The 72,089-nt window shown below is 41.5% G+C and overlaps 1 protein-coding gene across 1 annotated transcript; it reads left to right on the top strand.

Moving 5' to 3' along the window:
* Nucleotides 1-37,447: 37,447 nt before the first annotated feature.
* On the top strand, nt 37,448-49,705 carry AGA (aspartylglucosaminidase). The gene is made up of 9 exons (XM_019953556.2): nt 37,448-37,648; nt 41,037-41,190; nt 42,091-42,203; nt 43,130-43,242; nt 44,766-44,880; nt 45,514-45,589; nt 46,400-46,507; nt 47,221-47,354; nt 48,695-49,705. The coding sequence occupies exons 1-9, from the start codon at nt 37,525-37,527 to the stop codon at nt 48,793-48,795; spliced, it is 1,038 nt and encodes a 345-aa protein (XP_019809115.2). The 5' UTR covers nt 37,448-37,524; the 3' UTR covers nt 48,796-49,705.
* The last annotated feature ends 22,384 nt before the right edge of the window (nt 49,706-72,089 follow it).

The raw sequence follows: 72,089 nt of genomic DNA, 5'->3' as shown, positions 1-72,089 counted from the left end.
CCATTATATGAATAAATCTAATGTTTTTATTCTAAAATCCCTATTTTTTTTAATTGGAGTATAGCTGGTATACAATGTTGTGTTCGTTTCTGCTCTACAGCAAAGTGAGTCACCTATATATGTACCTATACCCTCTCTTTTTAGATTTCCTTCCCATTTAGGTCACCACAGAACACTGAGTAGAGCTCCCTATACTATACAGCAGGCCCTCATTGTATGCGTGCTCAGTCACGTTCAACTCTTTGCGACTCCATGGGCTGTAGCCCACCAGACTCCTCTGTCCATGGAATTTTCCAGGCAAGAATATTGGAGTGGGTTGCTATTTCCTACTCCAAGGTTCTCATTAGTTATCCATTTTATACACAGTAGTGCAAGACAGGAGACCTGGGTTTGATTCCTGGGCTGGGAAGATATCCGGGAGGAGGGCATGGCAATTCAACCCAGGGTTCTTGTCTGGCACAGCACAGTGTGTATATGCCAATTAATCCATGACTAGAAAATGAGAATAATAATCAATGACCAAATTGGGCGAGTGATAACAAGCCTTAGAGACGGATGATTTGCTCCTTCTGTAAAGGGACATTTCCTTCTAACCACCCAGATGAAGGCCTGGACTCCTCACGTTCCTGTTCTTTGGTCAAGACACTGAGCTGCGGCAGCACCATGATGATACGCTGGCTAACAGCACGTCTCCCCAGCCCAGGAAATTCCACCACCAGGTCTATGGAGGTGTGCAGGTCACCACACTTGAAGTACTGATGCTTAATGGAGTTTGGGTGTATTTCATTTGAGAATTGCTGTGAATTTTATTTTAGTCCTTTACATTCACTCCACATTGAATCTGAAAAGATTTTAAACAACAAAATACACCATGTGAACTTTATTTCAGGCTATCTGCAATACAGTTTTATTTTAACTTGGAGACTTACTCCCTTTACTCCACTTTATAATTTTTTCTTTGATAAAGTGTTATCATTTTCTAAAAACATCTCATATTTGCTGCTATTGTGGACTTAGGCCTGTCATTCTTTCTACTTAAATTGCTCATCCTCAATCTTCACCCATCACAAGTCTTCCAAGAACCCATTCATCTGCTAACTCCCCAATGATTACCCCACACAGACTGAAATTTCTTTCCACTCTGGATTCTTAGAGCAGCTGGGGCCACACTTGCAGCATGTTTTATTTCCTGTATATATTTAGAGAGTTATTCTCAAGCTATTTATAGTAGGTGAGGTGGGAGGAAGAAGACGGGAGAAGGCCTATTTTCTCATCACCAGTAGGCCCTCAACACACACCTACTAGATGAAATAGTTTCCTGGCAATTAAGAGCAAGTCTCAGTGTTCATATATTTTTCTTACCAAATTCCATTTATTAACAACTGAAAATGTTTTCAGGAAAAATTCTAATAGTGACATTTCTTTTATGAATTTATTGTAAGCACAAAAGTGGTATGCTGCCTTTAAAATCACTATTAAACTTAACTAAAGTTCTATTAAAACTCTATGAGGACCAGAAACTACTGGCCAAATATGAAAACAAAAGGAAAAAATTCCATGACAAAGAAGAGGAGGAATCAGACAGAGTAGGACACCAAATGAAATCTACAACATGACAGGAAATGAGGCCTGAGTCTGCTGCTCTCAGCAAGCAGTGGATTTTACAATAGTGTCGGAGTAACAGATGTTGGCAAAATGAAAGGCAAACCAGTGGAAAAAACATCACACTAAAATGAATGGACTGACTCTCAGTGCTACTCATAAGTGGTTTGTAACCTACAAACCATCAGGACACACCTATACCCTCCACCAAATACAAAATGTGGCAGGTTTAAGCAAAAAACTTCAGTCATACAAAAACGCACGAGACAGGAGCCAGGTCAGACAGCACAGAGTGAGCTGGATGGCTGATGCTGCCCAGAGGAATCCTGCAGAAGAGAATGGATTTGAAGTCTTCAAGATGACAGCTAAGTCAAATGTCAGTCTACCCACAGTTTTCTTTCTGAGACATACCTATTTCTGCTGATACTCAGCTGTGCTGTGCAGACACGAATAATGAGTAGTTTTTTCAGATGGATTATTTGCTCTATTAGAATATCCCTATTTAGGACTAATCCAAGATGATTTTCACTTATAAATTTTGCCATTTTGTGATTTGAAACACTTCAAGTGTGTGGTTGCGTAGAATAATTATAAAGGGTTTTGTGCTGTGCTTAGTTGCTCAGTCATGTCTAACTCTTTGTGACCCCATGGACTGTATCCTGCCAGGCTCCTCTGTCCATGGGGATTCTTCAGGTAAGAATACTGGAGTGGGTTGCCATGCCCTCCTCCAGGGGATCTTCCTGACCCAGGAATCGAACGGGGGTCTCCTGCATTGCAGGAGGATTCTTTACCAGCCGAGCTACCAGGGAAGCTCATAAAGGGCTTTACCTTAGTGCAAATTAAAACCAGACTTTTCATAGACTAGTATTTTGATTTCATCTCCATTTATAGTTGGGTTTTCTTTCTTTTAATTTTCCTCTCCCCAAACCCACACCCAGCAGTACCAAGGCTGGAAATTCTCCTCTATGTCAATAAAGAAATTTTATTTGGACATTTGTGAATCAGTACCTTCAAGTTTAGCCTACTTAGCTGAGAAAGCTAGTTCTTGGTTCCCTTCCCCATTGCTCAAACCTGTGAGGCCTCCCAGCTGCACTCTAGGGTAGCTGCCTTATTCTTCTCGAGTTGGGATAAACTTCTACATAATAAGACCAAAAAGATCTAACAAAGAAACAGAGCTGTCCAAGTAGATGTTATCAAAGCCCAATTAGGAGGAACAGAGTATACCCGGTGATCTAATTCTCAAGAGATCAACTGGCAGAAAAACATGTTTTCTGCTAAATATAACCACTTGTAAAATCTTGTATATTAGCTTTTAAGATGTATTTCCGTTTAAAATAGCTTTCTGTAGAATTTAGTAGCTAAAAAATGTATAAATGAAGTCAATATCTCACTTTAGGCTCTGTATATCACCCATTATTTTGCTCCATTTTATGATTATAAAAATTGGGGTTAGGTATCAATGGCAGTAAAGTCTTGCATTTTACAGATCCTTCCAGGAGAAAGTAGACGATGACTATAAATACTTATTTACGGAACACAGTTCCTAAAGGGAGTTTTGCCCAAGTTCCTAGTACACACTAAATAAATTTTACACTAAACCTCTGGGGTCAAAAGTGAGGAAAGAAACAGTATTTATTGAGTTGTTACAGGAGCTGGGCCTGGAACTTGGGTGCGCCATGTATGTTTCAGCACTTGATTCCCTCTGCCCGGAAGGACGAGTTCATGGTCATCGTACAGACACTCAGCCATCGATTTTCCCAGGTCATCCAGCTACTCAGTGACACCACTGAGCCCGACGGCTCCAAAGTCTACATGCTATCCTCCACAAAACACTCTTCTACTCATTAGAGTGGAGGATGAAAAAATATAAGCTTTGGGAACAAAAGGGCAAGAACAGGTTTGCTCCGCAACATGTATTTTGGCTCCAGACCTGAATCAAATACTCCTCCTCCGTCCTCTCCCCTTTCTGTGAGTCACTAAGCAGAACTTCCCTGTCCCTCCTAACACTGTTACTGTACCAAACAGTGACTGTACAAACTCCCTTCTTAGCGTCACCGCTTTTTACACTGGCTTCTCTAGTTTAATGGTCAGAATGTCAACTGATCAAGAGTCCAGGGGAGTCCCCTGGCCAGAGCTCGGTGGGAGTGAGAGCCCAGAATCCTTGGTAATGTCTCTACATTTTCTAACTACTGTCTCTAATCCTCTTTCTCCCTTCAAAAGGAAAAAGAAAAATGGAACTTTGAAGAGTTTGATCAAAATACTAAGAATAATTTGATAAATCTCATAGATACTTATGTTTCTGCGCTCTAAATTTGTCCCAGAGTTCCTCTTATCTACACATGCAAACTGTCAGATAGCTCTGTGGAGCCAGAGAATGCAAGAAGCCTGGGGTCCACACCCCAGGGAGAGTCCAGGGTGCTAGAAGGGTCAGGAGCCAAGGCCCAGAGAGCCTGGGCAGACGGGGCTGAGACAGCGCTGTGCTTTCTCTGTAACCAGGGCCAGGTGGGAAGTGGGCATATTGGACGTGGATCAGAAGTGAGCTGAATGGGGAAGCCCATGCAGGGTGACGACAGCTCATCTCGGCAGACAAGGGTGTGAGCAGAGACCCAGGGCCGGATCTGTGTCCCCAGCGCCCCTCCAAAGCCCTGTTATTCTCCGAGTTCCCAGAATATACACTCCACCCTTGGGTACAAGGCGGGAGGAGTTTCCGGTTTGATTGAATGTGTCTGCTAGGGAAAAGGACTGGCTCAAAGTATGTATCACTTCTGTTGAACAGGAAAATATAAACCCCCTGTTACATGTGTTGAGTTATAAATGCTGTATAGGAGTTAACTCAGTCTTCAGAAAAAGTTATTATTTTTACTGCCGATTTATTGTAAACACTTTACAGAAAGGAAAGACGAGTCAAATAATTTGCCTCAGTTCAGTTCAGTTCAGTTGCTCAGTCGTGTTTGACTCTTTGCGACCCCATGAATTGCAGCATGCCAGGCCTCCCTGTCCATAATCAACTCCCTAAAGTCACATATTAAATAAGTGGCAACGTTAAGACTTGACTCAGGCAGAGTCACTATTTACTGTCATCTCTTGCAAGTGTTAATTCATAGTGCTATTTACCAAACATTGACAATAAATTCCTAGTTCATAACACTAAAAAAAAAAAAAAAAGTCATGGAAACGTTAGAAAAATTGGCTAATGAGGTCCATTTCCCCCTAAATAAATTAATCTAATTAGAAGCATGTTATATGTCATGCAGCATTCACTCGAAAGCAGCCAATAAAAATGCATATTATTGATATATTTAGTAGTATTTTACAATAACTACAATCTATCAGTTTTACTCTTTTAATGAATACAAAAAGGAAGTGTAGTAATATGCCAATCTTTATTACAGCCTCTCAACCCATTCATGTAAGACAGTATTTAAAGACATGGTATTATTTTCTTCCAGGACAAGAAAATAATGTTCTTTAACTAAAGCTCTAGTTTTCAGATTAAGATAGTTTAGCTCTTTCTTGCTACTGTCCAACTCTCTTTTAGAAAGCAACAGGAGAAGTAAGATACAGAGATTTCAATCTTACATATCTTTTAACTCTCCCTTCCCAGTTTCTCTTCCCTAACTTTTCCATAGTTAATGATGCACAAGAATCCTATTCCTTCAGTTCAGTTCAGGCGCTCAGTCGTGTCTGACTCTTTGCAACCCCTTGAGCTGTGGATTTGGTCATTATTTAAGTCATAGGCTCCATACTGAGTGGGGTGGATACCCCATCCCACTAACTATACCCCAGCCCTCTCATACAGGGCCTTGAATTTCTGATGAACACAAGGACTAAAGTTCTCCTAGGAGGCAAGAAAAGAGAGCAAGAAGGAGGAAGCCAGCTAATAAAAAACCAGCTACAAGCTAATGAAAACTATTATATAAAAGGAATACTGGAGGTTAGCAAAACACATTTTAAAAACTATTCAATCATCACAAAGTAAAACAGAGAAAATATATTAAGCTCTTAAATATGGAGGCTTTTTCCTAAATGGTGTGATAGTCATAATTAAATGAAGCAAATTAATAAATTGAATATAAACATTTTATGTGTTATTTGAATGATTGTAGTGGAGAAAAATGATTATTATGATGGGTAAAATGAGAACTCTGTTGGTATTATGAAAAAGAGGCCTCGCATTTTTAAAGAGTTATATGTTCTTTTTCCTATTTTAACACTTAGAAAATGTTCACCACGTGTGAGGTTCTTTGCAGGGTTTTGTAATAATACTAATCCTTAAGGAGCTCACAATCTTGCTTAATAAGCATTTTCCCCCCAGAATAATACCAATAAGAATTTAGTTTTAGAATTAACTAACAAAATATCAAAAAGGTAACTTGGTTGCTCTAAATTCTTTTGTTCATAACTCCATAAAGGATTTAAGCTTACTTTCTTTGTGTTTCCCCCAATAATCCTCTGAAATCACCTTCTTTTGAAAGCATGCTATTCTACTTCAGTTTCTACTTCATAACTTTTCCCCAAAATAAACAAATATTATCTGAATTTAAAATGTGTTGATTGACATAAGCAGTGCCATTAACATTGGTTAACAGAGTTAGGGAAATTAAGTTGGGTGCATTTCTCAACTTTATACCATTCTGTTGTTTGATGTGATATCATGTGTATATGTCACTTTTGTGATTTTTTTTTAAAGGTATCTAATAGCAATGGCACCCCACTCCAGTACTCTTGCCTGGAAAATTGCATGGACGGAGGAGCCTGGTGAGCTGCAGTCCATGGGGTGGCTAAGAGTCAGACACGACTGAGCTACTTCACTTTCACTTTTCACTTTCATGTATTGGAGAAAGAAATGGCAACCCACTCCAGTGTTCTTGCCCGGAGAATCCCAGGGACGGGGGAGCCTGGTGGGCTGCCGTCTATGGGGTCGCACAGAGTTGGACACGACTGAAGTGACTTAGTAGCAGCAGTAGCAGCAAGGGAGGAAAAACAAAGAGAATCTGTTGAGGCAGGCACCACCAACCTTAACACCGTTCAGATGTTCTCAGAATCACACCAAATATGGATTCTGGTGACCTCCACAGTCAGCTGCCTTGCCACTGACTTGGACGGTGGAAGAACAGAATGCGTTTTGAAAAGAGTGAGCTCCCTGCAGCTTGCAACATAAATTTTGTTACTCGGCACCTTCAACATGATGGACAGTCTATGGTTTGTCTGAGCTAGTACTTACTGACTGCTCACTACATGCAGAAACTGTTCTAAGAACTTTATATGCATGACCTCATTTCATGCTGAGTTTCTATGCATGATACATGGTCAAGGTGTTCTTCTGTCTTTGTCTTTGTTATTTTCCTTTCTCAATCATTTTCCTGTTCTCTGTTGTTTATATGTCACTGAATTCACATTTTGTGTCTCAGAACCATTCTTACCAAAGAAGGATGTGCCAACATAAGCTCAGTACATCTCTGTTTTTCCTCACCACTTTCATTTTTTTTAAGAAAATTATTGTTCCCACTTTCTTTGTCATCATACCTATGTTCTTATGGTGGAGGTGGTGGTTTAGTCGCCCACTCATGTTTGACTCTTTGTGACCCCATGGATTGCAGCCCACCAGGTTCCTCTGTCCACGGAGTTTTCCAGAGAAAAATACTGGAGTAGGTTGCCATTTCCTTCTCCAGGGGATTTTCCTGACCCAGGGGTCAAATCTGCATCTTCTGCATTGACAGGGAAGTCCTTTATCACTGAGTCACCAGGGAAGCCTGATCTATGCCCTTATTAGCACTTAATTTACTATATTAAATACCCTTCCCCTTAAAATAGACAGATTGGGTTCTCTTCACCAACCCAAAAGAAAATCTCTCCGCCTCTCTCTCTGCTTTTCATTCGTTTTTCATCTTGGTTTTGGAGTTTCTCCAAGTTCCTCTCAGCTCTCTCAGGCTCCCAGTATATTCTATCTCAGCCTTAGGAAAACAATGTAAAATACAGAGTGCACGGCTCTGTGGTCAGATAACAAGTACACGCTTCAGGCTTCTCCTGACAAGCCACACATCCCTGAAGGCTCTCATTCAGGTTCTGACTTGGGACAGAGACTGGAAGCGTCTGCCTTGGAGACGCAGCCAACATGAGACTGTGAGTGACCAGGACCCCAGACCCAGGTCAGGGGCTGCAGATGCAAGGAAGTTTCTGTCCCCTGTCTGGAGAAGCATCCCACTGCATCAGGGAGGGGACTGTTTCGTCAAAAGGTGAAAGGGGGACACGTGAATAAAGACAAAGCGTGTTGACACCTTCAGTATAAGAGCAGGGTTTCCCACCCGTAGCATCTCCTAAGAGGAGAGGTGGATCCCACGCCTTCAACAGAGAGGAATGGAGCCAAGACTCCCAATCCGGGAGTATCCAACACTGCGGAGTCCAGCCAGACAGTCTGTATGTCAGGAAGGAAGTGGAACATAAAAACCAAGCAACACAGTCAAGCAAATATGAACAACGGTCTCCTTGACTATTTCCAGAAGGAAAGTCTAAGACTGTACGTAGAACAACAGCATAAGTCTTCTGAATAAAGAATTCCACAAGCCACCGTTGCCTAGTTGTAGCAACTCTCGATCCCAGAATCCTGATTAATCCTTTTCTTCACTCAAAATGAAGGAATTAGAAAATCAGTACCAGGCATAATATATACTAAGTCTTCCCAGGTGGCTCAGTGGTAAAAGACTCTGCCTGCAAATGCAACCCACTCCAGACACTTTGGACAGTATTGTTGTCTGAAAAACCCCATGGACAGAGGAGGCTGGCGGGCTGCAGTCCATGGGGTCACAAAGGGTCAGACACAATTAAGCATGCATGCATAATATATACCAGGCTTAAGAGATTTTAGTAAATAAGACAGAGTGGCTCTCTTCCTGGAGCCTCTCCTGTCATGAGGAACATCAGTCATAAACAGGAAAGGAAGAAAACAGCCATTTCCCATAAATGCTGAAAACACACAGGGTAAAGAAATAGGGGTGGTTAAGTAGGCTTGTCAAGGAAAACAGTTTTGTAAAGTTAGTATGTGAACAGAAATGGAAATCTGTGGAAGAACAGGTTAGCTGAAGATGAGGGAAGAGCAATCCATGCTTGGGGATAGAAATGAGCTGAGAATGTTTAAAAAAAAAAAAAAACTGCAACAAGGCACTTGGGGTTGAAGTGCAGAGAGACAGGGAAAGTGGACTGGGAGGAGGGACCGCAGAGAAGTAGAGTGATCCTAGCATGCCCAGAGGCCATCAGATTCCGCGGACGCAGCTCAGTTAGTATTCTTTTTATTTTTTTTATTTTTAAACTTTACAATATTGTATTAGTTTTGCCAAATACCGAAATGAATCTGCCACAGGTATACCTGTGTTCCCCATCCTGAACCCTCCTCCCTCCTCCCTCCCCATACCCTCCCTCTGGGTCGTCCCAGTGCACCAGCCCCAAGCATCCAGTATCGTGCATCGAACCTGGACTGGCAACTCGTTTCATACATGATATTATACATGTTTCAATGCCATTCTCCCAAATCTCCCCACCCTCTCCCTCTCCCACAGAGTCCATAAGACTGATCTATACATCAGTGTCTCTTTTGCTATCTCGTACACAGGGTTATTGTTACCATCTTTCTAAATTCCATATATAGGCGTTAGTATACTGTATTGGTGTTTTTCCTTCTGGCTTACTTCACTCTGTATAATAGGTTCCAGTTTCATCCATCTCATTAGAACTGATTCAAATGTATTCTTTTTAATGGCTGAGTAATACTCCATTGTGTATATGTACCACTGCTTTCTTATCCATTCATCTGCTGATGGGCATCTAGGTTGCTTCCATGTTCTGGCTATTATAAACAGTGCTGCGATGAACATTGGGGTACACATGTCTCTTTTCCTTCTGGTTTCCTCAGTGTGTATGCCCAGCAGTGGGATTGCTGGATCATAAGGCAGTTCTATTTCCAGTTTTTTAAGGAATCTCCACACTGTTCTCCATAGTGGCTGTACTAGTTTGCATTCCCACCAACAGTGTAAGAGGGTTCCCTTTTCTCCACACCCTCTCCAGCATTTATTGCTTGTAGACTTTTGGATCGCAGCCATTCTGACTGGCGTGAAATGGTACCTCATAGTGGTTTTGATTTGCATTTCTCTGATAATGAGTGATGTTGAGCATCTTTTCATGTGTTTGTTAGCCATCTGTATATCTTCTTTGAAGAAATGTCTATTTAGTTCTTTGGCCCATTTTTTGATTGGGTCATTTATTTTTCTGGAGTTGAGCTGTAGGAGTTGCTTGTATATTTTTGAGATTAGTTGTTTGTCAGTTGCTTCATTTGCTATTATTTTCTCCCATTCTGAAGGCTGCCTTTTCATCTTGCTAATAGTTTCCTTTGTTGTGCAGAAGCTTTTAAGTTTAATTAGGTCCCTTTGCTTATTTTTGCTTTTATTTCCAATATTCTGGGAGGTGGGTCATAGAGGATCCTGCTGTGATGTATGTCAGAGAGTGTTTTGCCTATGTTGTCCTCTAGGAGTTTTATAGTTTCTGGTCTTACGTTGAGATCTTTAATCCATTTTGAGTTTATTTTTGTGTATGGTGTTAGAAAGTGTTCTAGTTTCATTCTTTTACAAGTGGTTGACCAGTTTTCCCAGCACCACTTGTTAAAGAGATTGTCTTTAATCCATTGTATGTTCTTGCCTCCTTTGTCAAAGATAAGGTGTCCATATGTGCGTGGATTTATCTCTGGGCTTTCTATTTTGTTCCATTGATCTATATTTCTGTCTTTGTGCCATTACCATACTGTCTTGATAACTGTGGCTTTGTAATAGAGCCTGAAGTCAGGTAGGTTGATTCCTCCAGTTCCATTCTTCTTTCTCAGGATCGCTTTGGCTATTCAAGGTTTTTTGTATTTCCATACAAATTGTGAAATTATTTGTTCTTTTTTTTTTTTTTTTTCTTCCTGAGGAAACTTGCTCTTTAGCTCCCCCACCACCACCCTTTTACCCCTCCCCCCCTTCATAGGAGGAAATAGGCTGATTAAATAATTAGGCAAACAACACAACAGAACAAAAGTTTAATTCTTAAATGTGGAAATCACGATATTAAGAAGGGGGGTTGAGGGCTTGGTGGATTATTTTTGTGTTAAGGTCTATTTGTTCTAGTTCTGTGAAGAATACCGTTGGTAGCTTGACAGGGATTGCACTGAATCTATAAATTGCTTTGGGTAGTATACTCATTTTCACTATATTGATTCTTCCAATCCATGAACATGGTAAATTTCTCCATCTATTAGTGTCCCCTTTGATTTCTTTCACCAATGTTTTATAGTTTTCTATATATAGGTCTTTAGTTAGTATTCTTAACCTTTCCAGGTGCTTCTCAATGTGCGGTCAAGTTTAAGATTCTAGAGCTTTCTTGGCCAAAAAGGATTTTGGTCCAAGTGTTATGGGAAGCCAGAGGAAGTTCTTGTTTAGTTTTGTTTCTGTTCTTTTAACAGTGGAATGTCATTACCTGGCTTATATTTGTAAACAAACAAACAAAAACAAAAACCCAAACAAACAAAAATGCTATTTGCAGCAGGGACAGTAGACTGTAGGAATAGGTCAAAAGCAGCAAAGCCCGTGTGGACACAGAGGTGCCCGAGGGTGGGCTGCTGTGGCCGAGCTGAGAGAGGGGCACTGGGAAGCAGAGAAGTGTTTGCACTTGGACAGTTTTATTAAGGCTCAGTAGGATTTGCTGATGATGGATTGGAGATGGACTTGAGGAAAGAAAATCAAGGGTGAATTCGAGGTTTCTAGTCTGAGCAGCTGCAGAAAGGTGGTGTCACAGAGTGGGGGTTCAGGGTCTTCTAAATGTTGAGCTAGATTAATTCTGAGTCTGAGACCAAACAGCAACAACAAAAAATGTTTCTACCTCATTATGCTCCCAGTGCAATTCCTGAGCTTATGGAGATGTAACTGACACTGTGTTTGCTTTCTCTGCCTGCAGATAAAGATCCTGAGACCCAGAACAGAGCTGGGGTCTCTCTCAGTGATCAGGGCCGTTGTATGACAAAGAAGATTTGCACACTGCTCAGGCTGGAATTTGCTGGAAGTTATGTCAGAGAGATTCTGAACTGTTTGTATTACATTTTTTGGAGCAGCATATTATGGCTGAGCTGGAAGCTTTGTGATTTTTTTTTTCATAATCTCTGTCAATAGCATAATACTGATAGTCGTCTTGAGTAAGTCTCACTGGAGACCAACTCATGGGCCATGTCTACAACTTGGTTTTGCTTTCTTGGTAAGATGGAGGCTTTATTGTGGAGATAAAGTAACATATCAGATGAACAAGGAAATAGAATTCCTACACAAAGAGACTTGAAGTGGATGATTTTCTAATGCTAGTTAATCTCCCTTCAGGCAGATATCTACACTGAGAAAGCTACTTCTTTGGCATACCTTGTTTAAGAGCAATAAAGTCACACTACAGAAATAAGTGCTGAAGTCTACCCAAGAACATATATAAGTATATAGGTTCCAAACTGGGCACAATGCATTCAATTAATGCTACAGTGGGTAAATAAATTGTAGAACAGTAGTCGGACACGATTGAAGCAACTTAGCAGCAGTAGCAGCAGCATGTTATACACCAGTGACAAAGAAAGAACCATGGTTCTATGCAAAGATGTAAATGAATGTGTTGGGGAAAAAAACAAGCTGGACATGAAAGATATAAACGGCATGGCTTCATTTGTATAAAGTTCAAGAACAGGCAAACTATTCTACAGTGATAAAGGTCACATTAGGGCTTATTTCTGGAATGGGATGGAAAACAGCTAAGTACAGCTGTTGGAAAAGTTCTGAATCTTGCTCTATGGGTGGTGGTGCTGTGGAAATATTTCTATATGCAAAAATCCATCAAGTTATTTAACTAATATTTGTGCATTTACACATACACACGCAAGATATACTTAAATATCTTCACCAGAAATAGCTGTAGATACAGAGTGCACTTTATATACCTCAATAAGAGTAAATAAACTGAAAATAATTATAATGGTCATGAGGAACCAAGTTCTTATTAGAAGAAAAGCTACTTATAAAGCCAGGGCCAGAAAGTTCTGGCTCCATGTACATTTTCCTGATAATATCTCATCATAGACATATATGAACCAAATCCAAATGCCTACACAATAGTCTTTAGCCCCAGGAGTTATACTCAAGCTATTTAATTTTGATACATCAGCACTCGTTAATCAGAATGGATACCTGGACTATTCAGAACGGACAGTAGCTATTATGAGAGAACTGGCTGCCCCGAGCGTCTACTCTGCCTTTCACGAAGATGATAAAAGGATCCACTAGAAAAGATGGAGTTCATCCGCAGAAATGCAAACTATCTACAATCAGTAATATGTAGTTTTACATAACAAACCACAAAGCTTGTACAGTGGGTTCATTTACATGTAGGCTGACTCCACAACACAAAATCTTAGCCACTCGGTTGTGCTTCTGATGCATCAAGACACCAGGAATAAGAATCTGGGTCACCCTTAGCCTCGGCTGGCACTTGCTCAAAATGGATTTTTTAAGCATGAATCTAAATCAACAAATATGCACAAAAGCTTTGTGTTTCTAATAGGCTCTGGGTGTGAGCGTAGGGTTCTTCAGCTCTGTATTTCCAGCCTGAGTCCTGCATGCCTTCAATTTCTCAAGTGAAAAAGTGTTAGTCGCTCAGTCATGTCTGACTCTTTTGTGACTCCATGGACTGTAGCCTGCCAGGCTCACCTGTTCATGGGATTTTCAAGGCAAGGATACTGGAGTGGGTTGCCATTTCCTTCTCCAGAAGATCGTCCAGATTCAGGGACTGAACCTGGTCTGCAACACTGCAGGCAGATTCTTCACCATCTGAGCCACCAGGGAAGGCACTGCACTTTTCTGGGTAGAATGATGGGATATTTAGGCTGTTAAAATCACTCTGATAGGAAGCATCACCTACAACTCTTCCACTGGACAGACTCGGTATGTCATGACACTTCCTATTTGTCATCATTACACATTCTCTTCCACCCTGGGAATAGATACCATTTAATTACTTCATGCTCAATATCATACATGTCACACCTATATTCACGGAATGAGTTTTTAAGGTCATCTTTTCTGTTCCCAAGACTTCTGAAATTATTACATTTACTTCCTGTCAGATAAATGAGAATGTTTATAGCCAACAGACCAAAAAGGGTAATTTCTATTTTAATATCTAATAACCCTCATTGTCAAGAAATGTCTTCTGTTTAAATAACCTAATCCTTTAGGCCTCATCTTAACTGGATTTTCTTTCAATTTATCCTCAACAGTTACTGACCTTGAAATGTCACCAAAGCTGTTTAAAGGGGTGAAAGACTTTGGAAGATGGGATGAAATTTATTCCAATGACCTAGAATAAATTAGTGAAGATATGAGAACTTTTTAAAAAATTTGTTAAGACTGAACAAGTTGTATACATGTAAGATTATAACCTGACAGAACATAGATCATAGCGTTACTAATCCATATCTTTATATTTTTAAAAAATAAGCAGAATGGGGAACAAAAATCCTTTATGCTCCTTAGAGCCTTAGTTAACCAACAGTGGTGGTCTCACAACTAACAGTGGCCTAGAAAATGTGGCTAGTTCTGAGAACAGTATTATGATAACTGCTATTGTTTAGTCACTAAGTAATGCCCAACTCTCTGCAACCCCATGGACTGTAGTCCCCAGGCTCCTCTGTCCATGGGATTTTCCAGGCAAGAATGCTGAGTGGGTAGTCATTTTCATTTCCAGGGGATCTTCCCAACCCCAACATCAAATCTGTGTCTCCTGCTTTGCAGGCAGACTTTTCTACCAGTGAGCCACCTGGGAAGCCCAATTATGATACTTATAAGCTTAGTAAAACATATATTGTCACTTCTAAGTTTAATGAATGCTCCCTGAAACTTATTATTGGTAGTAAGGTCAAATAATTATTTAAGATAACTTAGTATTGCTCCAAAGAAAATTTTCTGTTGTTCTCTTTACAAAAAACTAACTCTAATGAAATGACTGCATGTATTTTGTATTAAAAATTCTTAACTTAAAATCTTTACTTCATAGGAGATTATGTCTTTTCTTGGATTATAATCTTGGTGATTACAACCTTTCCTGGGAAGAATAAGTGTTTTTACTTAACCCAAATGACAAACTTGGCTAGAGGTTTCTAACTCATGAATAACTTAGCCCATAATTAATTAACCCATGTCTGGTTAGCATTTATTGAGTTCACCTCAGATATTAAGTAACTAAAAAATGTTTATAAAACACCACCATTGAGCGCTTATCAGTTCAGTTCAGTCACTATGTCTTTGCGACCCCATGAATCGCAGCACGACAGGCCTCCCTGTCCATCACCAACACCCGGAGTCTACCCAGACTCACGTCCATCGAGTCTGTAATGCCATCCAGCCATCCCATCCTCTGTCGTCCCCTTCTCCTCCTGCCCCCAATCCCTCCCAACATCAGAGTCTTTTCCAATGAGTCAACTCTTCTCATGAGGTGGCCAAAGTATTAGAGTTTCAGCCTCAGCATCAGTCCTTCCAATGACCACCCAGGACTGATGTCCTCTAGAATGGACTGGTTGGATCTCCTTGCAGTCCAAGGGACTTTTAAGAGTCTTCTCCAACACCCCAGTTCAAAAGCATCAATTCTTCGGTGCTCAGCTTTCTTCACAGTCCAACTCTCACATCCATACATGACCACTGGAAAAACCATAGCCTTGACTAGACGGACCTCTGTTGGCAAAGTAATGTCTCTGCTTTTCAATATGCTATCTAGGTTGGTCATAACTTTCCTTCCAAGGAGTAAGCATCTTTTAATTTCATGGCTGCAATCACCATCTGCAGTGATTTTGGAGCCCAAAAATATAAAGTCTGACACTGTTTCCACTGTTTCCCCATCTATTTCCCATGAAGTGATGGGACCGGATGTTATGATCTGAATATTGAGCTTTAAGCCAACTTTTTCACTCTTCGCTTTCACTTTCATCAAGAGGCTTTTTAGTTCCTCTTCACTTTCTGCCATAAGGGTGGTGTCATCTGCATATCTGAGGTTATTGATATTTCTTCTGGCAATCTTGATTCTAGCTTGTGCTTCTTCCAGTCCAGCGTTTCTCATGATGTACTCTGCATATAAGTTAAATAAGCAGAGTGACAATATACAATCTTGACGTACTCCTTTTCCTATTTGGAACTAGTCTGTTGTTCCACGTCCAGTTCTAACTGCTGCTTCCTGACCTACATACAGGTTTCTCAAGAGGCAGGTCAGGTTGTCTGGTATTCACATTTCTTTCAGAATTTTCCAGTTTATTGTGATCCACACAGTCAAAGACTTTGGCATAGTCAATAAAGCAGAAATAGATGTTTTTCTGGAACTCTCTTGCTTTTTCCATGATCCAGCGGATGTTGGCAATTTGATCTCTGGTTCCTCTGCCTTTTCTAAATTCAGCTTGAACATCTGAAAGTTCACAGTTGACGTACTGCTGAAGCCTGGCTTGGAGAATTTTGAGCATTACTTTACTAGCATGTGAGATGAGTGCAATTGTGCAGTAGTTTGAGCATTCTTTGGCATTGCCTTTCTTTGGGATTGGAATGAAAATTGACCTTTTCCAGTCCTGTGGCCACTACTGAGTTTTCCAAATTTGCTGGCATATTGACTGCAGCACTTTCACAGTGTCATCTTTCAGGATTTGAAATAGCTCAACTGGAATCCCATCACCTCCACTAGCTTTGTTCGTAGTGATGCTTTCTAAGGCCCACTTGGCTTCATATTCCAGGATGTCTGGCTCTAGGTGAATAATCGCACCATTGTGATTATCTGGGTCGTGAAGATCTTTTTTGTACAGTTTTTCTGTGTATTCTTGCCACCTCTTCTTAATATCTTCTGCTTCTGTTAGGTCCATACCATTTCTGTCCTTTATCGAGCCCATCTTTGCATGAAATGTTCCTTTGGTATCTCTGATTTTCTAGAAAATATCTCTAGTCTTTCCCATTCTATTGTTTTCCTCTATTTCTTTGCATTGATTGCTGAGGAAGGCTTTCTTATCTCTCCTTGCTATTCTTTGGAATTCTTATAGTTTGTTAATAATACTGTTATTCTTACATTTTCCCAATAACTATGCAGTAAACTTTAGTTTCTATTTATACATATCACAGCCATGTTCATACTGTTCATGGGGCTCTCAAGGCAAGAATACTGGAGTGGGTTGCCATTTCCTCCTCCAGTGGACCATATTTTGTCAGAATTCTTCACTATCACCCAACCGTTTTGAGTGGCTGTGAACAGTATGTCTCATAGCTTCACTGAGTTACAAAAGCCCCTTTGCCCCAATAAGGCTGTGTCTTGATACTGGGAAAGATTCAAAGTAAATGGAGAAGACGGTGGCAGAGGATGAGATGGTTGGACGGCATCACCAACTCAATGCACATAAGTTTGAGCAAACTCTGGGAGACAGTGAAGGACAGGGGAGCCTGGCACACTACAGTCTATGCGATCAGAAAGAGGCAGACACAACTTAGCAACTGAAAAACAATAATCACAACCCTTATAATCAAGTTTGGGAGGTGGTAAAGAAATATGGCACTGCTGCTACTGCTAAGTCACTTCAGTCGTGTCCAACTCTGTGCAGCCCCATAGACGGCAGCCCACCAGGCTCCCCTGTCCCTGGGATTCTCCAGGCAAGAACACTGGAGTGGGTTGCCATTTCCTTCTCCAGTGCATGAAAGTGAAAAGTGAAAGTGAAGTTGCTCAGTTGTGTCTGACTCTTCGCGACCCCATGGACTGCAGCCTACCAGGCTCCTCCATCCATGGGATTTTCCAGGCAAGAGTACTGGAGTGGGGTGCCACTGCCTACCCTTGGTCAACCTCCCAGTTTCCCCCTCATCAGTCACTCCCATCAGGAAGGTTCTTATCCTTATTCATCAGAGGGCCATCAGAATGAAAAACCACAAACTGATCATATGGATGACAGCCTTTTCTAACTCAATGAAACTCTGAGCCAAGCCATGGCCCTTGGATAGGGCCACCCAAGACAGATGGGTCATGGTAGAGAGTTCTGACAAAATGTGGTCCACTGGGAAAGGGAATGGCAAATCACTTCAGCATTCTTGCCTTGAGAACCCCATGAACAGTGTAAAAAGGCAAAAAGATAGGACACTGAAAGATGAACTCCCCAGGTCAGTAGGTGCACAATATGCTACTGGAGATCAGTGGAGAAATAACTCCAGAAAGAATGAAGAGACAGAGTCAAAGCAAAAACAACACCCAGTTGTGGATGTGACCGGTAATGGAAATAAAGTCCGATGCTGTAAAGAACAATATTGCACAGGAACCTGAAATGTTAGGTCCATGAATCAAGGCAAATTGGAAGTGGTCAAACAGGAGACGGCAAGAGTGAACATTGACATTTTAGGAATCAGTGAACTAAAATGCACTGGAATGGGTGAATTTAACTCAGATGACCACTATATCTACTACTGTGGGCAAGAATCCCTTAGAAGAAATGGAATAGCCATCATAGTCAAAAAAAGAGTCCAAAATGTGGTACTTGGATGCAATCTCAAAAATGACAGAATTGTTTATAACAGCCAGGACATGGAAGCAACCTAGATGTCCATCAGCAGATGAATGGATAAGAAAGCTGTGGTACATATACACAATGGAGTATTACTCGGCCATTAAAAAGAATACATTTGAATCAGTTCTAATGAGGTGGATGAAGCTGGAGCCTATTATACAGAGTGAAGTAAGCCAGAAGGAAAAACATAAATACAGTATACTAACGCATATATATGGAATTTAGAAAGATGGTAACAATAACCCGGTGTACGAGACAGCAAAAGAGACACTGATGTATAGAACAGTCTTATGGACTCTGTGGGAGAGGGAGAGGGTGGGAAGAATTGGGAGAATGGCAATGAAACATGTAAAATATCATGTAGGAAACGAGTTGCCAGTCCAGGTTCGATGCATGATGCTGGATGCTTGGGGCTGGTACACTGGGATGGCCCAGAGGGATGGTATGGGGAGGGAGGAGGGAGGAGGGTTCAGGATGGGGAACACATGTATACCTGTGGCGGATTCATTTTGATATTTGGCAAAACTAATACAATTATGTAAAGTTTAAAAATAAAATAAAATTAGAGGAAAAAAAAAAAAAATGACAGAATTGTCTCTGTTCGTTTCCAAGGCAAACCATTCAATATTACAACAATCCAAGTCTATGCCCTGACCAATAATGCTGAAGAGGCCAAAGTTGAACAGCTCTATGAAGACCTATAAAACCTTCTAGAACTAATACCCAAAAAATATATCCTTTTCATTATAGGGGACTGGAATGCAAAAGTAGGAAGTCAAGAAATACCTGGAGTAACAAGAAAATTTGGCCTTGAAGTACAAAACGAAGCAGGTCAAATGCTAACAGACTTTTGCCAAGAGAACACACTGGTCATAGCAAACACCCTCTTCCAACAACACAAGAGAAGACTCTACACATGGATATCACCAGATAATTAATACTGAAATCAGACTGATTATATTCTCTGCAGCCAAAGATGGAGAAGCTCTATACGGTCAGTAAAAACAAGACGGGGAGCTGACTGTGGCTCAGATCATGAACTCCTTACTGCTAAATTCAGACTTAATTTGAAGAAAGTAGAGAAAATCACTAGACCATTCAGGTATGACCAAAGTCAAATCCCTTATGATTATACAGTGGAAGTGACAAGTAGATTCAAGGGATTAGATCTGATAGAGAGCCTGAAGAACTACGGACTGAGGTTCATGACATTGTACAGGAGGCAGTGATCAAGACCATCCCCAAGAAGAACTGCAAAAAGGCAAAACGGTTGTCTGAGGAGGCCTTACAAATAGCTGAGAGAAGAGGAGAAGCAAAAGGCAAAGGAGAAAAGGAAAAATATACCCATTTGAATGCAGAGTTCTAAAGAATAGCAAGGAGAGATAAGAAAGGCTTCCTAAGTGATCAATGCAAAGAAATAGAGGAAAACAATAGAATGGGAAAGGCTAGAGATTTCTTCGAGAAAATTAGAGATACCAAGGGAACAATTCATGCATAGATGGGCACAATTAAGGACAGAAATGATATGGACCTAACAGAAGCAGAAGATATTAAGAAGAGGTGGCAAGTATACACAGAAGAACTATACAAAAAAACTTTTCATGACCCAGATAACCACGATGGTGTGATCACTCACCTAGAGCCAGACATCATGGAATGTGAAGTCAAGTGGGCCTTAGAAAGCATCACTAGAAACAAAGCTAGTGGAGGTGATGGAATTCCAGTTGAGCTATTTCAAATCCTAAAAGATGATGCTGTGAAAATGCTGCACTCAATATGTCAGCAAATTTGGAAAACTCAGCAGTGGCCACAGGACTGAAAAAGGTCAGTTTTCATTCCAATCCCAAAGAAAGGCAATGCCAAAGAGTGCTCAAACTACCGCACAATTGCACTCATCTCACATGCTAGGAAAGCAATGCTCAAATTTCTCCAAGCCAGCCTTTAATAGTATGTGTATCGTGAAGTTGTAGATGGTCAAAATGAATTTAGGAAAGGCAGAGGAACCAGAGATAAAATTGCCAACATCTGTTGGATCATCAAAAAAACACAAGAGTTCCAGAAAAACATCTACTTCTGCTTTATTGACTATGCCAAACCTTTGACTGTGTGGATCACAACAAACTGTGGAAAATTCTGAAAGAGATGGGAATAACAGACCACCTGACCTGCCTCTTAAGAAACCTGTATACAGGTCAGGAAGCAACAGTTAGAACTGGACATGGAACAACAGACTGGTTCCAAATAGGAAAAGGAGTACGTCAAGGCTGTACATTGTCACCTTGCTTATTTAACTTATATGCAAAGTACATCATGGAAAAACGGCAGGCTGGAGGAAGCACAAGCTGGAATCAAGATTGCTGGAAAAATATCAATAACCTCAGATATGCAGATGACACCACCCTTATGGCAGAAAGTGAAGAAGAACTAAAGAGCCTCTTGATGAAAGTGAAAGAGGACAGTGAAAAAGTTGGCTTAAAACACAACATTCAGAAAACTAAGTTCATGGATCTGGTCCCATCACTTCATGTCAAATAGATGAGGAAACAATAGAAACAGTAGGAGACTTTATTTTGGGGGGGCTCTAAAATCACTGCAGATGGTGACTGTAGCCATGCAATTAAAAGATGCTTACTCCTTGGAAGAAAAGCTATGACAAACCTAGACAGCATATTAAAAAGCAGAGTCATTACTTTGCCAACAAAAGTCTGTCTAGTCAAAGCTATGGTTTTTTTCAGCAGTCATGCATTGATGTGAGAGTTGGACTATAAAGAAAGCTGAGTGCCAAAGAACTGATGCTTTTGAACTGTGCTGTTGGAGAAGACTCTTTAGAGTCCCTTGGACTGCAAGGAGGTCCAACCAGTCCATCCTAAAGGAAATCAGTTCTGAATATTCATTGGAAGGACTGATGCTGAAGCTGAAACTCCAATATTTAGGCCACCTGATGCGAAGAACTGACTCCTTGGAAAAGCCCTGTTGCTGGGAATGATTGAAGGCAGGAGGAGATGGGGACGACAGAAGATGAGATGGTTTGATGGCATCACCATCTTGATGGACATGAGTTTGAGTCAGCTCTGGGAGTTGGTGATGGACAGGGAAGCCTGGCGTGCTGCAGTTCATGGGATCACAAAGAGTCAGACATGACTGAGGACTGAACTGAACTGAACTTGGTCAAGTTCAACAGATTGATTCATAGAGATATAAGGAATTTTAGTAATCCAGTAACATATGTGCCTGAGTCATCATGAGCAGAACCAGGTTAGTCCCTATGACTTCAGTTTTTTTTCAAATCATCTTGCAAAGGTTTATTCAAGTCTAATCCAGGCCTGTCTTTCTGTGAGCAAAATCCATTTTCTTCTATCCTGTCTTCAGGGTATATAAAGATGTGGAGACTGTCCTTCTTTGTTCAGGAATTGTTTTTAATGTATTTGAGTTTCATTTAGGTAACCTTCCTCCAATCATAGCTACTTCTGTACTCTGAACTCCATTGCCCATGTTCGTAGCTAAGTGATTCTGTTATCTTTTTCTTCCAAATTGCTCTCCTCAAATTATTTGCAAAATGTGACAGGCTTTGATTTGAAAGCAACTAGAGAATTAATTATTTTAGCATATTTAACGTATTCTAAACAAACATTTCTTTGGTTGGTTGTTCGAGAGTAAAAGAGTGCACACATGTATGTGTTATGTGCTGGTTGTTTACATGATCACAATTAGGTATTATTATATAAAATGCCCTAACACAAGGTAATACTTTGGAGGCAGTATCATTTACCATAAAAGGCTGTGGTTTCTGTAGTCACATATTATGAATTTGGATTCTGGCTTTACCTTTTACAAGCTTCAAGGATTTGGCCAAGTTACTTAACGTCTCTGGTTAAACTCAGAACTTACCTATACAGTGTTTGGATAATAATAGTGTTGAGAAGATTCAATAAATTAGCACATGAAGTATTTATAACAGTGCTGGGCTAATAGGAAGTGTACAACAAATGGTAGCTGCTGATCATCATGGTCATTTTTGTGTACATAATGTGACATATCGATATATTTGGGCACCATTGTTGTCACAGCTCCTAGTCATTTCCTAATTGGAAACCACTCCCAGTGGCACTAGTGGTAAAGAATCCACCTGCAAATGCAGGAGATGTAAGAGACTTGGGTTCAATCCCTGAGTTGGGAAGATCCCCTGGAGGAGGCCATGACAACCCACTCCAGTATTCTTGCCTGGAGAATTCCTTGGACAGAGGAAACGGGTAGGCTACACAGTCTATAGGGTAGCAAAGAGTCGGACACAACTGAGCGACTTAGCATGCACACACAGGACAAACTGAAAACACCACTAATCCCTTCTTTGGTAGAAGGTCTGACTTTACAACCTGTCCCTTCATAGAAATATCAGATTTACTTGGGTAATTTTACCAATTCCTATGTTTCACAATATAACACAGGGATTATATAAATATCCATTATTATTGCAAGTATTTTTAAAATTCACTGATTAGGAGATGCCTGCCCATCTCTCATTTTCAAAAGAAATAATTCACATAAGGTAAAGAGCCAAAGTTACTGAAAGTGAGTTTCCCTTATACTCTTCCCACCCATCTGTCATCTTCTTGTTGTGAAGAAAGGATGCTTTCTACCACGGATGGGCAGTCTGGTGACTTCAATAAAATCAACTTTCTAAGTCAAATAATGGAACCTCTAACACCAAATAGAAGTATTTTTCAGTTTTTTGCTTGTCTACACTTTGAGGTACAAAAGCATGTAATAAAACTTTTAAGGTATTCAAAACGAAAAGAACAAAAAGTGAATTAGTCTAAAATTTAACAAGAGTCCAAAGTTTAAATCTGAAAATAAGAGGCGCAGTGCATGTTTCAAATCTTCATAAATTTAAAAACTTTGTTAACGTCTTTTGTTTTTCCTTGCTGTCTCTTAGTTTTGTCTCATGATTTCTATGACCTCAAGGCCTGCCCCTTCGTGCTCTGTGGAGTTACTCCAACTGTGACTATAGGCTCCAGTCAGTCCTGGGATTCGGGTGTAGGATATGGGCACCTATAAAGTGTAAGGGATGGACTTCTCTATTTTGTACTCAAAGTATTAGTGGGGTTCTAAAATATATATTTTGGAGAAATTACAGTGCATCTATAACCCTGGTATCAACTCTAAAAATCTTTTCTGTTTAAATTCTCTTTTAAACATACGCAAAGAGACTATAAATTGTCACAATACACTCACTGGTTTATTTTAGACCTCTCAGAAGCTGAGAAACAAGCCCCGAACTTAAACCCATAGTAATAAAAGTGAAAGTGTTCTTTAAGAATTTCTGCATTTAGAATCGAAAGGAAAACAAACCACCCAACTTGAATGTACTCTGTGGTGGTGAATTCTCTGTGTCACCTTGACTGGCCTCAGGGATGTCCAGATGCTGCTGGTAAAACATTACTTCTGGGCCTTCTGTGTGGGTGTGTCTGGAAGAGACCGGCATTTGATTCAGCAGACCCTCACCTATGCGGGTGGTACTGTCCCATCCCTTGAAGGCCCAGGTGGAACACAAAGGCGGGGGAAGGGCAAATTCTCTTCTTCATCTGGGATGCCCAACTTCTCCCACCTCTGACCTCAGAGCTCCTGGCTTTCACACCTTCAGATTTAGACTGAATTACACCACTGGCTTGTCTCATTCTCCAGCTTTCAGACAAGAGACTGTGGGACTCCTCAGCCCCCACAGCCTCATGAGACAATTCCTCTAATAAATCTCCTCTTATTTCTACCTATTTATACAGATGCTATTGACTCTGCTTCTCTGAGGAACCGTGATACACACGCATTGGAAGCTGCATTACTGTGCTTATCTGTGTTTTGGTTACTCATATAATCCCCATACAAGAGTTTCTCTAAACACTCCGAAAAGATAATAAAGAAAAGTGTCTTTACTGAATACTTTCTCTGCACGTATATTCACTTTTTGTGTGTTTAAATTAGCAATTGAAGCTCTCAAAAGAAGGTTCCATCTAGGGATAAATGGTTAGCTTTTTCAATCAGAAATCACAGAACAAAGTAAATTAATTTTAAGGAAAAAGAAAACTATTTTATTTCAATCTCAGTCAGTGTATTTGACAGCTAACATACACTAATATATAGCATAACTCTATTCTCAGTAATTAATATATCCTAGGGCTGTTTGCTTAAGATAAAATTGTCTATACAGCATCACTAAGTGAAACATTGTAATAAGTTATAAGAATAGTCGGCTCCTTTGAAGACGTTAAAACATAATAAAGATTAAATCCATAGTTCCATATCCTTATGAAACAGGAAGGAAGGGTGCAGGGCACAACCTTTGAAAGAATAACACAGCCTGAGGACCAAACAGATCCAAGTTGACTGCCACTAGAACTTGAGCCTCAGCCTTCTCTCCTAACACATCAGCACACTAAATGACACACCCATGGTCGCCAGGACAGTTCCAAGGCCAAAAAGTGGGCTGTGGCCCAATTCTGGGAAATCCCCACCCCTTCCCCAAAATAGCTGGACTATTCCTCCACATGTTAGCCTAGGAAATGATCTATCCCTATAAAAACTGATGACCTCATACTCTGGGGTCGCTCTTGCCTCCTCAGATGGTCCACACTCTGTCTGTAAAGTGTGTTTCTAAATAAAAATCCTCTTCTTACCTATCACTTTGTCTCTCACTGAATTTTTTCTGCAGTGAGACATCAAGTGCTTGAGCCTCACTAAGTCCTGAGACCAGGTGTGTGATCTCAGTGAAAAGATGGTGGGTTCAAGTCCGAATCTGAGGTCCATGGTTTCAGTTATGCAACAGAAATGACGGAAACTGCTGAAATGTTAAGTCTAATTTTTCAAGGTCTTTTTCTTCCCGAGGACACCACGATTAGTCACACGTATAAAAACTTAAGGCAGCATTTTCAGATCCTTCCCTTGAAAACATTTGGTATGAAGGGAGAGGCGAGTCTGCCGTCTCACATACCTGTGGACAGAATGATTCTGGAAAGCAGGCTAATTATCGCCTTTGCTGTTTGAGCCTTTATGGAGCACCTGACTGTTCCTCTCAGAGAGATGAAGGAAGCCAGGCAGCTACACTGCAGGTTGCCCATGTACACAAATAATCTGCAGAAGGACCAAAAAGCTTCATTCTCTTTAACTGCTTTGTTTCACACAAAGACAGCAAAATGACTGAACGATTCTCTGTTTGGTTTTATTTTGGCAAATGCTCTCATTGAAAGTATAGAACCAATCAATGACACCTCTGGTGGAAATTTATTTCTGAGGAATGTCCCCAAGGAGTGATTTCTGAGGAATAATATGCAGCCTTCAATTGACTTTATCACAGCTGGATATGGAGTGAAATGCCCGGCTGGAATTTAAGCACCCAGAACCAAGCGCCAGATGGCTCATCGGTACCTCAGCCCAGCAGCTGGGCCCTGATGTGCACAGCTGGTCTTCACGTTGGAATGACAGTGTTTAAATGACAGCGTTATGTAATGCAGAAAAATGTGTTTGGGTGGCTCAGGTCTTGGAAACGAGATGGCACAGTTGCTCTTAGAAGTAAACGCACAGCCTCGGTGGCCGATTCCCACGTTTGTCCTATTTTTGCTGATGGTCTTGGCTGCAGATAAGAGTTACTGCCACCTGGAACCTGCCCAGCGCCATTCACATCGTGCTTTATCTGCCGTCATGACTCTCCTGGGCACACACCACGATAGATTTTCTTTCCCATAAAAATAAGTGCAACATAGTTTCCATTTTGAAGCTGGAGACTTTTAAGATTTTGCGATAATTAATAGATACTGCATTCTGCCAAGAAGATGGCATTCAGAGGTACTCAGGAGAAAGCAGCTATTATAGAAATTCTTCGACAGTTTGGGGATGTTATTATTCATTTCCCAATAGAGTCACAAATACCACCCGATCAAAAAACATAACAAAATTTATACCAAAATTCAGCACTTAAAAAAAAAAAAACTATGAAAGGCAACTCTCAAAGAAAATATATTTGGATACATTTCAGGCTCGAATGAAAAATTTGACATACTTCAAATGAGAGATGGATGAACGAATGTACAGGGTTTTGACTAATAAAATATATAGAGGAGAGTTTTCTATTTTCACGCTTTTTACAGAGGTTCTCCATGCTGCTGCTCAGACTTTGATGAATGTGCACATTACCCCCAAGGACTCAAAGAAAACTCACCCTTAATATATGTCCAAAGTCATCATGGACATAAGGGGGAAAACATTATGTTTAGTAGTGAGGAGACCTAAATATAGCATCTCACTGCTACTCTTGGTAACAATGAGTTTGGTTGTGTCAATGACCTGCTAAAAACTCCCATCCCTCCACCTGCACAATGGGAGCCACGGATGAGCTAACGTGCGTGGGACTACGTCTGTAAATCGCTGTGAAAAATAGAAGGCGATGTGACCAACGCTGCTGTATGTCCCCAGGGAACTTCACCCCCAGGACGCCTTTCCTGAGCCAGGGTTCTGAGTAAACCGCAAGACAGAATCCAGGAGAGACAAACCGAAGTCTGATGAGCACTTTCAGAAAAAAACCAAGGTCGAGGCAGAGGACAGCCCTTCACCACCAAGCAGATGGTCTTCAACCCGCGAGACCCAGAACCGGCCAGCTCCCCCTGGGTCAGGAACACAGAGCGCACGCAGGGCAGGGTGGCAAGCCCGTCCCTGCGGGGAGCTTCGGCTCCAGACGTCACGGTGAGTCCGCTCAGTGTCATCCTGACTTATCACACAGAACCCAGACTGGAAAGGCCAAGGGCTCACTACAAGCCTCAACAGGAGGAGTTAAAACAGGAGAGAGCCTCTCCTGCCTTTCCGAGCGGACTCCCCTCTTTGAGATAAGGCGCTACAGTCAGCAGGGAGTCCTGTGATGAATCGCCGGCGGAAGCGCCTCCCTTAAGCCTGGTGAGCGCTCCTGTGAGCCCCGCTGAGGCCGCTGCAAGAAACACAGACTCTGCCCTCCTAATACGCAGAAACCTGTCAGAGCAGGACACTACTGAAATCGTCGCCAAGGTCACTCCATTCCCAAAGCCGAAAATTTACTCTTTGTCCCACGTCTCGTCCTGGGTTGTGTCTGCTCACTTCCCGAGTTGTCTCCGGCACCTGGGCCTCTTAGACCCCGCGTCCTAGCCATCAGCGAGTCTACAGGCCTTTCCTTTAAAACCCAGCTAGAATCTCGCCATCTCTCATCACCGGCACCAGAAGCATCCGCGGCAGGCAGCCTCCTCCCGCCGCCTCACCTTCCTCCCAGGCTCCCACTGGATGGGTACCTATGTCAGAGGTTTAGATCAGTTCCATCAGGGTAGGCATTTCTCTGATTTGGTCACCGCTGTATCTATACCACATAAAAACATCCCTGACACGTAATGAGCAACCAACAAACTACTTTTGAAAAGAAAGGGAAGAAGGAGATGAGAGGACCAGGAGAGAAGACGGAGGGAAGGAACGAAGGAAAGAAGGGAGGGCAGGAAGAAGGTGGAGAAGGAAGGGACAGAGAGAGAGGAGGTAAGGGATGAAGAAAAGCAAAACGGCTCCTGCGGTTTCTAAGGCAAAGTCAGCCCACAGGGCAAGATTCCTCCTCCTCAATCTGAGGACAGACTCTGAAGCCTAGGATGCAGCAGTCCTCCTATGTGAAGAGGGCTGTTGCCATTTATCACAGCCGCCTCGCTCTCCAGCTCTCTATTCACCCAGTCTATTGACTCTTCATTAAACACACATACACACACACACAACATTCAGTCTGGATGTTGCCATTATCAGCAAAACCAACCCATTTCCCATCAACGGAGTACAGGATGATTATCACTTTTTACATTATAAGTCAGGCCACTTAAAATGATACTGAAGAAAAGCAAAGACAGTGATTATTTAGGATTTGGCAACATCAGGCAACTTGATGTCAAATGGGGATCTGCCTTCCTGCTCCACCATCTGTTCTGTTCAATTACTACCCACCTTTATGAATACTTGAAATAATGAATCTTCTAAAATCCCTCACCAGTTTCTAGTCACCATTTCAAACTCACTATAATCTTGGCAGGTGATTTTTATGACTCCCAGAGAAGATCAAGATTATCAGGTACAAAGTCCCCAGTTTTCCTTTAATCTCTTATTCTAAAGAATAATCATCTTTCTATTGCAGAGGGAGAATGGCCCTGTTCCTTTCCACCTGAGCACCATACTCATCATTCTGATTTTGAATCAGGTTCTTTTGATCCCTGAGATCTAAATAACAGTGGCTCAGACTCCAAGTTTATACTCTGCTGAAGTCCAAAAATCTTTCAAAAAGACGTTAGAAACTTAAAAAAGTCTTGAGTTCTCAGGGTCCCCTCAGTATCTGACCTCTTCCTGTACGTGTTCTTCCTATTATGTATTACACTGACACAGAAGTAACATCCAGACTCTTCCTTAAAATGAAGGAAAGAAAAAGAAAATGTTGTGAGTATGGAATGAAGGTTTTTACTGGAAAGGCCAAGTGACACCATTCTGGCCAATGAGAATGAAGTGGTTTTCTGCTGGGTGCATCTGAGAATGCTTTTGCCTTCCTGATACAAAGACAAAGACAGTGTGGCTAATACCAGATCCTTCTTCCACCCCATTGTTTGAATGCAGATGCAATATCTGGAGCAACAGTAGCTCTCTTGTGACTATAAGACAAGTAAAGTGAAAGTGAAGTTGCTCAGTCGTGTCCGACTCTGCGACCCCATGGAGTGTAGCTCGCCAGGCTCCTCTGCCCATGGTTTTTACCAGGCAAGAGTACTGGAGTGGGGTGCCATTACCTTTTCCAGAGGATCTTTCCCACCCAGGAATCGAATCCAGGTCTCCAGCATTATAAGCGGATGCTTTACCATCTTCCAGCTACTGAGCCAAGGCCAGCACCTTTCTGCTTCTTGTTTTGTGCAACAAAGTAAATTCCTTTTGCTTTAAACCTTCACTGAGTTTTCTGTTATTTGATACTGAGCACTTAAAGCCAATACAAAATTTCAAAATCACAGTCATCATAATCCTAAACCTGTGAAATTCAAACAGTTTAAAGATGTGTGACCTAAATGTTTACTCTTAAGGCTGCCTGGTAATTAGGGCACTTAAACTACTGAATACCATCAGGGCCTTGGGATGTAATTAAAATTATCCAGTTTACAGCTCCCTAAGATGGTGTGGAAAGAGATGAGAAAATGATAAAGATGGTAGGTGGGTAGAAAAGCCCCTTCCTCAGAATGAGAGCTCATTTCCTCTAGCCACCTGACTCTCTGAATCTGCCCTGAATTTGGAGAGCTGCCTAAACTCTAAATCTGTCCTGACTCTTCAGAAACCCATTAATAATAGATGCTGCCCACCCACCTGAGCCATGTAAGGGCCCTGAATTCCTGGTATTGACCTTCACCCATGAGCTAGCATGATACTATTTTAATTGCTACAGTCTATCATATAAATTCAGTGTACTACCTGACAGGCTAATTCTGAAAAATGACTTATATACAAATACCTATTAGGTTGAGCTTCCCTGATATCTCAGTTGGTAAAGAATCCACCTGCAATGCAGGAGACCCCAGTTTGATTCCTGGGTGAGGAAGATCTACTGGGAAAGGGATAGGCTACCCACTCCAGTATTCTTGGGCTTCCCTGGTGGCTCAGCTGGTAAAGAATCCGCCTGCAATGCGGGAGACCTGGGTTCGATCCCTGGGTTGGGAAGACCCCCTGGAGAAGGCAACAGCTAGAGACTCCAGTATTCCAGCCTGGAGAATTCCATGGACTGTATAGTCCATGGGGTCACGAAGAGTCGGACACAACTGAGTGACTTTCACTCTCACCTGTTAGGTTGGCCAAGAAGTTTGATCAAGGTTTTTGCATGTAGAAAAACCCTGAACAAACTCCTTGGTCAAATCTATACTATGTAAAAGACAGTCGAAAGCAGTAAATTTCTGTTCAGACATGAATGATTGTCATACCTCCAGTAAAAAAGTATGTTGTATGAATGGTTAAGGGTTTTCTAGGGTGCTCTAAATATTCTGTTTGTTGACATGGGTGGTGATTACATGGGTGTTCATTTTATGCAAAATTCTTTGTATCTTTTTGCTTTATGTCCTTTTCTATATTTGCATTATATTTCACAATAAAAAAGACTAAAATGGTGTAAAGAATATTAGTGACATGCAAAGCGGCTAAAGATATCTTTAAAAGGCAGGTTACACACCAGTGCATGTACTGTCAAGATTTTTCACCTAACAGATGTGTACCAAAATATTAATGCCTTATCTTTAATAAGGGGTAGATTACTGATAACTGGAAGATTGTTGACCACATATGTGTTTCTAAAAAATGAACACTAAGTCACATGTATAATAACCCTTCCTTTTCAAAGTTTATATGAACCATTGGGAAAGAACAGACTATTTGGATACATTTGTTCATATTAGAATATTTTTCCCCTTAAATCATTGGATGAGCATTATTTTAAATGGTGAGCATAATCCTGTGAATCACTGATTTTTTTTATGATTTTGTTTTTATTGTTAAACTTCTTCATTAAAACCAATTGTGACACCAGTTAGTGGTGCCAGGTGATATCTAAACTGACAGGAAGATACCACGAAGTCTGCTCTGCCGTGTCCTCCTTTATTAAAGAATCACATTCATGAAGACATCACAACACGGTAAACAACTGTCATAAAAGTAGATTCCACCACGTAAAGTCGTCTACTATATCCTTATTGTAACTTTATTGTAGCACATTCATATAACTTACCTTGAAATCATTTAATCGGGCCATCTTCTACTACACAATCTTGGTCCTGTACTTCACCAAGATGATTTTTAAAGGTTAAAAAGTTAAAAAAAAATAAAAGTTTGGGATTTGAATCTATGATTTGACAAATGGGTTCAAGGGCGTGAACCAGAAAAAATATTTCAGAAAGGAAGAATTCTTTGTTTTCTCATTTAGAGAATAATAAAACACATTTCTATATAATGACTCTAATTACATCTAGAATATTCAATCAGGTAGAACCATCAAGTGTCCCAGGATGAGCGTAAAATTGGACAGAAATGAGAAACGCAGTACCACAATGTTGTAACATGAGCCACCATCATTACTTACTGTCTGCAAATCTGACAAGAGCATATGCCAATCAAATAAACAACCTGTATGTAGATAACCCAGGTAATAGTTCAGAGGGGAGCTTTTGAAAAAAGAAATTATTATTTCAATGCCAAGTCACGCTTACAGCTTTGAACGAGTAGCAAAACACGAGCATGTTTCTCAAATGGATTTCACAGCATCAGTGCAAAAGCCGGAGGGGATGGCTTAGTTTTTTAAGCCTCAGATTTGAAATACCCAGACTCCCTGCAACTACAGCGTTAAATCCTCTGTGGAACCACAGCTTCAAATGCTATCAGAAGAGACTCAACTCTTCATCCTTTGGAGACTGATAAATTGAAAGCCATGAAGTTTAGAGCAAAAGAGGGAGCCTATAGCCAGCCACCTGTGCCCCCCTCCTCATCCAACACAGGAAGGCTCTATTGGTAACATCGTTTAAGTTTCCATTTGGGAAGGCTGGAGGATGCTGTTTTTAAGACATTCCAGAAATCTCACAACCCTGCCATGGACCATCTTTTTAAGAATTTAAACCAAATTTTAGAGAATGGAAAACATTCTTTTTAATTCTCATTTAAGACAGTCGAGAAAATCAAAGTGCTTACTTTACAGAATGCCTTCTAGGTATCCAGCCAACTTTTTAGTAGTCCTATAGAAAATTCTGAATGGCGAAATTTCATTTTGCTGCTTTGTGTATTTCTGGGCTGCCTCCTCGCTGACATCAATTGCTTGGCAAATGCCAATTAAACAACCGAATTCTTGTAGTACTTTACCATTCTCTCACATCTCCTAACTTATTCCCCAAACTTTCTAAGATAAAGAATAACACTCTTTTTTCTCCATCTTACAGATGAAAAGTGTGCCAAGGGAAGATTATATGAATTAATCATGCCGATAGGTTGTCACCCCATGTTTTAAAAGGGGCTTCCCTGGTTACTCAGTGGTAGAGAATCCGCCTGTCAATGCAGGAATGAGGGTTCGATCCCTGGGTTTGAAAGATTCCCCTGGAGGAAGAAAATGGCAAACCACTCCAGTATTCTTGCCTGGGAAATTCTATAGACAGAGGAGCCTGATGGGCTACAGTCCATGGGGTTGTAAAAGAGTCAGACACAACTGATCAACTAAACAACAACGTTTTAAAATCCAGAACTTGAGAACTCTCCCACAGTATTGCTAGTTACAAGTAAGTTCCATTTAGAAAAATAAGCTTTTGGCCAAAGAAAACTGTGTAATGCATTCTAAAGTTAAATAAAAATAATGTATAACTGTCTTGACTTATCGTTATATTACATAGGGAGATGTGGGTTTGATTCCTGGGTCATGAAGTTTCCCTGGAGGAGGAAATGGCAACCCACTCTAGTATTCTTGACTGGAGAATTCCATGGACAGAGGAGCCTGGTGGGCTACCGTCCATGGGGCTGCAAAGAGCTGGACATGACCGAAGCAGCTGAGCATGCACAACAAAGTTCAGTTCTTTTCGACAGAAGAACCAGAGATAGCTATAGAGGGCAATGAGCAGAGAGACCAGTCTTTTCATGTACTGTATCATACGTTTTCTTTTCCTGAAGGCTTGGCCTGGCCCCCAAGGGTGTATCAAGAACACTAAGGCTCAGTGCAGGTGCTAACAAAAATTAATTGAAAAGACAGTGCACGTTTTCCTTGCTTTCTCAACCTGTTTCACCTCTTCTAAATTTCAGCTGGCATTAATTTATCCTGATTACCCCAGCACAAATGACTCATTCCTCCTCCAAAAACCCTGAGCAGAAATTTGTAACACTTGTCTTCAATGACACCTAACTTTTTAATAGCATTTCTTTATCTTAGGAGAATTCTTCCAGGCTATCTTAGGCTGTTTATACTTAATTTCATAGCAGTAAGAGCCTTGAAGTTTCTGTAAACCTTACAACTCCTACCAAGTTAATATTTTAAAAGTCTGGACAGATTGATAGACACTCCTCTATATCATTTGGTGATGTGGCTTACCTTCGCAATCAGGCAGGCATTCCAGCCCCTGAAGGTTCATGCTCTGCCATCTCCCCAGACAACTGAGCTAAACAAACGAGCCATGCATATGGTTGAAAACAAGAGGACAGCCCCCCAGATGGAATCACTAAGCTCCACATCATCAAACTGAGACTTACAAAAATAGTTTTGGTTCTTCCAGAAATGGAAAGGTAAACCAGTCAATCAGTAACCATCTGATCAGTACTAGTTAGATAATTTGCTCATGAAGCCTTCTGTACTCCCCTAAAGCAGGGGTCTCCAAGCTGTGAGTGGCCGACTGGTATCTCCTGCTGGATCAGTGGTGGCATTAGATTAGACATAAACTGCACAGTAAATAAATGCACTTGACTCATCCCAAAACCAACCCCACCCACGGTCCGTGGAAAGACTGTCTTGCACAAAAATGGTCCCTGTTGCCCTAAAGCAAAGTAAACTTGAACCAACCAATCTGCTTTTTTTTTGGGGGGGGGGCGGGGGGTAGTGCTGGTGTAACCACCTTGTTTGCATTCCCTTCTGCCTGTCAAAATCTTTCATTTTGTACAGCTCCTCCGAGCTGCTACTTTCTACATAGGCTACTACCTGATTCAAATTAATTTCTGCTCAAATAAATAAAATAAATTTTAATATGACTCAGTTTATCCTTTAACAGTGCAGCATCAGAAAAGAGAATGAAATAAACCCCACCCCCCCACACACACACAAACAACAGCAAAGAGCAAGCAAACGCAGGTGCCTGCTGTGCCCCAAGCTCACAGTTTCTTGCCAGCTCCAGAGGTCATGGGTGAGTCACCCTGGAACCTAGTCTGAGCTTTCAGACTTCAACTGAGCATTCCTTTGTCTGAGCTGGGTCCTGAAACTGGCTGGAGTCCACCTGGATCTGGCACAGAAGCCAGCCTTGGTCTGGGGTGGATGGGGACTGCCGTGAGCTGGACTGGGCTCTGCCTGGCACCACAGGTGAATCAAGTTTTGTTATCAGGCTGAACAGGCAGGCTCAACTCACAAAGATAACCTGAACTACAGAGGCCATGGTGGAGGGCTTTTCACCTCCACTCAGGAAGTGCCCTAGAGAAGAGGGGTCTCAGACAAGCACTCACCAGAAAGGATAGAGGGAATGTTATCTTTCCTTCTCTACAGTCTCTGGGGACCTGGATGAGACCCGCTGGGACACCCCACCTGCTCCAGGGCCTGCAGCCGGGATCCTGGGGAAACTGGCAAAGCCGGCAAAGGGTGGGGGTTTTGACCAAAGTCAGCTCTCCCAGCTGGAGAAGGCAATGGCAACCCATTCCAGTACTCTTGCCTGGAAAATCCCATGGGCAGAGGAGCCTGGAAGGCTGCAGTCCATGGGGTCGCTAAGAGTCGGACACGACTGAATGACTTTCATGCATTGGAGAAAGAAATGGCAACCCACTCCAGTGTTCTTGCCTGGAGAATCCCAGGGACGGGGGAGCCTGGTGGGCTGCCATCTATGGGGTCGCACAGAGTCGGACACGACTGAAGCTACTTAGCAGCAGCAGCAGCTCTCCCAGATCTCTACTGTGGAGCTTGGCCAAGAGGAATGAACAGTTTCCAAAACCCACTTGTGAGAATTAGATCTTTGGGTTGTGACTCCTGACTTAGATTTCTAGATGCTCCCTGATGGTGACTCTCTGTCCCAGGGACAGCTATGTCTGCTGGTTTGTCTCATTTGTGAACTGAGAACTTGGCTTGACAGTTCTCACGTTGGGAGTCTGCAAACATAGCCTGGAAGACATGTGGGTTGCAACCCACTGAGACTGCCAGATCTTGGGAGAACTCTAAGTCTTTGCTTTGTCTGTCTTGCGGGTGATGCCAGATCTTGGGGGAGTGGGATCTTTTGTACCCTCCTGGGGAAATGCCCCTTGCATCCAGTGAAAATGGCTCAGTCATGTCTGACTCTTTGCAAGCCCATGGACTATACAGTCTACGGAATTCTCCAGGCCGGAATACTGGAGTGGGTAGCCTTTCCCTTCTCCAGAATATCTTCTCAAACCAGGGATCGAACCCAGGTCTCCCGCATTGCAGGCAGATTCTTTACCAGCTGAGACACAAGGGAAGCTGTGTCTTGGAGTTAATACAATCAGGAATATTTACTGTCCATTCCAGCTGAAACCTGACAAAGTATTTGAGAGGATTTTTCAAAACTTATATTAAAGTAGCTCTATTATCAGAAGTTGGCCAAATTGGAAGCTGATTTTAAAAGGCTGAGAGCAATGTGTTTTTTTAGGTTTTGTCCTCTAAACTAAAACTATGTACCCAGGAGGAGAGAAACACATTAGGAAGCCTTTGTGGAAGGATATGCTAAAACATTCCAAAGACACAGAACTCTAAATGTGAAACAATGAAATCTTCTGATTTTTACCTTAGTGGAAGATCTTCTCCCTGGCATAAAGAAACAAATTGAGGATAAGTGGTTGGATGGTTGGGTCAGTCTCTTAAAATTCAGGTTGCAGTCCAATTATTTGAGGAATTAAAAATATTTTATTTGTATTACAGATAGAGTCTTGACAAGAACGGAAATGGAACTCTAGAAACAATTCACAGCACACTCATTCCTTTGCTTTTTTTCCTTTTTCTTTTTTTAACCAATCCCCAAACCTCCCCAATTCATCTCAAAATGTTTTCAGATTTTGTAAATTATTTGGACTTACAAACAGGAGTCCTTCTTGGTGGAACTTGCCCTCGTTCACTGTCTTTTGAGATGTAACTGTTCTACTTGGTCTTCTCTAGAAACCAAGGTAATTCTTATCAGGAGAGAGAGACAGAGAGAGAAAAGGCTGGCTATTTTGCAATCCAGGCCTATGAAAAAATCTTGTCTCTTTCATAAATATTAGTAAAAAGCTATCTGAAGAGGTAACCTTAACTTGTTCCGTCTGCCAGAAACACAATGATCTTTTATAAGCTAGTGGGTTTTGCATTATCATACCTGCCTCATGCCTAACATTTTAAAACAAAAGCTATAAAAACTGTTTGCATCCGTCTGTACGTTTATAGTATCTATGTGTGTTATAGTCGTATGATTTGTTTAAGCTTCCCAGTAGTATTGGCACTATTAATTTGTAAAGAGCTCTATTTTAATTGGTTTAAAGGCAAACAGTATATAAAATATACTCACAGAAATATAGAAACCTGTTTTTCAAGTTCACGTGATCTAGGATAATCTTCATAAATAAAACCTAATTTGTCTACTTAATTAGAACAGGTCAATCTTTGAAGCTATTAGCATTAAACAGAGTATTTTTAATTCTACCTCGGTTTACAAAGTCAAAGCAGCTCCTTCCCTCAGTTGCAGAATTTGTCAGCAAGAAACATAACTTAAAATGATTAGCTGTTTAATGTTTCATAAAATTTCCAAAAGCAAATCTAATTGTTAAGAACAAGTAAATTAGATACATATAAATAAAAGGTTTTAAATGAACACTCAACGAGAATTATGTTTTATGGTATGTCTACTTAGAAATAGTTCCCAGAATCTTTAATGCGCTTCAGTTCATCTTTCAACAAGGTAAAGTCTCCATTCTGCTTGTATTCAAACATGTATTAAGCACTTAATGTTGCCAGGCACAAGTAAAACACACTCAGAAATGAATGGAGGTAGCTTCTCGCCCTAGAGGTACAACAAAGCACACCTCAGCGAGCAGTGTAGACAGTTGTTAAATTCCCCTTCTCCAGTTTCTCCCATTTCTTTCAGCTCAGGGATTTATAACCAGAGGACGTCCTACAAAAACTGCAGCGGAGAGACGACTGCAGGTAGAGTGGGAGAAGTCTAATATAAACCTGGTTTATAGGTGAGCACTCAATAACCATCCCCGTATCTGCGTCAAGGAACCGCACGGAGCACACTGTAAATTTCACAAATTGACCAACTTCGACTAACGAAATCAAATTTAAAAGTTCCCAGGATCGCGTAAGCCAAAGCCGAACAATTTCGTACTAACTTTTGGTTGAATAGTTTACAAAAAGAAAAACAGACAACACCGTGGCGACCTGAAGACTTCAAGGGGCCACGGAAACCGCGTCTCGCGAGAATTGAGGATCTGGGCCTCGCCCCAAGGGACTGGGCGGGGCGGGGCGATGGGCGGGGCGCCGGGACCGCGAGTTCCGGGTTCACGGGTCGCGGGTCCGCGGCGGCTGTGACCTCCGGCGGCGGTCTGGGCGCGCAGCTATGGCGTGGAAGCCGGGTCTTCTGCCGTTGCTGCTGTTGCTGCTCGGCCCAGCCCCGGCGCGCAGCTTCGGCCAGCTGCCCTTGGTCCTCAACACTTGGCCTTTCAGGAATGCAACCATGGCAGGTGCGGGGCCGAGCCGGGGGCTGCGCTGCGCGAGCTCGCGGGGCGGGCGGGCCGCCGCTGGGCCGGGGCCGGGGGCCGGAAGCCGGGAGCCGGCCTACCTTCCGCAACCGCCCCTCAGGGCTCTCCCGCACCCCCGCGCCGCAGCGTCTCCTGCGCCGCACCCTCCTCCCCGCCACAGCTGCATTTTAGGTCATCAGCGGCGGGGTGACTTCTATTCGGACTCCGGTCACTATTTTCCACCCTGACCTACGGCACTTACGGTCTCTGCTCAGACTTCCAGGGGCCCCTGCACCTTCTTTTGCTTTTTATTGTATTTTCTGGGCTTGTGTCTCTTGTCGGCCTCAGCACCTCTGCTTTCTAATCCCTGACCTATCTGCAGTAACTCTGTACTTAGGCTTGGCAAACGACCAAGTTCCCAAATAAAGCATCGTCTATTCACCTTTACTTTCTGAGCTGACATGCCGTATTTGTCACTAGAAATACGGGGTTCCAGTCTTGGTTATACATTATCATCATCCTCAGTTCAGTTCAGTCGCTCAGTCGTGTCCAACTCTTTGCGACCCCATGAACCGCAGCACCACAGGCCTCCCTGTCCATCACCAACTCCTGGAGTTCACCCAAACCCATGTCCATCGAGTTGGTGATGACATCCAACCATCTCATCCTCTGTCGTCCGTTTCTCCTCCTGCCTTCAATCTTTCCCAGCATCAGGGTCTTTTCAAAGGAGTCAGCTCTTCGCATCAGGTGGCCAAAGTATTGGAGTTTCAGCTTCAGCATCAGTCCTTCCAATGAACACCCAAGACTGGTCTCCTTTAGGATGGACTGGTTGGATCTCCTTGCAGTCCAAGGGACTCTCAAGAGTCTTCTCCAACAGCACAGTTCAAAACCATCAAGTCTTCGGCACTCAGCTTTCTTCACAGTCCAACACTCATATCCATACATGACCACTGGAGAAACTATAGCCTTGACTAGACGAACCTTTGTTGGCAAAGTAATGTCTCTGCTTTTGAATATGCTGTCTAGGATGGTCATAACTATTCTTCCAAGGAGTAAGCATCTTTTAATTTCATGGCTGCAATCACCATCTGCAGTGATTTTGGAGCCCAGAAGAATAAAGTCTCTCACTGTTTCTAGTGTTTCCCCATCTATTTGCCATGAAGTGATGGTACTTTGGCTACCTTATGTGAAGAGTTGACTCATTGGAAAAGACTCTGATGCTGGGAGGGATTGGGGGCAGGAGGAGAAGGGGACGACAGAGGATGAGATGGCTGGATGGCATCACTGACTTGACGAAGGTGAGTCTGAGTGAACTCCGGGAGTTGGTGACGAACAGGGAGGCCTGGCGTGCTGCGATTCATGGGGTCGCAAAGAGTCGGACACAACTGAGCGACTGAACTGAACTGTACTGATGGGACCAGATGCCATGATCTTCGTTTTCTGAATGTTGAGCTTTAAGCCAACTTTTTCACTCTCAACTTTCATCAAGAGGCTCTTTAGTTCCTCTTCACTTTCTGCCATAAGGGTGGTGTCATCTGCACATCTGAGGTTATTGATATTTCTCCCGGCAATCTTGATTCCAGCTTGTGTTTCTTCCAGTCCAGCGTTTCTCTTGATGTACTCTGCATATAAGTTAAATAAGCAGGGTGACAGTATACAGCCTTGACGTATTCCTTTTCCTATTTGGAATCAGTCTGTTGTTCCATGTCCAGTTCTAACTGTTGCTTCCTGACCTGCATACAGGTTTCTCAAGAGGCAGGTCAGGTGGTCTGTTATTCCCCTCTCTTTCAGAATGTTCCACAGTTTATTGTGATCCACACAGTCAAAGTCTTTGGCACAGTCAATAAAGCAGAAATAGATGTTTTTCTGGAACTCTCTTGCTTTTCGATGATCCAGCAGATGTTGGCAATTTGATCTCCAGTTCCTCTGCCTTTTCTAAAACCAGCTTGAACATCTGGAAGTTCACGGTTCACGTATTGCGGAAGCCTGGCTTGGAGAATTTTGAGCATTACTTTACTAGCGTGTAAGATGAGTGCAATTGCTTCAGTACTTCTCAAAAGATACATGTGCCTGGGCCCCACTCCTGAGGTGTTCATTCCACTGCTTGAACCAAAACTTTTTTTTTTTCCAAGCTGCTTAAGTAATGTTGATTTGCAGCCAGCTGGGACTGAGACTGACTAAACTAAGATATCACCTCCTCTAGGAAGCTTTCCCTCATTTAGCACCCTCAGACCCAGTCTGAGTCAGGTGCCTGTCTTATGTGCTTTGGTAACATCCTGTACATATCATGGTTCTGTCATTTTCTTACTGTGTTCCAGTCATTGCAACTCGTACTGCCCCAGGAGTTTCTTCTACTCCTCCTCTCCCCCATTTGAGGCTACTAATAGAATTTTCTGGTGCTGAACTGGCTTTAGCATTTGATGGCCTTAAGTTTGTATGTTACAGGCAGTGCGTATGATTCAGAGAATGCGTAAACAGGTTGCAAGAAATTGCCAGCGACAAGGAGACAGAAAAGAAAGTTCAGGGCCCCAGGCAGGAGACAGTTCTTCATGTTGCCTGAATTCAAGGGGGAAACTTCTCTAAATGTACTTTGAAGCCTGTTCTTTCAGTAGTAATACTTAAATTATTTACAAATAGTAGCACCAACCCATCAAGGAATTCTGTTTTTATTAATAAAGAAATTGACTACTGCAGACCTTTTTTCTTCCTCCCCTTTTCCATGTATGGGGCTCTGGAGAACATAGTTTAGTGTTAAAAGCATGGCCACTGGAGCCAAAATAAGTATTTAGTATGGTATTTCTCTCCTTCCGTTTTAAAACTTACAACTGAAGCTACTAAAAGGCAAATTGAAAATTAATGATATAGCATCATAAGATTTTTTCTACATAATCATTTAAATATATCTAATACTTTAAATAAAAATATACCTACTGAAGTAGCCTCTATCACAGCAAGTGTCCATAACAGTACCATAACAGCAGATAATTCCAATGTGTGCTCAGGTGGATTAATTCAGTTACTGTGTGATTCGTATCCCCATTTTAAATAGCAAGAAACAGATCTGGAGAGGTTGTTATTAGCTCAGGGTCACACGGCCCAGAATTACAGAAGTATTCTTTCTTCACACACGTAGTAGAAATGGGTACTTTTTCACTTTGCGTCAATAGCTGAAGCCTTTGGATTCTTCATGGTAAGTAGCTGTCTTATGTAATTCTGTCTGTATCATTCTGACTTCTTTGCAGCACTTGATAAATGAAAATTTCAACTTAACTGGAGTAAATGTGCAAACAGTTTTTAAAATAGGCGTTTCCGTGCCATGTTTGGTCTGTTGCCTTTGGCACGGAAAAGGAAATCACTATCTACACAAGCACTATTGGGATTTGATTCCCAGCGTGGAAGACGTTGGCGGCCGGAGGTTCCGCCCTGGACGCGGTTGAGAGTGGCTGCGCGACCTGCGAGCAGCAGCAGTGTGACGGCAGCGTGGGCTTCGGGGGCAGCCCGGACGAGTCGGGGGAGACCACGCTGGACGCCATGATCATGGACGGGTAGGGGCGCCCTGCGCGCAGAGCCGTGTTTCTCTCCGCGGCTTTGCTGCAGGTTGAGCTACATTTGCAGTTAGTCTTATACCCAGAGCAAGATGCACAAATATATACGGTGTTTATTCTTTTTTTAATTTTTTTATTGGAGTGTAGTTGATGTGCAGTGTAGTGTTAGTAGATGTGCCACAAAGCGAATCAGCTACACATATTCCTCTGTATTCTTTCCCCATTTAGGCCATTGCTGACTATCCAGTAGAGTTCCCTGTGCTATACAGTAGGTCCTTGCTCTTTATTTTATATGTAGTAGTGTATATTTGTCAGTCTCAATCTCCCAATTTATCCCTCCCCCCCACAATGTATAAGTTTTGATATATTTTGATATAACCTATACTCAGTATCTTGTAATAACCTATAATGGAAAAGAAGCCAAATCACTGCTGTACACTTGAAACTAACACAACATTGTAAATTAACTACACCTCAATTTAAAAATTTTTTGAAAGGAAAAGTCGTTATCATAATAGAAATATCACATGGAGGTAGGTAGGTCTCCTTAGAATAGAGAGAACCTTAAAGTACAAAAACGTGTACCTGGGAAACCATTGTTTACCTGCCAGCCACGAACCCTGTGGTTTCCCTGACCTGAAGCCTTAAAGGCCCTTTCAAAAGCCAGAGCGGTGGGCAACTGAGAAGGCCAGTGCTTTGGGAGTATATGGCTAATTGATTTTCTGGGTTTTTTCCCCTTAAATGTCTGAATGTGGGAATTTGTATGAACTTTGTGAATGTGTTGTCGCTTCTATGGTAAGACGGTGGAGTTTAATCCTACAAAACACTATAGGTTGAAGTAAAAAACTTGTGAACATATAGAAATACCTGAATGAATCTTACCGCGCTTGTTTCTGGCAGCACTACCATGAACGTGGGAGCAGTCGGAGACCTTAGACGAATTAAAAACGCCATTGGCGTGGCGCGCAAAGTCCTGGAACACACGACACACACGCTGTTGGCAGGAGAGGCAGGTGTGTTTCAACTGTGCTCCGTTATGGTGTCTTTTGGCTCTAGTCTTCACTCTGAAAAAAGGGCTCAGTATAAAATAGTGCATAAAAGCAGACCTAAGTTCAACATCCAGCTGTTTCACATAACATGTTTAACTTCGGGTAAGTTCCTTAACTTCTAAATCATACTTTCTTTATCTTTAATGGAGGGTATTTTAGGAATCAGTTTATTATCAGTAAATGAGTAATTACTGGAGGGGAACAAGGTTTCAGCATCATTTCCTGTCTTGTGTTACAGTTTTATGGGTATGAGACCTGAGAGACATATGATGACAGAGGGTGGGAACAGAAGGAGTTTTGCTACCACAGTGCTACATCCTTGAACACCTTCCTAGGTATATACTAAAAATCATACCGCCATCTATAGTCAAAAATCACATTTGCTACATCGTTTAACGATGTAGTGAACAACTCCAGGAGGCATCCTTCAGTTTTGTTGATGTTCAGAATGGAAAGCTACCCGACAAAGCCAGGAGCCATTACTCTTTCGTGGAATCAGTGGTGCCTCTGTTGGGTGTCTCAGCATTTCTTTACATGCCAGGCACTGCACCCCAGTTAGAGCCATAGAGTCACTGTGGTTGCAGGGTGTCCCTTTCCTTTTGTAAAGCAGAAGGAGCAAGATCTGGAGGGAAAGGAGAACTGTCCTCACACACATCACCAGGGTGTCCTCACACACATCACAAGATGAGCGTCAGGAAGGTGGTAGAGAAGTGGAGACCTGGAAACCGATGCCCACAGCACTCCTTGAGTCTGAATACTCCCTGGACCGTCTGTGTTTCCCCCTCCTTGTGCTCCATGAAGGAGACAGCTGACCCACAGCACTTCCTGTGCATACATTTTATTTAAAAGAAGAGACTTAACTCATGTACATTTTTGTTCCCAATCTCCAGCCACTAAGTTTGCCGAAAGCATGGGCTTTATCAATGAGGATTTATCCACCAACGTTTCTCAGGCTCTTCATTCAGACTGGCGTGCTCGAAATTGCCAACCAAATTACTGGAAAGTATGTATGCGTGATTTTTTTTTTTTTAAACTTTACATAATTGTATTAGTTTTGCCAAATATCAAAATGAATCCGCCACAGGTATACATGTGTTATTTGAAAATATTGAGTGACAGTCCTTCCACTTTCGGTCATCTACCTGTTGCCTGCAGCGTGAGTTAACACCCCTGGTTGCTCGTTGGAACCAGCGATTGAACCGGCTCTGGGCACAGGTGGTCTTGAAAGCTCCCTAGCTGCATCCGATCCACATCCCCGTTGGGGAGCTCCTGGCCCCTGGCAGTGGCTTCGGACTTAAAAGGTTTCTGCTGTGGGGTAAGGGGCTGCCTCACTGCAACTGCTCTCTGTTCCTTTGTAGCAAAAGTTTCCATGTGTTAAAAACCCAAAGTGTGGAAACCATTAATCTAAAGTATTTCTTAACAGTTTATCTATGTGCAGTGTACTCTATATTTTACCCTTATTCACCTTGAAGATTTATACTATTAGGTGTCTGTTACTAGAAAGATAATTTGTCTGTAAATCAATGGGAAAGCAAAGAAAGTGTTAATCCTCAGTCGTGTCCGACTGCTAGTGACCCCATGGCGATATTGTAGCCCGCCGGGCTCCTCGTCCATGCAGTTCTCCAGGCAGAATTACTGGAGTGGGTAGCCATTCCCTTCTATACGGGATCTTCCCGACCTAGTGATTGAACCTGGGTCTCCTGCTTTGCAGGTGGATTCTTTACGGTCTGAGCCACCAGGACTTTAGCCTAAATCGGTTTTTCTTTCCCAGCAGAATCCTTTAGAGTACCTTGATCTCTCGTCCATTTCTTCACCAAATTCTAATTACCTTTGAGTAACCAGGGAGTCTCTTGAAAGAGACCGCTGCTTGACACCAGGTCATGGGAGGCACCATGTGCACAAACGGATAAGACACGAGTTGTAGGCGTCTTGCTTTAATACTAATCCAGGTCCACAAGCTGAATTTATGAATTTGGATTATTTTCTTGAGCCTCTAAGATTCATAAAAGAATCTGAGAGTACAACTTAGAATATGCTCACATGAACCTAGCTTTGAAAATTGGAAGGTTTTAAAATAGGTTTTGCTTTAAATCTCAGCATAAGTCTTCTTGGCCAGGGAACAGATTCTAAAATTGAAAAAATCAGGTTGTATATCTGATTTCTTTAAGGAATCCAAAAAAAAAGGAAATCTAATCTTAAAAATCATGTCTAATCTAAAAACGAGTATCTTTATATTTGCCATTGTGCTGAGACATTTTGGCATATACAGAGAAAAAGTGGGGATCTCGTCCAGATATTATAGCTGTCTAGTCCATATTGGGTAATTCTGAGATTTGACTACATATTTAGCAAAATTATATCCATCTGTTCACATAAGACTTAGGTAACCTTTGGCTTTTAATTCTTACCTTTCAGTTACCAGATGTCCTTTTGGTTTCTTGCTGATGTTTAGTGATTGTACATAACCATTTGCTGATTTCTAAAATCACCCCTTCTAAAAAATTAAAACTTAAATATTATTTACAGAATGTTATACCAGATTCTTCAAAATACTGTGGACCCTACAAACCACCTACTGTCTTAAAACGAGATGGTATCACCTACGAAGATACAGCACAGAGTTACGGTCATGATACTATTGGTAATTTGTCTTCTCTACAGTTTTTATGGTTATAGTCAGCCATTTTTAATTTCTTCCTTGTAGTTTTAAATTTCTTTATTCTTATTCATGAACCAGAAGGTGATTTTGATTAACTGCCAATTAAGGGAAAAAAAAATACGTATACACATAGGCATACACACACATTCTTTTCATTCTTTTTATATGTATACATTTTGGTCAGTTACCTTATACAAAAATCTGATGATCATTCACTTGATGATTTTTAAATCTTTGTTTGATATTTAGTTCTTTAATTATTTTATGTTTGCCACATTCAAATGGTCTCTCCAGTCATTTCCAGTAATGTTGGAAGTTTCCATTAGTGTCCAGCAGTGATTCTCTTTGGCATAATCGTTGAAGAGGCACTGAAAAGTGAGCAGTCTGAAGTGAGGAAATGGGATGCCTACAAAATGATGCCATGAAACCAGGTCATTAAAACACACAGATTATATACCACTGGTGTAATTTCGGAATCCCCAAGATTCCTATTGTCTTCTACCTGAAATTAATGGAAGAGGATGTTTATATTGCCAATTGCTCAATTATTTGGTTTTATTTGAGGTACACTGTAGAGTTGATACTACAATGATATATTCTTTTTTAAATTTCTAGGCATGGTCGTCATCCATAAGACAGGAAATATTGCTGCTGGTACATCTACAAATGGTATAAAATTCAAAATACCTGGGTTAGTGTTTCTAAAAGAACAGATCTCGAAAATATGTATTGATTGTCAGCCAATATGTCCTAGGTGCCTTGGGGGATGAAGAGCCTTAAGAGCACAGCCCTGCCCTCATAGCTGAGTTCACTGTGAAAGAAGATACATGAGTAGCTGCTAAGTGCAAAGGAGAAGGGGTCTGAGCCAGGGCTGCAGAGTTCAAGGGTGATCAGATTAGGCCGGGATAGTCAGGGAGACCAGAGAGAGAGGCCAGGCACTGACCCTGAGCCTGAGCCAGGGAACGGCAACGTCCAAGCCACGTCCGAAGCCAACCCGAAGCAGTGCACGCCTGGGTTCAGGGCTCAGGATGGCCAGAGCAGAACTGCACATCTATCAAGGGCAGGGAAGGAAGACCAGAGCCGGACTTGAGGCGGTCTTTAAGGATTCCTGGACTTTTACTTCAAAGTAGCAGAAAAGCATGGAAGGTTTATTATTAACACAAGGAAAAGCTTGCTGAAATGCTGGCATGTGAGCTGGAAAGCAGGAACAGATTGTAGATGAGGAAAAGCGGTTGGGACCTGTTGAGACGATCCAGCGTGAGACAATGCAGGGTGGTGGTGGTGGCTGTGAACCCGTGTGGTCCCCCTGCGTGTGACGGGCTGCTGTCTGATCGCCGTGTAAGGAGTGCAGGGTTGTGAAAACCCAAGTGGAAAAACTAAGGGAAATCTTGCTTGTCTGTATTCTGATGAAGAATTTACTTGAAATGATAGTCAGTGACTAAGCAGAAACATCTAAGAGAGTTTTCTGCACCCTGAATGACCATGCTGTGCCCTCCCAAAGCCGAATAGGAGACTCACCGATCCCTGGGTCTGGGGCCTACGCTGACGACATGGTGGGAGCCGCGGCAGCCACGGGCGACGGGGACATCCTGATGCGCTTCGTCCCAAGGTGTGTCTCCCTCCTCCATCCGACTCCAGAGAGTCGCGTGGCAATGCCATGTGTCAGGATAGAACATAATCGTCTGTGCCACGTGACCCGAACCTGTGTGTGGCAGAACTTTTTAGAAACCCTGCCTACCAGCTCTTCACACTATCACTTTAACAGTCATAATCATTCAGATGAAGCAGTCATAGTCCTCTGAAATGGAATAATACCGCTCACTGCGCTACACAGATGAGCATACTTAGGATCTATTTAAATAAAGTGTAAGGCCGCTAAGAAAACGTGAAAACTGACAACAGAAGTAGAAAATGGAGTCACTACATACCGTTAATGACCGAAAGATAACCCTTACAGTTAGGTGTTCTCTTCATGCCTACTGTTTCTTCCCATTGACAGTAGCCTTGTTTCTTATTTAAAGAAACTATACTCTATACTTCCTGACTTTAGGCTGTTATTACTAAAAAACAGTTATTCAGCCAAAGCCAAATACGTTACTGCTTATCTGAAATGAGTGGGTGGGTGAGCTGAAAAGACAGAAATGGTATCAACATTACTTCCTTTTCTGTTGGTATTGCCACAGAAGTTAGGGGCCTCTGTTCACCTATCTGCACTGTATTAAATTTGACAATTTTGTAAGTTTTACATGTGGAACCTCAAGTAACCAAACTTGGGAGTTTGTTTATTCTGTGATACCAAATTTTTGCCTCTGTTTAAATCAGCTATCAAGCTGTAGAATATATGAGAAGAGGAGAAAATCCAACCACAGCGTGTGAAAAAGTGATCTCAAGAATCCAGAAGTATTTTCCCAAATTCTTTGGGGCTGTGATATGTGCTAACGTGACCGGAAGTTATGGTAGGTTTGATTTGAAATTCATATTTGTGTGGACCTGCAAATGTTGATGAGGACAGAGACTTTTAAATGCTGTGAGGAATTTTATTCCTCTGCAGCAGAAACTGGGGCTATACTGAGTAGATAGATGTTCACTGCTGATGTGTCAAGACCCCCAAAGGGTTAAAAATGCACCTGAACCCTTCCTTGGTTGACTGGCAGTGGTTAGGATCCAGTCTTTGGTTTTTAGCTTTGTAGCCTTGACATCTGTCCAAAGGAAAGTTTAGCTTCAGCTCAAGTGCATGCTGAGATGGGCTAATCTAGTCAAATGCCTTTATTTGTTAGAAGTAGGTAGGGATAAATGATCTTCCCTGCTTCTTTTCCGTTCATTATTTAAAGGCCTCAGTCATTTAGATCTCAGGGTTCCCAGGTACAAAATGTATTGCCAATTAGTAAACTAAAGGCGTTGGTAGAATTATTTTTGCAGTGTATTTGAGGCATATCGTTTGCTTCATTTACTTTTCATGTGAACCTATCACAGTTTCAAAGCACTTCAAGATCAACCACGGCCGCTCCTCATTAGTGAGATTTCAGATGGGGAAGATACATGGCCTACTGATCAATACAACTTATTAGGTTAGACTGCTTATTATTGTGCTTTGATCTCTTACTTCCCACAGTTCGGTATTTGAAAACTTGGTGGAGGAATTCCTTACGCTTTTTTAAGTACTAAAATGCAAAAGTCAATATAAGTTATGGGGGAAAAGGCTTTATGTCTAAAATAAGTCCGTTTCATCGATTCCCTCTTAGGAAATAAATCTTAGAAAGCTCAAAGTTGCATTTAACAGGATGTAAAAATGATAATTATATAATTGTAGATGAATTTAAAATTGACCAGCTCCTTATGCTGAAAGTAGTGGCATTAAAAGGATGCCCTCCAGGTGTCTGAGCTGGGGAAGAACTGTCTCTGTCTGACAGAGACCATCTTGACAAATTAGCCTCCCCACCCACGGGCATAGAAGAGTAGAAACGAACAGGGAGCCTGGGGAGGGGAGGATTATGGATGGATACAGGGAATGGCCCAGTGACTAGGAAATGTACCTGAAAATTTTCTTCTGCTACAAAAAGGGTAGGTATGAAAACTTTAAAATAATGGTAGCAATGACTGCATATGTATAGGCGCAAAACATCAGCCTTTATGATGAGGTCTCGTGGGCTGTCAGCTGATGTGTGCTACACGCACACTTTATGGCCTGCCTGGACAGCAGGTACGCAGTGGCCGCTGTCCCAAGCGATGTCTGTACTGGTTGTAAACATGTGCATTCTGCATTTAACCAAACAGCTTTCTCTCTTTTTGGCCCCAGGTGCTGCTTGCAATAAACTTTCAACATTTACTCAGTTTCCATTCATGGTTTATAATCCTCTAAAAAGTGCGCCAACTGAGGAAAAAGTAGACTGCATCTAATCCAGCTTTTCTGTCAGCATCTATATTTAAAGAAGAGACAGAAGCTGAAAAGGCTACTCACTGTCATTGAATAATGTGCCTCATGTATTCTAAACTCTGTAAAATAAGCACAACAATAAATTTTATGCTGAAACAGCATTTTCACTTTCTATATGTGAAAAAAAATTTTTGTTTTTACTTAAGCTTTATATATCCCCTGAAAATGAATATGTATGTGTGTGTTTTGTATATGTTTAATTTTAAGTGATCTCTGGATTTCTGCTCAGTGTTTCAAGAAATTTCTACTTTGGGGATTTATTTCCATAGTGATATAGTAAAGGCACAAAACGTAATCTGTATTTGGATACTTAAATAGGTAGAGTAGCCAAGATATTTAGACCCAAAGGAAGAGTAATGATGAGTCCCACCATGATATGCTCTAACTGAATTTCAGTACCTTTACAGTAGTAAGTCAATGACTTATCAATTTTAAATAATATGGTCTTCTAGCCTGAAGAGGAAAGAATGCTGTTAATATTAAAGGTGCATTGTGTTTTGCATGTATTAGAAAATGTGGGCATCTCATGAGCAGCCGTGTTGATTTTCTTGGACTTTTTCATCTAATGGAGCTCTCAACCTGTGAAGGTTTGTTAGCCACAAAAATCTCTAGACTTTTAGCTATAAGTATTTAGTATTGTTAATTTCTTCTGCAAGTTGATTTAGGGAACTTAATCTGTACTGTGGTTTTATGAATCTCCTGTCCAGAGGCTAGCAATGAGTCAGTGGCTCTTGTCCGCCTTGCTTTCCTGAGCACTCAGTCAGCCGTCTGTGGACAGCCATCCTGAACTGTACGTGCTCATTATCATCTCTGCCTTCATGACCTTGTACATCAGGAGTCATTAATAAAGCTATATGTACAATATTGTCCCCACCTACGGGGTATCTGCTCTGTTTTTTTCCTATACTCGTCTTAATGTTTCATGGTCTTTGTAAGTTAGGGCTGGAAAGCTGTAGTTTTGAGAATGCTCTCAGGTCACTTGTGCTCAGACCTCACCACGTATCATGACTGGGGTGCCTCCTCACAGACACCCTCTCTGGCCTATCCAGTCGGTCTTCACAAAGAGGAACTTGAAAGCTGGACTCAGCAGCTGCTGATGGAGGCCTGAAAACCAGTAAGGAAATAATCCTGCAGCCTCACACTCAGAGCAGCAGGGAAAATCTTAACTTTTGTGGGTTCCCATAAGGTGTGATGATTTGTTGAAATCTCCTACTTTGGGCCTTGGAACAGGGAGAAAGAAGCCAGATTGAAACTCAGAGTATATTTATTTTTATCAAGGTGAAATGCCTGTGTTTCTTGTTTGCCGTCCGTTAACATGTTAGGCAACCATGTACCACCAGAAAAATAAATTTGAAAATCTTCACAGCCTGTCGCTCCCTAGCAAATTAGTTGATCCTGATTTACTCTTGTAGAACTCTGACCTGAAGTTGTTAGACATGTACATGTACACTGCTGCGGCTACTGCTGCTAAGTCACTTCAGTCATGTCTGACTCTGTGTGACCCCATAGATGGCAGCCCACCAGGCTCCCCAATCCCTGGGATTCTCCAGGAAAGAACACTGGAGTGGGTTGCCATTTCCTTCTCCAATGCATGAAAGTCAAAAGTGAAAGTGAAGTCGCTCAGTCGTGTCCAACTCTTCGTGACCCCATGGACTGCAGCCTGCCAGGCTCCTTCGTCCATGGGATTTTCCAGGCAAGAGTACTGGAGTGGGGTGTCATTGCCTTCTCTGACATGTATACTATATGCACATATAAAGGTATCTATTTCTAATACCAGCACTCAAATGATTCCTTTTGGTTTCAAGAGACAAATAATAAGCATAAGACATTTTTAATTGAGATATCATACATAGACTGTAACATACTTTTAAAGCTCATAATTTTTAATTGTTGAAGTTCCTTTTCAGTTTAGTCGCTCAGTCATGTCCTGCTCTGCGACCCCATGAACCGCAGCACGCCAGACCTCCCTGTCCATCACCAGTTCCCGGAGTCCACCCAAACCCATGTCAATTGAATCAGTGATGCCATCCAACCATCTCATCCTCTGTCGTCCCCTTCTCCTCCTGCCCTCAATCTTTCCCAGCATCAGGGTCTTTTCAAATGAGTCAGCTCTTCCCATCAGGTGGCCAAAGTATTGGAGATTCAGCTTCAGCATCAGTCCTTCCAATGAATATTCAGGACTGATTTCCTTTAGGATGGACTGGTTGGATCTCCTTGCAGTCCAAGGAATTCAAGAGTCCTCTCCAACACCACAGTTCAAAAGCAGAAGTTCTTTTTATTAAAGTATCATTATATCTGATACTTGGTGACTGAATTTGGACCTGAGGACATAATTGAACTCAGTATCTTAATAGTTTAATTAACTTCATTTGAATAAAAACTGATGACATATCTTAATTGGATGCTAATTATGAAAACAGATTAAGACCTATTTATGTCATTTTATTGATCTTTTTAAAAAAGATTCCTAGACCTTTAAAAGTGCTTCTAAAAAGACATTTAAATTTTTTGCTTGTTTTCTTGAGTATTATGCTATTTATGTGTATATATTTGACCCTTAGGAAGTTAAAAAGATGGCAAGGCCCATGAAAATTGCATGTCTACGAATTGCCTGTGCCCCATAGGTGCTATAAGATAAATCTTTTCTTACACAATCCAGGGTCAGCCAGTAAAGAAGTGCCATATTTCAGTATTTGAAAAAGCATAGCCACTTGAAGGATAAAATCACTGGCACATTCAACTTGGATATAATGGGGAAAGTTAAAGCTGCCATTATCAACCTATTTGCGTCTGAGTTAAAGGGACAGGAAGTCATACAATTCTAGTGCCTGGACAGTGCACTAAAGCATTGGTCAGCTGATTTAAACTTGTGACCTCTCTATGCTGTTCATTAGATGTGGTTGTTCTTGTATTCTCTTTAATTAAAATTTGGTTTCTAGAATGTGGATGGCAACATATGATACTATGAGAAAATCAGATATTACAGTAGATGTGGAAAAAGTTCCTTTCAATTGCTAGCAATCTGTCTCCATTTCTTTCTAACTTGTGCAAAGTCCTTAAACACCTTAAACGTCAAAAGGCTTCTTTGCATTCCCAAATAAAACCAGTGTCACTTGTCTTGCTCTCTTGTTCCATTTATTGTAATAAAGGCTGATTAAAAATTAAACCAGAGTTCAGAATAAAAGCAATGTCGGACAATGATTCTAATGATGCTAAAGCGGTGTTGTACTGGAGACCCTTTCACCAGGAAGCCAAACCAATGCCATCAGCAGTGTCTGGGAGCTAATTAAAAATGCAGGTTCTCAGACCCCCACCCCAGGCCTACTGATTCAGAATCCACATTCTCTCACGACCTTCAATGACTCATATCAATTTAGAATTTAGCAGTGCTGAGCTAAGCCATCCTGAGCCAGAGGATGCCAAGTTTCCTCCGGAGGAGTCAGCCTTGTGAATCAGAACGAACACGGCACTGGGCTTTGATAGCCCTAAATGCGACTGAACAGCAACAGCAAAACTGGAATTGTTTTTCTGCCACCGCATTATCTATTGGAGAAATTCCTTGACGAGTCTTTTTCCCCATCTGTCAAATTACGTCGGTCAATACATGTGCTGTTCATAAATTATGACGCACCTACCACAGTGTCTGGCATACGACAGAAACGGAACATCGTTTAATTCCTGGCCCTTGCCCACTCTCTCCAGCAGCACCGATACCCTGTGATTCTATGGATCTCAATTCCTGTCACAGACCTCATCTCCTACTGCCACTGCCCCCAACTGAAGAAAATAAACATAAATGATCAAATCCTGCAAAAGTAACATCATATACTAAGAACTAAATAGTTATCACTGGCAGCAAATGGAGTTACTCCAAGCTTTGATATGCAGTATCCCTCAGAAATAAATAAACTGGAGTCCTCCTCTACTAGAGTCAGGCTAGAAACAATCAAGCTAACATTTCTGTTTTTCAAATTATCAAAATGTTGCTGTTGCTTGGGGGCAAGACATACAGATCCTTGGAGTGTTGTCTCAAAACAGGGCGACTGTCGACCCAATTACCTATTAAGTGCTTTCCGTCTTTCAAAGTAACCCTGAAGAAATCTGTTTATTCTAAAGAGTTGTTAGGGGAGAGAAATGTCTCCCAAGATATCTTTTTAAATGCTGTTCTATTGTATTTTGAAGTGATGTGTTTTGTCTTTTACTGAATAGGTTATTATTCAGAAATGCTCACTTATCTTTACACTTCATTTTGAATTCAACTACACTGTGACTTTTTGGTAAATCTTTTATGAACAAGGTCTCCGGTGGGTCCACTGTAATTGGTTAAGGATTATCAGCCGAGAACACTGTCAAAACTCTAGACGGTATTTCTTTTAAAAAATCATGCACAAAACTTTTCCTGGGATAAGTTGTCTGGATGCAGATAAAAACAAACCATGCTCTTGTGCCCACAAATACTATTTGAACCAGGCTTGTCAAAACAAGGATGGCTTTCAAGTGCTCCATTAGCAGTCGTATTCTTTAACAGCTTTGCTTTCTAAAACTGAATAATTTGTGTTATGATTCTGACAAAACTGGTTGAAAGAAGGAAAGGGATTGGAGGACTTCACTTGTTAAATATTCTTGTAGCTATTCTTTCATGGTAGACCAACAGAAGGCATCAAACACAAAAGCCCCTGAAGGGTTTCCTTCTGTCGTCTTACAGATCTAGACAATTCATTATCATTTCATTAGCCAGTGAGAAAGAATAAACAAAACACACACAGACACCTCCTGCCACATAGACGCCATCTCTTCCTCCTCTCCCTGTTGGATTATTGTCTGAGTATGTATTGGCCCAGTTCAAAATCTTCCCTCACCTTCTTCCCTTCTTTCTTACTCAAACCTTGTAAACATCTTCCCAGTCCTTTCCCTGTTCATATTACAACATACACAAATGTCTCACAGGCTTTTCTGTGTACATCTTTGCAAAGCCTGACTGGCTAAGATGACTATTACTATATTTGCAATTAAATGTATCAATATTTCTAAATACTGTATACAACTTAAAAGTGGTACTACAGTCAATGTTTAAGTTTAATTCTAAATTTTCTATGCTATCATACTTACACATTAGATGAGCTATTTCATTCACATCACTTTTTAAATCCCTTTAAAATAAAACTGACATTCAAAACCAAGATTAAACTAAAAATTAAAATGGGCAGTTTTCTGCCTGACACGGTAAGAATGAATTCAGGGAAACAAGCTGATTCTAACATCACGATACATTGAACATCATTAAGAAGATATAGTTCCTGCCAAGGTGAATCTAATACTACATCAGCAAATTTTTGATTATTATTTTTGGTTTACACTCTATTGGGTATAACTTCCATCTGCTATTAGGAGACGTGTAAAATTTTTACCAGCTTTGAGAAGTTGTTTTGCCTTGGCATAATTGACAATCAAAACTAAACTAAATTATATTCATCTTTAAGGCATATTATACCTTATCTTGGCTTTGCAATGAATTTCAAGATGTCCTTCTGTGCACTGTTCTTAGATTTTAGAAAACCCTTCCATAGCCATTTGTATATTCAAGAAGTTCATTAATCCCAGCACATCCAAGTTGAGTTTTCCTAAAACCTGCTTTTGCTCCAGCTACCCTCGGTCAGCAGTTAATAGGAAGGGCTTTCCCACACTCTTCTGGCATCAGAGAGAACTCTTCTGCAGGGCTGGGATGGGAGCCATCCACCCCAGACACACAGGCCTCCCCAGAGGCCCTTCTCCTCTTCTGAGATTCTGATCTACTTTGGGAGAAGGGCTCAAAGGGTCAGGGGTAGTTGAAAGTACTCACACAGGGCACAATTTTTATATTCTCTCTTTTACCTGGGAGATTTTTCATAAGCCTGCTCAGATCCTCTCTGCTTGGTATGCAATACAGAAATAACAGGGTAAGTCTCTCATAAATTGAATTGAACTGACCATGGATTTGAAGTGACTGCCTTTACCACTGAGTTGAAGCCCAACAGAGTTGCCTCCCCCGGCTAAGCTTTGATCAGCGGTTCAGCACTTCCCTCTCCCTGACTAAAATGCAACCAGTCCCCAGCCCTGGTCTTATTAAACGTTCTTGTTCACTTCCCTGGAAATGCTTTAACTCTGGCACCTGCTGGCTGGGAGAGTGATTAGGATTTCATGGGACCAGAGCGTTTCATTTCTGGTGAGCCACACCACAGCCCATAAATTAATACAGGATTATGCTTCAGCATTGACTCTGCAGGCTTGTTTTGAACTGAAAAGGAAAGGCAATTGAAGGATGGAGAAAAATAGCAAAGGATCAGATGAAAAGTAAACAGTTGTACAAAACCCAACAGTGTGTATTAGCATAAGCGCTTTCTTAGGAAACTAAGAAGTGGACACCATGTTACTCTGTTCCTGCTGATAAGCGTCATCCATCCTCTCAAAGCCTGACTCGCTTTACACATGGAACATGGCTTACCCTCCGCCAGGATGCATATGGCTCATCTTGAAGCTCTCTGGAAGCCAGTTCAGTGATTGCAGTCGCGATCCCAGCTGAGCCCAGCTCTCCCCAGGCATTCCCACCAAGGTGCCAGGTGTCTGAATAAGGCTAAGATCCTCCACGCCAGCACAGCCAAAGCCAAGTGCTACCAAGCAGCTTTCCTCAACACTGAGAGGGGCAGGAGAATCACCCCGCTGAGGTCTGTCTTAATTCTTTCCTTCTGCAAGTGGAAAAATCGAAGAGGAGTCAGTACTGCTTAGAGAGCTCTCTGGAATGGAGCTGGGAGCTCACTGAGAGACTATGACTCATGCCTCTCAGCCTGGAGGGAATCTGGCCTTCTGACCATTTACTATCCTAACGAAGGCATCTAGAACATCTGCCAGGAACTCAAGATACTTAGCGGACCCCTACCCTAAAGTGCCTGCTGATTCCCTAAGGACAAGTACTTCCTGACATGTCAATCATGATTTTTGCCAGGCATCTTTAACAACCTTGTGGCTTTTGTCTTTATAAGCCCCTGACTCTTCCCTTCCCTGGAAGCCTCTCTCGGTTTTTCCTGAGTTTGTGTCTCCAGAACTGCAATTCTTAAGACCCCAACTAAAGCTCCTTATTCTTGTAGCCTGGCTCCTGACTACGGTTCCACTTCCCCAGATAAAGATAATATAAATGTTGCTGTTGGCCCTTGGGCCAAATCTAGCCCACTGTCTGTTTTTGTACGGTCTGTGAGCTAAGAAGGGATGTTACATTATTAAGTGGTGGAAGAAACTTAAAATGACAATAATGTTTTTCGACACAAGAAAATTCTATAATGTTGGGATGTCAGTGTCCATCAACAGAGTTTATGTGGGCACAAATGCATTCCCCTACTTGTGTGCTGTCGATAGCTGCTTTTGTACTACAAGGGCAGAGTGGGGTGATTGCAACAGAGATTTCTAAATTATTTATTATATGACCCTTTACAGAAAAAGTTTAACTTCTGTTTTTAAACAGCTAAGTTTTGCGTGGATTTCTTACACAGCAATAGATAAGCAACTGTCATGTAAGTTGAAAGATTCTGCAAATGGAAACTTAAGAAGACATCTGAATGCAATAGTTGATTTCTTAGCCACATACCATCAGAGTTAAAATCCAAAAGGAAGCTAACAACTGGAGAAAATGAACATTGAACTTGCTAAATGTTTTGTCACTTATTGCATACGAATGGCAGCATTTTATTCCCACAGGGAACAGGATGAATGGAACATGTCTTGAGCTCCGACCATCTACCAGGCACTGTGCTAGGTCAGGGGCATGCAATGGTGAGTCAGAACAGATCAAGATTCTGCTCTCTGAGAGCTTACTGTCGAATGGAGAAGAAAGCCAGCAATCAAAGAATTCCACAACACGACCTGGAATTGGTGTGTCACAGTGATTACATATTGTATTCTGCTAACATAGCAGGAAGCTCTGACGTGCCTCCTGGAAAGCTCCACTGGGATGGCCCGCAGTCATCTCAGACTCATCCGTTACAAACGGAACTCACTTTTCCCACCGAACATGTCCCTCCTACAATGTTTCCTATCTCAAGGGCTGACAACACCATCCACCCGGTTGCTTAAACTTGTCTGTCATCACACAGAGCCAATCACATTTACCTCTTAAATATTTCAAATCTGTATGTTTCTCTCCATTCGCAGCAGCAGTTCCTTAGCTTGGCCATCACTTTCTTCCATGGAGATTATTCTTTTTTTTTTTTTTTTTTTTTTTTTATTCTTCCAATTTTATTTTATTTTTAAACTTTACATAATTGTATTAGTTTTGCCAAATATCAAAATGAATCCGCCACAGGTATACATGTGTTCCCCATCCCGAACCCTCCTCCCTCCTCCCTCCCCATACCATCCCTCTGGGCCGTCCCAGTGCACCAGCCCCAAGCATCCAGCATCATGCATCGAACCTGGACTGGCAACTCGTTTCCTACATGATATTTTACATGTTTCACTGGAGATTATTCTAACAGGCACTGAACTGATTGATATTCTAAACTGGATTCAAGGCTCTTCTCTAATCCAGTCTCCAAACTCCAGAGCAAATTTTCACAAACCCAAATGTGACGGCATGTGTAAATCTCAAGTGATTACTTCAGTGCTAGGATAGAGGGCTAGCTAATCTGTACCGTGGTCCCTGCTCACACCACCAAGCCCAGGTTTCACAAGTCCCCACTCCTCACATTCTGTCTCCAGCCAGACCTTCTTCACCAGGATCACTCCTCTGCCTCCCCTCCTCCTACAGTAAAGGCCATCACTTCTTACAGAGTGCTTTCCCTCACTGCTATTGTTCAATTGCTAAGTCCTGTCTGACTCTGTGACTCCATGGACTGCAGCACGCTAGGCTTCCCTGTCCGTCACTATCTCCCGGAGTTTGCTCAAACTCATGTCCATTGGCTCGGTGATGCTACCTAACCATCTAATCCTCATCTAAACCATCATCTCCTTCTCCTCCTGTCCTCAGTCTTTCCCAGCATCAGCGTCTTTTCCAATGAGTCGGCTCTTCACATTAGGTAGTCAAATTACTGGAGCTTCAGCATCAGTCCTTCCACTGAATATTCAGGACTGATTTCCTTTAGGATTGACTGGTTTGATTTCCTTGCTGTCCAAGGGACTCTCAAGAGTCTTCACCAGCACACAGTTTGAAAGCATCAATTCTTTGGCGCTCAGCCTTCTTTATGGTCCAACTCTCAGATGCGTACACGACTACTGGAAAAACCACAGCTTTGACTATATGGACCTTTGTCGGCAAAGTGATGTTTTTGCTTTTTAATATGCTGTCTAGGTTTGTAGGTTTGTCATAGCTTTCCCTCAGGAGAAGGCAATGGCAACCCACTCCAGTACTCTTGCTTGGAGAATCCCATGGGCAGAGGAGCCTGGTAGGCTGCACTCCATGGGGTGGCTAAGAGTCGGACACGACTGAGCGACTTCACTTTCACTTTTCACTTTCATGCATTGGAGAAGGAAATGGCAACCCACTCCAGTGTTCTTGCCTGGAGAATCCCAGGGACTGGGAGCCTGGTGAGCTGCCGTCTATGGGGCTGCACAGAGTCTGACACTACTGAAGCAACTTAGCAACAGCGGCATAGCTTTCCCTCACTACTGTAGTCCAGTTAAGTGTCCTTCCTAAGGGTTCCTGAACAATCACATTAAACACAAATAATCACCCTAAATTATTATTGCCTATAATTGTCCCTCCTAGATGATAAGATGGAGAACTATTTCTGTCTTAAGTTTTCTCCCCAGTTTCAAGTGTAATGCTTTAATGTTAGTAGGAAATCAATAGATATCTTCATATAAAAGAAAGAAGGTAGGAAGCAATAAAACTCTTCCATGGAACAACTTTAGAATTGATCATAAGAGAATTTTGCAAACATAAAGGATATTCCATAGCTAAGGTGGCTGATGAGGGTGGTTTAACGTGTAAAGGGCAAGGGAGGGCAGGCTTCTTAGCGGTGTCTATAGGCACAAAGACCTTGTTCTCTTAAGCCTGAGGTTAGAGGAAAAAATTAATTACACTAAAACTTGCACAGTAAAAACATTTTTTCGTAGCAAAAACTGGTCTTTGTTGATATCGGTACATGACAGTTAAATAGTAAGACATGGCAGGTTGTGAATGAGTCTGCAATAATCTGTGTTTGGGTGTTTTGCACACGTGTGATAACAGGGTGTCATCTTGACAGCAGGCAGGATCCTGAACCCAGTCTTCAAAATGTTCAACTTCAAAATTTCATTTAAAAATCTTTTTTCCTAGATTCTTTCCCTTTAAGTGCTTCAGAGTCAAAGTAGAAAACAAAATAAAGATACTTGAACATTAAAAAATTTTTCAACTTCTGGACTTTGATGAGCCAATTTTAGCATCTAGCTACATCCACCCACTTACTCAGCCAGGTCAGAGGCAGTTACAGTAGGTGGGACTAACCGAAAGTGCCCAGCAGCTGATAGCCACTGTGGCTTTCCGCTGCCTTTCAAGAAGTGACTGCTAGCTGGTGGATATCTGGATATTCTCCTCCCCATAGGAAAATACTCTTCAGCTTTTGGGACAGCATGTCATGCATCTTGGTAAGGTGGGAAGATGTGCCTAAGTCAGAGACTCAATATCCAGAAAGAGACAGACAGAAGGAGGAAGAGAAAACTTCTTGTGAGAACTGTCCTTAGAAAACTAATTATACCTTCAAAGATTCACTTTTTTGATATGATATAAACAGGAACAATATATTCATCGTCAAGGTTTTTTTTTTGTCTTCCACTCAGAGAGGTTTCTGTAATCAGCACGCTTGCTTCTGTGTGACGCTTAGGGATCTGTGTGCCACACCAGGAGGACGAGGGTGTGTGAATATTATGGAGTTAAGACCTGGACTGCACCCACGTGGCTCCCTGATTAGCTCTGGCCAAGAAACACAGCTTTCAACTAGATTTATTTGGAAGTCACTGTCCTTTCTTACACTTGAAATCACTTTCCTGAAACTTTTGCTCGATTAGACCGGAGTCCTAGATTTATGCTTTAACTCGGCTGGATTTATTGGCCGCCAGACGGGCGTGCAGTGTCTTGCAGCCTTCCTTGGAGGTTGGGGCGAGGGGTCTGTCACATCGCTCTTTCCTACGACTTCCATTCAAGTTAGCTATAAAAGCATATTATGCCACTGAACACCAGCTGTGGCAGGTTCTTACAGCTTTGTGAATAGATTTGCCATTTTTGTTTGGGCTGCTGAGTCAGGGAATTGACATTCCACTGTTGTGCTTTTAAAAGTATTTGCTGTGACTTCATTTTTTTTCCCTCTCTGACAGCTGAAGCAGAAAGGTGGATTAGCTTTCTTGATTCCAATTATCTTCCCTGTAGTATATTGCTGATACGCTAGTGTGTCAGATAAGTTATGAGAAGTAGAAGAAAGTGTCACCCGGTAAATGTGACAGTGTTTGAGGGAGGCCTTGAAAGATATTTCTTATCATTGATGGGTCTCTAAGAACTTTTTTTTAAGAGAGGTAGAATTCTTCTGAAATAACTAAGTTGGATTTTTTCCTGCCAAATTTGCTGAAAGACTACCATGCAAATGTCAACTTTTGTTTTTAAAAGAGACATAAATTGAGAAAGTCAGTGTGATGTCCTACCCGATTTCATTCCACACTTGAGTTATTGGAAGGTTTGCTTCATGACACTTGATCCCTTCTGTTTTTTCTTACTATCAGGCAGTCGATCATGTCTCAGAAAGACCAGGGTCTTACTGCCACATGGAGAGAGATTTGAGATAATGACTGGATAATATCTGCAGAAAATGCATGTCTTCATGTTTTGTTTTTGTGTGTTGTAAATTACTGGATGAAGTCTTAAGTACTCATGAATCTTTCAGAGTCATCTGGTGAAGTTGAGTTCAGTATTTGTTTCATAATAGCTTATTATTTTTTAAACATAAAGGTTTCCTGTGTTTCCTGGTAAACCACCTTTATCTTTTTACCACCCTGAGAGAATTTGAATCACCGTTAAAATGTAAAATGTTCAAATCTAGTTCAAATAACAAAAATTTTTTAAAAGTGTAAAATGCTATCCATATTTTTGAGGCAAGGATACATCCCTCTAAACTTTGTGAGATAAAGAACCTACTTACGGAGGTAAGATTTAACAGGAAACTTGATGATTATTTATAAGGACCAGGCAGAAAGGGATGGCTGGGTGTTAAATTTGAGTTCTTTGTGTAAGGAATTATATACCGTATCTTTGTATAATATTGGGATATCATGGTGATATAAAGCCTTGAGACAGGGTGTTGTGGTTTAAACTGGGCCCTTCAAATTCTTCACAGAACAGAAAACTAAAGACAACAAATGTTTCTGACCTGCTATAGTGGATCTGGAGTTTTCCTAGATAAGGACTGCTGGTTGCTAGATTTGTTCTTTTTTTTTTTTTTGTCAGAAATGACAACTTCTGAATTATTTTCAGCACCATATTGAATATACTTTTTGCTTTATTTACAGAAGAATTTCCACAAATATAAATAGTCTTGAGGCCTATTTAGTTGATTACTGGTATTTCAACACAAATGCAGCCTTCTCAGATGAGAATTCCTGGCTTGCCTTACTCTTGGCATTCCCTTGGTCTATAACAATATCATCAGGCTCCAATTCGTCAATTTCCTGCAGCACACACCACTGTTTGCCCACCCAACAATCATTCTCAAGAGGCCTCCCTATTTGCAACGTAGCAGTCTCTTCAAATTAATGAGGCTTTATGAGAGCCAAGAAGAGACCAGACAGTCATCTTACTGCTTTAGGTTTAGAGAACAGAAACGGGAGATGAAACGAATGAGAAAGAAATGAGAAAACAGAGCAGGAAACCACTGGTAACTTCTCTGAGCATTAGAAACATACCTGGGGAAAAAAACAGCATAGATAAATAAGGAAAAGGAGGAAAGCTTGCCAAGCAGTGAAGAAAACTTGCCAATGCTAAGTAACTTTTTCTGTATGTGGGGCTGACACCTCTCCTAAACACATCCTTCTCTGTCCTTCACAATACACCTCAGGCTCCCAGGAACCAGTTTGATCTGCAAGATGAGTCAGGAAAACCCTGGGGACACAGAGGGAAGTAGACCGTGATCTACACGGAGATGGATTCCAGATCCAGTTGCAAAATGCGTGGCTCCGTCCTTGGTCAATTCCTGTGCTAACAGCACTTTGCTTGCCGCCTGATTTTTCCTTCAGGAAATCCACTTCTGCAGAAAATGTGAAAGGAGCAGGAACTTAGCAAGAGTGGAGGGAGACAGAAGGATGAGAGTACAATCTGTGCTAGAAATAATACCAGAAGCAAACAAAATACATGCATTCTCTGGAGTGCACCATGAGAGGGATGCATAGATACTTTTCCTGACTAGAATTCTGCCCAGGTCCAGAAAGACTGACCAATCCAAAACTTGATGTGGCTCAAATAATCTGAGATTTGATAGAGCTCAAATTTTATGGGACCTAACCCAAACACTGAATAGAAAAATTTGATTTATTTTCTGAAATTGCCCTTATAAAATTAATATTTGCTTTTGAAAAGTGAGAACCCGTAGTCCTGCATTCTCTCCAGGCCCTTATCCCTCTTTTCTATGTACTTATCAGATCACAATATGTACAAGACATGTTACAGACACACCACGTGAGTGCACGTGTGGAGCGCGTCTGGGAGCAAACACCACACACGAGTTGCTGGGGCCTGAGTGGTGGCAGCAGGAGGCAAGGCCGACAGGAAGGCGGTTTGTGAACTGGGTGAACTGCCAAGGTGTCCCAGGGCAGCCAGGAGTGAGGCGCTCCACACTCAGCAAACAGTGAAAACCAAGGAACAAGTGAAGAGAAGGAAAATCACGAGAAAGAGAAAACTCCAGTCACTGTGACTGCACGTGTGAAAGGGCCTTCTTCCCCTTTCGCCAGACCAAGATGTCGCCTGTGGCCGATGGGTTTAGAGAAAACGCCCTCTGCCAGCACACTGCTGAGAAGGGTTGACAGCTACCAAGAATCCTATGGACGGAAAGAGGTCTGAAAGCGGAGCCCTAAAGAGTAAAACGAGGGACCCATTCGTCCTTTGGTTATTTCTTTATCTTTATCTTTCTGGGTATCTCCTATGCCCAGGAGATGGAGCTATGAAGGGACCGGCATGCCTCAACCCCAGTGAAGCTCTCAGAGTGTGTGGTGGGGGAGGGATGTGGGCAGGCTGCGGAGGGAGGAGTCATCAGTAAACCATCATAGCGGTGAGATCCCTCAGACTGACTGGTAGTGTCTAGTTGCAGGTTTAGGTTGGGGATCACAGGTCCGCCCCAAGGTGGTAACTTTGAAATGATCTGAATGTTGAGTGAAGTTGGGCGTGGAAACTGCAGGGTTTGATATTTTGCGGTGAATATGAATGACTAAAATTGGCCAATAATTGTCATAATCGTCTCTATACATATAAAGCTGCAAAATGACATGCTACTGAAAGCATTTCTGGGAATTCTGGCAACTTCCATGCAAATTTTATATTAAATATAATGTAGTATATGCCCTAGGCATTCTTTGATTTTTTTTTTTTTTAATAAAATCCACCTAGTTACCTCTCATACTCAGGCATATTTCTCCTGTTAAAAGATAGTCATCTTCCTTTTTGGTCTCTAAGTAATAATTATGCTTCCTTTCAAACTCTCTTGACACTCTCAATGTTCATTAAAAAAAAAAAATGTTTGTGGCTATGCAGAAAGTTTTCCTTAGAAAAAGATTATGCCAAATGTTTGTCTTGGCAGGAGCAAGTATTTTTTTCTTGTCTGTGATTCAAAACTATTTGGTGTTACTTTATACCTGCTTTCAAATGGAAAAGCTAAGGCTTATGTGATAGCCACAGTGCTGTATTTTTGCTCTTGACTATTTGAATATTAACTAATGTCCCTGTGTCGTTGGGATTCATTTCCCAAGCTTACTCCTACACACAGGAAGGGCAGATGTTCATCAGTGTAGTGTGAATGTACGATTTCAGGAACAACAGTCAACATTTCTATTAATTAGGGTAGCTAGCAACTGCTCACATTTACCCAACTTATATTTCCTTCTTGTTTAGCTTACTGTCAGTCTCAGATAGGTAACACTAAAGCTGTCATCAGTATTTACACCCTGGTGAAATGAACCTTCTTTGCCTGGGCTCTGGTCTTGATGAAGCTGGGAATAAGAAAGTAGGAGGCACTTTGCTTGTGGCAAAGATTGGATGAAATAGAATTTGGAAGCCCTAAGAGTAAATCGTCTCCAAAGAGAAAATCTAAGTATGATAGGGAGGCTGTATGCTCAACATTGAAATACATACTCACTGGTTTCCATTCTGCTATCCACAAGGTAGATTCTTTTAAAATCTAGGGTGTAGACAGAGGAGATTCTTAACAGCCTTGCTCTATAACTCCATTTACTCAGAAGGCTGGATGAACTTTCTTTAAGAAACAATGTTTATTCTATTAAAAATATGAATAAGACATTCTTCCTAGGTTATAAGGCCATAATGAACAGACAGAAAGACTTATGAGCAAAATGGAGGAAACTTACATTGAGAGACTATTTCATGAATCAGCCACATTTCTTAGTGTCTGGAGAGCTGAGGTGCTGGTTGCCTTTCCTGGGAGGTTTGCACAGTGAATAGACTTGGAAGACAGCAGAGAGAGCTGTCTCTGCAGCAAGGGCATATCTGTGTACCATCCACTATAATAAAAATAATGTGTTCTTCTGGGCAAACGTCAGGTGGACTAACTGCTCATTATAAAGGACATGGTTTCCTTTCCATTACGCAACCTACTGCCTACGCAGGCAACACCTACCTTCTTCAAGGCACCTGGTGGGATTCAGGGTTCAGAGAAATGGTGCACATACAGATACTCTGGCTACTGCTCTATCTGTGGGTAATGAAGTCCTTTGTTTCTGACCCAGGAGTTTCATGTCTTCCAGCAAGTCATGAAACTGCTAAGGTACACTTGTTAGATTGTATTGAGACAAAATCTCAGATCTTTTACAATTCTTGGCAACCAACATATTAAGCATCTTTAATTTCAAACACAGAATATAATGAATGATAAAATACAGTTGACAAGAAACAACTGATAAGAAGTATAAACAGATTCCCCTGGAGGTATGTCTGAGGGACATAGAATTCTGGCTGGAGAACATTTCGGAAAATTTGGAAATTAGAGTTCAATGGAGTACTTAGAGAAGTTAGGGCTTTCTCAACTGTTGGAACCTCAGGAAAGTGCATTCCTAGCAGTGGTAGTAATTTGTGTTAAGTCTCAGAGTGTGTTTGGCAATGAGAGACTGGTTACAGTGGGGGAGGGGCCAGCAGGAGAGAAGAAGGAGAAATAAGCCTGGGATAAATAACAAGCCTCCAAATTAGGGGGCCTCTGAATTCCTGTAATTTCACTTTTCTTCTTCCTCAGAATCATGGAGGATTTTTTTTACAAGAAAGTTTCACACTTTGTACTTTGCATTGAAGAACTAGTTTTGGTACTGGAAAACAATAACACTTAATAAAATAATTTCTACTCTTCCAAAATGAGAGTTGGCACTGTCTTAAAGATTCTAGACAAAGGTTGATTTTGGCTTTTTTTTCCCTCTATCGCTTTCAGGAAAAAGGTGGCAAGCACACAAGCAGTATAGATAAACTGCATGATTCCCCACTCACACAAATGTAAGACAGCATCACCACCAGGATGATGAGAAACCGGTATCTCCTCTTTATCCTGTGTAATCTATGACTATGCTGCTGCTGCTGCTGCTGCTAAGATGCTTCAGTCATGTCCGACTCTGTGCGACCCCATAGACGGCAGCCCACCAGGCTCCCCCATCCCTGGGATTCTCCAGGCAAGAACACTGGAGTGGGTTGCCATTTCCTTCTCCAATGCATGAAAGTGAAAAGTGAAAGTGAAGTCGCCCAGTCATGTCCAACTCTTCGCGACCCCATGGAGTGCAGCCTACCAGGCTCCTCCATCCATGGGATTTTCCAGGCAAGAGTACTGGAGTAGGGTGCCATCGCCTTCTCTGATCTATGACTTAGGAAATGGTAAATACCTGTAAGGACAGAGAAGCCCAACTTCCCTTGTGACCAGCAGGACTTCCTGGGACAGACCCTAGCCCCGTATCCTCTGCTGTAGTTCTTCTCTGAAGATAATAGTATCTCAGGTGTATTTCCTGAGTTTTTCGGTTGCTAAAACCACCATCAAATGGAAGACATTACCTACCTGATGGTCATGAGTATGTAGCCCCTAGACCTTCTGGTGCCTACGGATTGATAATGTTAACTGCCCTGTGACTTCAAAATCAGCCAGAGTACTGTGAGTGAGAACATCCTTCCTTTACCTGGCCTTTAAAAATGCTTTGCTAAAGCCCCTTGGGGAGTTCAGGGTTTTGGGGGTGAGGAGTGGAAGGGTGGACGCAGGCTCCTTGCTAAAATTCTCCCTGCTCAGCCCTGCTGCAAACCTTTTTCTCCTCAAAGCTCTCATGTTTGGGTCTGTTTGGCCTCACTATGTGTTGGACACCCTTTTGAAGCAGCCGTTCAGACCCATGAGGCTCATTCCAGGGGGCAACTCAGTTTCTTCACTCAGCAAGTCTCCTCCTTATACAGAAACGGAAGTCTGGTTCTCTCTTTACATATATAATTCCCAGAAACCCAGTCTGAAGATTGCAGCTTTTTGTCTCTTGAAAGACCTCAGCAAACGAAAGTACACTCCAATGTCACATCAAGGACCATGCTTGCGAGAAACAGCTCATTTACATTCCAAGGGAAATAGTCAGAAATAAAGTGTGGGGATGTAGCTCTTCAGATGTCGTAGCAGTTGATTCTCGATAGGATTGATGTTAAAAAGTTCTAGCGTTGGTGATATTTATCACAATAGCATGACATGAAAGCATCAAGGTCACTTCCTTCCCAAATGTTGTTTCACTATGTTGTTTTCCAGAAGTGTAAATGTGACAGTGGCTGGGAGCTGCCTAACCGTGGTTTCATCATACATTCTGAATGACGAATGACTTTCAGACAGTTCTAAGCATCCCACAATGGGCTCTAATAATACTGAAGGGAATTTTTATGATGAATACAAATCACTCCTAAAACCCATAATACATCATGCAGAGTAATATCACAATAAGAAGAGAGAAGAAAATGAAACTCTAAGTAGGCACATGCTTTCATGTACTTTGATTGAATTTGTATTCTTTCACTCCCTCAATCCAACAATAAATATCATTACAGAAAATAGGCAATAGCTTAAATATCTCTCTGAAAATTTGATCTGTAAGAAAAACTAACATCACATCTCTATTATAAGATATTTGCATTATAATTTCCACTTATCGGCTATGTCTAATAGGAGGATAATGCTTCTCATGCCCCCTTCTATAAGGATTTCTACATGGATTCTCACTTAAACTTTAGAGTAACTCTAAAGAGATGGACATTTTATAGACAAAGGAACCAAGGCATTAAATGACACTTTGGCTAGATCACAAGTTTAATGAATGATGAAACCAAGAGCAGGAATTTTTGTAGCTTGAATATTGTATATTAGCCTTACCGTCTACTTAAGAGTCACATAAATTAACTTTAGGACTACTACTCCAGCAAATATTATTGTGTGAAAAATGATCCCCAAGCTTAGGGGCATTTCATTTTCCTTTGCTCATGGTTACGTGTCAGGGTCCTGGGAAGGGCTCGGCTGGCTGGGCAGGTCTCACCTGGGACTCGGATGCAGTTGCAGTCCAGATGTCAGGTGGGGCTAGCTGGCCAAGGCGCCCCAGAGGGTCACTCACGGGGCTGCGCTGGAGACTGGCTATGGCTGGGTGCTGCTTCTCCAGTGTGTGTTGTCTCAGGGTAGCAGGACCTCTTCCTTGATGTCTGACTTCCTCCAGAAAGAAAGAGACAGAAAGCATAACCTTTCATGATGTAGGTAGGAAACCACAGTATTTTGTCTACCATACTCTATTCATCAGAGCAGTCCCAAGCGCTTTTCAATGTCAGGAATGTCAAGTAATTTGTGGCCTTTTATTGTTAACTACCACTGTCTCTAAGGTCACTTTCCCCCTCTGATTTCATTAAAGGAATTTTTTTTTAAGTTTTTATTGAACTATGATTGATGTGCAACCCTCTGATTTCACTTGAGCCAAATATCACTGACGTATAAGTTTGTGATAAATTTTCTAATAAAACAATCAAAGAACCTCCCGCCCCTCTACTAAACAAATTCATTCCTTTAGAGATAAGATAAATTCTAGATGATTCCATCAAGTAATTTTAAGATAAGACATCCGCTTAATTTGCTTTTATGTTCAATGTTTATGTCCTTAATTTTGATTAAGAAGAGGCCATTCTAGAAGCAGTCAGGTTCACAAAGACTAACAACAGAAGACAGTGATAACTTCTCTAAAACAAGAAAAAGAAAAAAACAGGATCACAAAAGCTTGCTCTTAGTAACTCCTGTTGCTCTGTGGTCAACTTAGTGCTGTTTCATAAGTGAAACATGAGTTCTGCATAAATAACAAAAAAGATAATGGAGTAAACATCTGTGAAATTTATACAATAGCTATCAATTTTTTCTTAATGACAGTTCAATACCTTTTTCTAAAATTGAGTAGATAGAAAGTAGTCCATCTACTTGGATTTAAAGCATTCCCTCTACCTACTGGTGCTATGCCATGAATGATGATGTTACCTATCTCAGGATGGTCTGCAGCTGATTCAACATCTTCCAGACAATGGTACCCACACTTGACAGGTCGCTGCATATATCAGTTATTTCTTAAATTCAGTTGAGCTATTTAGAAATGATAGGTGGGAAAAGCCAAAGCAATTACATTAAAGATACATAATTTTAGCTATGCAAAAGTTTACATCTATGTTCTGTATAAATGTTTTGAAAAGTTTTTGATCAGATTTTCATAATATTCTGACAATTTTGTAAGGTACATAGGATCACCACTTGCAGTCACATTTTGATGCCAACTATTAATTTACAAGGTTTGTAAATCTGCACACAAACTCCTAAAAGTAGGTGAGGAGAGGATTAGAACTGAGGCCTTATTCGCTCTGTACTCTTTCCATCAAATTCCTAGCAGAGGAGGAACAACCGTGACAACATGAAAGGGGAATTTGCTGCTTTTATTATTTAGCCAGAATAAGTCTGAACTATCTGAAAAAGCTCAGGTTATTTGGAAAACTCAAGGCATTTCAGGAAAAAAAAAAAAAAGACATGTGGCAGTAAAATAATAAATAAGAGTGGAGGGAGCATCAGTCGAATAATTGATGAGCATTTGAATAGTATCATTTCTGTTATTCTCTAGTTTAGAAGATAATCTGCTGCATTAGTATTCATGGGCTCAGGAAAAAAATGGAACAGTCAACAAGGCATGACTGCAAATGCATGAAATTATGCAAGTGAAAGATAATATGTAAAAATAGATATCATTGTGGTAGTTAGTACCTGGAAGAAAAGTTATGACCAACATAGAAAGCATATTAAAAAGCAGAGGCATTACTTTGCCAACAAAGGCCCATCTAGTCAAAGCTATGGTTTTTCTAGTTGTCACATATGGATGTGAGAGTTGGACTATAAAGAAAGCTGAGTGCCAAAGAATTCATGCTTTTGAACTGTGGAGTTGGAGAAGACTCTTGAGAGTCCCTTGGACTGCAAGAAGATCCAACCAGTCCATCCTAGAGGAAATCAGTCCTGAATATTCATTGGAAGGACCAATGCTGAAGCTGAAACTTCAATACTTTGGCCACCTGATGCGAAGAACTGACTCATGTGAAAAGACCCTGATGCTGGGAAAGATTGAAGGCGGGAAGAGAAGGGGACGACAGAGGATGAGATGGTTGGATGGCATCACCAACTTGAGGGACGTGAGTTTGATCAAGCTCCGGGAGTTGGTGATGGATAGGGAGGCCTGGCATGCTGCAGGCTGTGGGGTCACAAAGAGTCAGGCACAGCTGAGCGACTGAACTGGACTGAACTGAGTTAGTACCCTTAGGAGATATACTGTTGCTTTTTCATGTTGTTAACTTATGGTGTTTTCTATTTAAAAATAAACCCGGTTGATTCTTGAAAGCCTAGCTTTTGAGGAAGATGATGATGTGGAAAAGCTGGGAAGGTGTAACACATGCACTGCTTCCCAAATATTTTTACGTTTGGCTGTGCCAGGTCTTAGTTTTGCCACTAGGGATCTTCAGCGGCGGCATGTGGGATCTAGTTCCCTGATCTAGTTCCAGGGGTTGAACCCGGGCACCTGATTTGGAGTCTTAGCCACTGGACCACCAGGGAGGTGCCCTCAAGAGCTATTTGTGATTGTTTTTGCTCTACTTGATACTTTTGATGACTTTTTACAAGCAAGTGGTGGAAAAGTGAATTGTTTGTGGCTCTAAAGTTGATTCTACTCAAATGAGGATAAGTCTGAATCCACAAACCCCTGTGGGCTAAACAGTGTTGCTTACTTGAAGACAAAATTAGTGAAGTCTCTGAGCCTCATTCTGACCACCTGGTGGCAAATTCCACCTCAAGAACTGTTGGTGGCCTTCTGCTCCAAGGTCCTCAAAATTCCTCGGTATGTGGAGACTCACCCAAAGCTGATCACATGGGGAGGCTCCACGAGTTACTGACCCTGGAGGCCTCTGTTCCTGTCCTAGATCCACCTGGTCCCCTAGAGATCAGCTTTGTTGCTTCTGAGGCCCTCAGAGACTTTGACAGAGCTGTGGACTCTGTGATCATAGCCGGGTCTCTCTGCAGCTCTTTTTTTCCTGTTCAGAGGCACTGGTCTCCAACCCTGGCACGAATCGCTCAAGGAGCTCAGGATTCTTGAAAACAAATGCCAGGCTTTAACAATCTTGCTTCTGTCACTTCCCTTAGAAACGTCACTTCACTTCTACGAGCTTCAGTTTCCTCATCTGGAAAATGGGGATAATAAAGTGGGGTTATTGTGAGGCTTAAAGGAGTTAATATGTTAAAAAATATTTAGAATGGTCCCTGCTACCTAGTAAGTGTTAACTACTTTCATCATTCAAATAAGATAGTTCCTCGCATCTGAAGGCAGTGAAGCAGATCTGTAAGTTTTGAAATCTCTTTGTACAGCATGTGTATCTGTAATATGCTCAATACCTACATGTATACTTTGTTCCATTAAGCTTAGATGAATGAATGGAATGAAGCAGCAGTGTTTGAAGCAGCTCTGCACTCATGCCTGGTTTGGGAAGAACCAGCATAGAAGTGTTTTATCATGTCCTCCTCTCTGTCGGTGGAGATGGTAGCAATGAATCTAGGGATATCATTATGTTTCCTGCCTATATTTAAATTGACGGGAAATAATAAGACAGCAAGCAGGTGACTATTAACCCCTCTTACCCAGTGAGGTATGTATCTGATAATGAGTAACAGGAAATATTTTAGAGAAAAAAAGACATTTTTTTCTATAAAAGTACAGTCTTTTGGGCAGCAAGATAATTCCTCTTTCAGTCAAGGTTCTATCTGAAACCCCTTCTCACCCCAGGAGCAGTAGAGTCACAGAGGTCTTTGTTAGAAAGTCAGTCACAGAAAATGTTATGGAAAAGGGAATCAGATCCGTGCTCTTACATTAGAAGGAAAAAATTGGAAAATTAGGACTTTGTCCTAAACTAATGCAGCAAAAGTGAAACAGAATACTGCTTTTGTTTTTCATTGGAATAAAAAAAATTAATAGAACTAATGAACTAACACTAACAACATTTTGAAATCCCATTTGTTAAAGTTTATTGTGTTTTGTCTTTAATATACAAATCACAAAAAGTGCTACTCAATGTATAAGTAAACAGGATCATTGACTAAATTTTACAACTTAGGTCTTGAGTTATAGAATCAAAACTGATCCATATCTTAAAACTATTGACCCTTTCTTTAATCACATTCAATTCTCCAGGAGGATCTAGTACAATTTTTTTTCATTTGATTGTTTGCCCCAACTATAAAATTTATAATGAAAATGAAGGAGAAATTGTATTAAACATTGTGAACTCTTTCTTATTTCCTTACCATTTTCTCATCCCAAACTCCTTGGCTCCCCTGCAGACTCCAAGCACAGTTAGCTCTTCCCCTTGCAGTGTGCTTCACATCTCTTTATTTTTATAAATAATAGAATAGTTGCACTAGTCTAGACCTTTACCATCAACCTCATGACCAGATCATCATTTTTTTCCTGTTTCAATCTGTACAGTACTGTGCTTATAGACTAACCTTTATAAGAC

The sequence above is a fragment of the Bos indicus genome, chromosome 27, assembly GCF_029378745.1.
Source record: "Bos indicus isolate NIAB-ARS_2022 breed Sahiwal x Tharparkar chromosome 27, NIAB-ARS_B.indTharparkar_mat_pri_1.0, whole genome shotgun sequence".
NCBI lineage: Eukaryota > Metazoa > Chordata > Mammalia > Artiodactyla > Bovidae > Bos > Bos indicus.
The sequence above is the reverse complement of the archived record's forward strand: the minus strand, read 5'-3'. Positions and strand labels throughout refer to the sequence as shown.

What these genes read in the sequence shown, in the direction of transcription:
- AGA (XM_019953556.2), top strand. Translation starts at nt 37,525, where the DNA reads ATGGCGTGGAAGCCGGGTCTTCTGCCGTTGCTGCTGTTGCTGCTCGGC. An exon ending in TTACGGTCATGATACTATTG is followed by an intron (nt 44,881 to 45,513) that starts GTAATTTGTCTT and finishes TTAAATTTCTAG; the next exon opens with GCATGGTCGTCATCCATAAG. An exon ending in CTGATGCGCTTCGTCCCAAG is followed by an intron (nt 46,508 to 47,220) that starts GTGTGTCTCCCT and finishes TGTTTAAATCAG; the next exon opens with CTATCAAGCTGTAGAATATA.